General features: G+C 33.4%; 6 protein-coding genes across 9 annotated transcripts in view; all 6 read left to right on the top strand.

The window, feature by feature from the left end:
* LOC126726020 (serine/threonine-protein kinase GRIK1-like) overlaps positions 1-2,006 on the top strand; it is an 8,616-nt gene extending 6,610 nt beyond the window's left edge. For both annotated transcript variants that reach the window (XM_050431117.1, XM_050431124.1), the window contains exons 10-13: positions 773-839; positions 942-1,057; positions 1,166-1,244; positions 1,429-2,006. In XM_050431117.1, coding sequence (XP_050287074.1) covers positions 773-839; positions 942-1,057; positions 1,166-1,244; positions 1,429-1,589 — 423 coding nt within the window. In that variant the 3' untranslated portion in view covers positions 1,590-2,006. The remainder of the gene's footprint in view (positions 1-772; positions 840-941; positions 1,058-1,165; positions 1,245-1,428) is intronic.
* Positions 2,007-15,632: 13,626 nt separating this feature from the next.
* LOC126726014 (F-box/kelch-repeat protein At5g60570) lies at positions 15,633-18,087 on the top strand. Its single transcript, XM_050431105.1, has 2 exons — positions 15,633-15,882; positions 16,164-18,087. Exon 2 carries the CDS (start codon positions 16,677-16,679, stop codon positions 17,769-17,771), a length of 1,095 nt encoding a protein of 364 aa, XP_050287062.1. The 5' UTR covers positions 15,633-15,882; positions 16,164-16,676; the 3' UTR covers positions 17,772-18,087.
* Positions 18,088-24,731: 6,644 nt separating this feature from the next.
* On the top strand, positions 24,732-28,029 carry LOC126725999 (probable E3 ubiquitin-protein ligase LUL2). Of its 2 annotated transcripts, none has more exons than XM_050431093.1 (4): positions 24,732-24,999; positions 25,336-25,779; positions 26,495-26,984; positions 27,710-28,029. In XM_050431093.1, the coding sequence occupies exons 2-4, from the start codon at positions 25,337-25,339 to the stop codon at positions 27,830-27,832; spliced, it is 1,056 nt and encodes a 351-aa protein (XP_050287050.1). In that variant the 5' UTR covers positions 24,732-24,999; position 25,336; the 3' UTR covers positions 27,833-28,029. The 2 variants fall into 2 exon arrangements, with proteins under 2 accessions (XP_050287050.1, XP_050287041.1); XM_050431084.1 differs by having other exon boundaries at positions 24,733-24,999; positions 25,305-25,779.
* Positions 28,030-31,562: 3,533 nt separating this feature from the next.
* Positions 31,563-40,329, top strand: LOC126725989 (zinc finger CCCH domain-containing protein 24). 2 transcript variants are annotated; one of them, XM_050431075.1, is made up of 14 exons: positions 31,563-32,292; positions 33,955-34,043; positions 34,126-34,464; positions 34,575-34,647; positions 34,948-35,080; positions 35,151-35,304; positions 35,485-35,568; positions 35,871-35,993; positions 36,305-36,472; positions 36,558-36,692; positions 36,942-37,037; positions 38,265-38,597; positions 39,707-39,750; positions 39,833-40,329. In XM_050431075.1, the coding sequence occupies exons 1-14, from the start codon at positions 31,614-31,616 to the stop codon at positions 40,077-40,079; spliced, it is 2,697 nt and encodes an 898-aa protein (XP_050287032.1). In that variant the 5' UTR covers positions 31,563-31,613; the 3' UTR covers positions 40,080-40,329. The 2 variants fall into 2 exon arrangements, with proteins under 2 accessions (XP_050287032.1, XP_050287024.1); XM_050431067.1 differs by having other exon boundaries at positions 31,564-32,288; positions 33,951-34,043.
* A 10,588-nt stretch (positions 40,330-50,917) lies between these two features.
* LOC126725980 (uncharacterized) lies at positions 50,918-59,298 on the top strand. Its single transcript, XM_050431054.1, has 8 exons — positions 50,918-51,448; positions 53,383-53,883; positions 54,255-54,417; positions 54,792-55,086; positions 56,865-56,937; positions 57,016-57,106; positions 57,451-57,530; positions 58,631-59,298. The coding sequence occupies exons 1-8, from the start codon at positions 51,362-51,364 to the stop codon at positions 58,886-58,888; spliced, it is 1,548 nt and encodes a 515-aa protein (XP_050287011.1). The 5' UTR covers positions 50,918-51,361; the 3' UTR covers positions 58,889-59,298.
* Positions 59,299-62,368: 3,070 nt separating this feature from the next.
* LOC126725975 (uncharacterized) lies at positions 62,369-65,103 on the top strand. Its single transcript, XM_050431045.1, has 5 exons — positions 62,369-62,596; positions 62,802-63,039; positions 63,547-63,722; positions 63,869-64,160; positions 64,765-65,103. Exons 1-5 carry the CDS (start codon positions 62,494-62,496, stop codon positions 64,829-64,831), a joined length of 876 nt encoding a protein of 291 aa, XP_050287002.1. The 5' UTR covers positions 62,369-62,493; the 3' UTR covers positions 64,832-65,103.
* The last annotated feature ends 6,747 nt before the right edge of the window (positions 65,104-71,850 follow it).

Genomic DNA, 71,850 nt, shown 5'->3' with positions numbered 1-71,850 from the left:
GTAAGGTTGCGTACCAATCACCTCTTCCAAACCCTGTAAAAGTAGAAACTGTGTGCACTAGGTACGACCTTTTAATTGCTTGGTGAGGAAAACCCACTCTCATCAGTTGCTATAGCATATAGACTTTGGATGTCAAGGAATGTGACTGTTGCCACTTGCCACCAAGGCTTGTGGGTTTTATGGAAGTAGCTAAGAGGATGTTATGGTGGATGAATATTATGCCAATGAGCTCTAGCTCAACTAGAGGGTGAGGCCATGGGTTCAAGATCTATTAGATGCATGTGTAATTTACAAATAAAAAAATGGTGGATGAATGTTATATGAGCAAAGACAGGATGTGCTCCAATGGTTTGCATGAGTAGTGAAGACATATATTTGTGCCCTTGAGGAAGAGTGAGTCGATCCAAGTGAAAATGGTTTAGTGAAGGTTGAAAAAAAAAATGAAAGAAAAAAAAAGATGTAGTTAGCAGGTGCAAAAAAAGATGAGACTTTTAGATTAGATTGATGTACGTAGCCAACTTCAATTGGTTTGGGAACTATTGTTGAACCCAATTAGTTGAGCTCTAAGTTAGTTTAGTTGAGTTGTATCTATTTGATTGGCATACATTTTTCAATTTCACATAATTGCAATAACAATTGACTTGTTTTCCACTATGGAAGCAATTATGCTTTACTTTAAACTACGTTATTCTGGTAATATAATATATTTAATCACATAAATGAAATTGAGAAGGCATCTAATTATGTTGGGGGGTACTGGCTTTATTTGCAGGATGATAATGATGTGCTCCGTCGATCCCCTGGGACTCCTGTTTTCACTGCTCCTGAGTGCTGTCTTGGTTAGTTTTCTCTCTCTAGCTAGAAATATACTTTAGTGACACTGAAATTAATGGAAGTGGGATGTATTCACAATTTCATTGGATTTTCCTTCTGATTGACAGGTCTAACCTATCATGGCAAAGCTGCAGACACCTGGGCTGTGGGAGTTACTTTGTACTGTATGATATTGGGTCAGTATCCGTTTCTGGGTGAAACACTGCAGGATACATATGACAAGGTGTTAAATTTGCTGCTGTTATTTTTCTGGTCAATTCCTCTAATTTTCTCCTCTTGCAGCCCTCTGTTCTGTTAGATTGTCTAAATGGACGTGTTTTTCCTTATCCAGATTGTTAACAACCCATTATTTCTCCCGAATGATATGAACCCACAACTGAGGAACTTGCTAGAGGGACTTCTATGCAAAGGTCAGTATAATCAATTCATTATGAACATTGTCATTTCCGACCAAACCCTTAGAGCCACTGATTTTCTTCAAGAGTTTTCCCATGTCTTTGTAATCTGTTTTGTGGGTTTATGCCTGTCAATGGATGCTCACCTTTGTATCCTTGGGCTGTCCTCAAATTTGAACTTTTTCAATGTTTTTTGCAGAACCAAACGAGAGATTGACATTGGCGGCTGTTGCAGAGCATACTTGGGTTATTGGTGAAGATGGGCCAGTTCCTCAGTATTTATGTTGGTGCAAGCGTAAGAACCTGCCAAAGGAAGAATCTGATGGGAGCAATGAAGATACTTTACATAACCCAAACTGACTAACTTTTGTACAGTTAAAAGGGTAGCGTGTATTTTCTTTTTGTTTTGACTCTTTTTTTTTTTTGATCCATCAATATGTTTTTCTTTGTTTTATTATTTTATTTTTGGGATGCATCAATCTGATTGGCAAGGGAGGCAAATCATGATTAGGGAGAATTCTAGGAAAAGTTATCTGGAGTAGAAGAAATATGAGGCCCATCACGCTCAAGGATGAACCAGTCCAAAAAGAAAGGCAATGAGTTGGTTAGGATTTTTGAGTTTTGAATTATGACAAATAGATATATTCAGTACTGGTAAATTGGGAATCAAGTAATGATTTGTAGAGAAACCTGTGTTGTACCGGGTCAACTGCATCTAAATTATTATTTTTGAGTTGACTGTTTGATTGAAAAAAATACTAGTACTCTATTTCCTTTGGTTGGTTCTACATTTGACTCCTTTGCATCCCAGCAAGTGAAAATCCGTACCTTAACATATCTGCCAACGTATCTGCCAATACGAGGAAGACATCAACTAGGGGAAGGTATCTAATGTATTGGATATATGGGTCATTCTTTTTATAATGTGTGGACTTCAAAGTTGTGTGAAGCTTTCACACTATGAGAGGAGTGATATGTACATATTCATCACATGAGACAGTTACTGGTTAACCGAAGTGAGTGCTACTCTGATCTCATCTGTTTGGGCTTCTGGACAGGAGACACTATAGGAAATATAATGATTTTGAATGAATTTAGTTACCTCATGCATGAATATTGGTCAGTAATGTAAGCACTCTCTGGGGGAAAAATGGAGTCTCTATGAGAGGATGACTGCTCAAAATATTACTTTTGAAAGATTATTCCCAAAAATTGAGTGATTTTACTTGGGTACATTTGGATCTGATGAAGTTAGAGCCAGATGATGAAATACAAGCACTATTACTTCTTAGCTCCTTGCCTGATAGTTTGGACGACTAGAGACACAATGTTATTTAGTAACTCTATTTCAAATGATGTTTGTTACAATTGGTATGGGAAAAAAAATAGCTTATTTAATGAAGAAACATGAAAGAAAGGATATGACTCAAGGATAATGAGCATGCTATTGTCACAAAGAACAAGAGAAGAAGCAGCAGAAATTCTAAAAGGGTGTGGGTTGGGCAGGATATGGTGGAAAGAGAGAAAGGTAAACCTTTAAAGTGTCTTTGATTCTTTGTGCCGATAATGAAGGTGAATACATGTCTAGTGAGTTTAAAAATTATTCCTTAGAGCGTGGAATTAGACATGAGAAGACAATTCTATTACCCCACATCAATCACAATGATGTGGTAGAGAGGATAAAACACAATATTATGTAAAATGTTGTATGTATGTTAAAAATGGTTAAACTACTTAAGCTACTCTAGGTTGAAGCTATTCAAACTGCATGCTACCTAATTAACTAGTATTCATTAGTTACTTTGAGTTTTAATATCATTATTACATTATTTTATTTTATTAAATCTACACGTAGAAGGTAGGTTGTCCCAACAAGTGGTATTAGAGGTTCCGCTATTACAACAATGGCCATGGTATCACCTTTAAAGGTAATAGTAATGGTTTACTTGCCAAGATGGGATTAAAAAATGGATGCACAATCTCTTTGATGCTGCCAAGTAGTTTAATTATATCGTAAAAGTCTCCTATGTGGCATAGGCATGGTAGATTATTGCACGCATTTGTCTCTAAACACGAAAATGGTAGTGTCATCATTCACGGAGAGATATATTCAACAAAAACTAATGTCTTTAATATGTTGTTAGTCTACTAAGAGTCTTGTGGCTCAATAGCACCACTTCAATTGCTTTATGGGGAGAAACTAAATTCAAATTTCCTACCTACCACCTCCACTCATTATTAGCTAAAAAACAAAATAAAAAAAATAAAAAAAAAGTTGTTAGTTTAAATCTCGTGTTTTTTAATAGTTATGTAATTAATACGTTATGAATTATCATTTATTGAAAAGTTGTTAGGTATTCATAGATTATATTATTATAGTAGGCATGATATTGCAAACCAATAAAAAATAGGTCATCTAATACAAAAGTTGTCTTTTTTTACATGACTTTTTGAATTTATGTCATATAATTTTATCAAAGATAAAGTTTAGCTACAAAATTTGTTATATCCTAAAATTACAATCTTAATCAATATCTTTTTATTGAAGATGAATTTTGACAAATCCACCATTATATCATTTTTTTTTTATTCTCCATGCTTGCAAAATTTCTAGAAAATTAAAAATCAATAGCTTTGTCATCAATAAGTTGTAAAATTGCAAGTTTTTCTAGTTTAAATTATGCATAAAATATGAGCTTATAGATTATATAATAAATAATATCCAACTAACAAAAAATTTAACATGTGTATTAAGAGCGTAAAGAATATGCAATTCAACGGTTAAATTTCTAAAATATGTAGTAATATTTATTTTATTGAGTAAGGTTGTAGCCTTAGACTTCAACCAATTTTGTAACTAAATTTTATCCTTTAATTAATTAACTTGTTTTTATTGGTGTATAGTACTACATCAATTGTATTTTAAGAATACTTAATAATTACCTATTTAATAGAATAAATTAGCCATTTTTACTTCTTAATAGTTTAAATCGGCTAAAAGATCACTTCAAGCATGTCAATGCAATTATATAAAAGTTGAAGAAATGTCACTACATTTTACCTAAATTAAAAAATTTCCCCCTTTTCCAATTGTTTTCTTTTATGGGGGAATAAAACTTGTCCATTGCATCTTTTTCTTGGTGTTTAGTCAGAATCCATTTCATATTTTTCAAAAACCAAAAAAAAAAAAAAAAATTGAAAGTAATACGTATGAAGTATAAACCGTCCAAACAACTTGTACGTAGGGGATAAACCGATAAAGGAGTGGGGACTTGGGTTGCATTATCCGCCGCAGAATTGTGCTTATTTGTGGTTTACTTTACCTTTTGGCTAACAAGCTCCCCATATTCTACACGTCTCTCTCTTTCTCAAATGCCTCTGGCATAAGCCCAAAAAAAAGAAAAAAACAAGTGCATTTGTTAAACTTAAAAGTTGATACCCAACAAAAATGATAGACTTTAAAATGATTACAGTAGTGACTAGAGAGTAGAGGCTTTTAGAGCTATAAGCTTATCTTTGAGGATACTCTATATCTCTATGGCTGTTTACATGATCTTCCTACTCTTCTTCAAACATCTAGATGAGGATTCACAGTCCTAGTTAAAATTTACATGATCATTGTCATGCTGTATCACCCTGGCCAAAAAGAAAATTATCTATATTGACTTTTGTTCTTTTGAAAAATGAAATCCAGTACTCAATCCATAATAAGTACTACTTACTCTTGTAATTAGAAGTTATTTATTTGTTTAGAAAAGAGAAAAAATAACCCGAAAGGATTGGTCTAATAGTTATTAAGATCTAATGAGATCTAAGATATTCTCCAGGTTCAAAACTTCTAGTCAACAACTTGGGATTATCTCCAAAAATACTCCGCTCGATAATTAAGTAATGTATGTGACACAGGAAACTATGCACACTCAAATGAATAGTTGGACTTTTAAAGAATTTTGGACATCCTTTTAACCCAAAAAAATAAAAATAAAAATAAAAAATCCATAGAGCAAAGGATTTTTTTTTTTTAATTTGTTTTTATAGAAATTATAGGTTATCATTTCATTTGGACTAAAAAAAATTACATGATCATTTACATAATGTATCAAGAAGCTCTGAGACTTCTTTCTATCCAAAATCACTTTGCTTTCAATGTACACAATTCGCCTGTTTTGCATAACATGGGGCAACAACTATATTATGTGTTCTAGGACAATTATTCATTATAATAGGTGGTCCAAACAATAAAGTTATTAGTCATTACTACGAAATCAAAAAAGTTATTACTACAAAATCAACACTTTGCCTGTTTTGCATAACATGGGGCAACAACTATAATATGTGTTCTAGGACAATTATTCATTATAATAAGTGGTCCAAACAATAAAGTTATTAGTTATTACTAAGAAATCAACACTTTTTTATTTTTATTTTATTTTATATATAGTGAACAAGTAGCAATTTGCTATAGAAACAAGAGACCACCTAGACAATAACAAAATGAAAACTAATCTGGACCTTCTCTGGTGGCGTCCATGCAAGTTGTGGCAAACTATATGTGCATGAGTTTTGATCTCGACTTCTTGAACAACCTTAGATCTAACTACCAACACATCAAAGCATGACATGTGTAATAGTTAAAAAACGGCCCTCAACAAAAGTTCACCATACTAAAAGAGCATTGGTCATTTTTTCCTTTATTATTATTATTATTATTATTAGTGAATTTCAATCTTTAGATCAAACAACGACTACATATAAACTTTTAGTTTTTAAACCACGATATATATAAATATGTATTTATCAGGAATCTAACCACGATATCTATACAGTGTCTTGATAGAGAAGCATATTCGAAATACGTGTCGGATAGTCATTAAAAAAAAAAACCATAACATAACATTAAGACGATTAAGAAAGGTACGAAGCTTTTTGAGCTTGACAAGTGGTATGTTAAAAGGCTATTTGTTCTTCACACAGCTCAATTTTGGAATAAAGAAAAGTATTTGATTCCTTTCCATCTTTTCATGTTTATGTTACTAATTCTTTTATGCACGATATAAAACAGAATATTTGTTTCGTGCCAATGGCATAGAGGCATAGAGCAAGTCCTATTCATTTTTCTTTTCTGAATAGCAAATAAAATATACTATATTTTTTTTTAATTTGAGAGTGATTGGGGAATTTTATGATATCAATAAAAATAAAAATTCAGTTAACTCAATTTTCTTTAAAAAGACAAATTAAAATTTTTACTACCAAAAAAAAAAAAATCCTGTGAGGGGTGTAAAATAATTTCAAGGCCCAGCCAAAAAAGAAAAAAGTAAAGGAAAGTTGTACTGTGTCTGTGTTGGTGAATGAATTATAATGGTACTTTCCGACCATAAAACAAAAGGGGGAGATTTTAGTCGTACTTGTTTTTGTCATTGTTTGTTTACTACTTTACCCCCAAGTGCTCGTAACTCTTTTAATTAGTACATGTACTTCTTGACAGATCTTGGTGTACTTCTTATGTTATGTTAGAATTATGACTTTTCAGTAACAAACAGGAAAAAAAAAAAAGTGCACTACTCTTGAAAAAACTAAAATGCTTTCGCATTTCACCATCTTCTGCTATAATGGCTACAGCTATCTAATTGCCTAATTTGTACGAGAAATTTTAACAGGCACACAAATTTGAACACGGATTAGGTGTAGTACATTGATGTACTGGATCCAACACGATTCGGAAAGTGCACTACTCTGAAATGCTTTTGCATTTCACGAGCTAATGCTATAATTGGCTACAGCTAGATAATTGCCTAATTTGTAAGAGAAAAATTTATAGACACAAAAATTTAGACAAGGGTCAGGTTCAGTACGCTTGAGCGATAGTTTTAGCAAAGTCTTGATGGTACACGTAGTATTATTTATTATCGTCATGTAACGTGAGGTTGATGAGTCCACACCGAAAACTCTTTTTTTTTTTTTACATTAGTTGATTGATAGATCAACGTGATAGTTTATTAGTAAAAAGTAATAAAAAGTTAATTAATTTTTTTGAAAAATATTATGAAATTTAATTTTGTGTAGGGCTCTAATGACTGTATTTTACCATTATGGGCCAAGTAAATACCAGCACCACCAGCTGTAATTGTTCACTCGTTGATGTTTGTAACTTTACAAAAAGGAAAAGCATTGAACACGGCACGGCTATTTTGAAAGCGTGCAAATTTGACTAGGCAAGGCCGCAGTCAAGCACGTGAGTTGACCAAGTTTTTTTTTTTTTTTTTTAAGACCAAACTGGTGGATAAGAATGAATTTATAAACAGACGGGCAGATTTATAACCTTAAATTTGTTTTGTCTTTATAGGTTAATTCATGTACAAGTGATATTATAAGTGGATTCATATGAAACCAATATTTTCTTCTTTTTTTTGAGAAGACATATGAAACCAATATTGTTGTAAAACATTTTAATCATTTATGAAATACACTAAAAGAAGAAAAAAAATTAGAATCAAAAGAAAAACAAGTTATGAAAACAAAAATTGTAGATTTATGTATATCTCTAGATTTATTGAGTTTTGAAAGATGATTTTACAATTTTTGTTTTGTAAAGGGATGAATTGAACAATGTAGAAAGTTCAAACTCTAATATTTGCAGAAGTACATGGTTTTTTTTTTTATAAAAAAAAAAATATATATATATATATATATATATTTTGCTAGTAGGGGAATCAATTCTAGGCATCATAACATCTTCCACTAAAAAATTCTAGGCATGACTCAAGGGATAAACAAAGAACTGTTTTCCTTTTGGGCTCTGTTAAATAAGCAGAAAAACCATACATAATTATTATTATTTTTAGTATGCTAACATGTATGTCACTTCAAAGACCTAGGCCACATGTTTAATGAGTTTCAAGATATTTTGTCTGAAATTTTTATAAGATTCTTTTGTATAAAAAAATTGGAAAAGAAAATGTGACATAGACCCAATGGTGGAGAAATTCATAAACTAGAATAATAATATACTTCCTACACTTGATTTTAAATAGAACCAACCTTTTTTTCTTCTAAAACTTGGCAAATGGTTTGCCGTTTATGTCTTTCATGATGCCAACTTGAGATAGGTATCGTATAAAACATTTAGAAGGCACCTACTGTTTTCATTGATGGAATCTAAGGAAAGCCAAACATTCCTTTTATGAAGTGTGGATGCTCACTCTATTCCAATTTAATTTTTAACATTTTTTTTTTTTTTTTATCAAAGAAAAAGTGTGGATGCTCAATCAAGATGTTAAAGGCCTACATGATTGATACAAGCTACCAAGTTTTACTAAAAAGCTAATAGGGTATCATACACTAGGTCTTGGACCATGATGAGGCCAGGGATAAAAGTGTTCTGTATTTCTAGGCCTTTCTTTATAACATTAACAACGAGTAATGCACCATATGCAATACACATATTTAACTTTTTTTTATTATATAATGTTGTTTTGCTCAACTCTCAATATCAATTTTTGAAAAAAATTGCAAATGAATACCTGATTTCAATGCACATGGTGTAATACCCTAAGTAGCAATAGGTAAACTTTTATAAGAATAAGAATAAGAATATTGTTAAGAATCGTGTAACTCAATTAGTTGGCACTTCTTAAAGTTTTTAATAAAGACATTCAGGTTTCAGGTTCCAGCACTCTCAGCTATTGATGCATATATATATATAAGGAATATTAAACATAAAGATTATGGTAGGAGGATAAAATTAAAAACTTAGAAAATGTCAAAGATATTATAACTTTTATCTTATAAAACTTGCAAATTATTTAATACAAAAACAAAAGGGAATTTTTTTTTTTACAAATTAACATGATAATATACATTCACGACAAAAGGACACATCAATTAGTTAATAATAACATTTTCACATATTAACTTATTATGTTTAAAACTAAAATTTCACATTTGATGAACAGTTGGTTGCTATCAAGCCTCTTCTTTTGAATTGAGATGTTGATGGAGTAAAGAAGACCTCTCTCTATGGCTGTATTTGTGAGATGGACCAAGTGGATTCTCAAGTTTGTACTTTCTAGCTCATATGGGTCCTTTTCAATGTGTTGTTCTTATTTTCCTGCTGTTTCCAGCCTAATTTGCCAATTGAGCTTTTGAAAAATGGACTCAAGCCACCAGTGTTTACTGTTTTTTGGGATGACAAATTGGCGGTTTAAAGTTGTTCTCTCCATTTGCTTTCTCCACATGATTGTAATCTGCTTGGTAGCCTAATAACGATATAAGAAAGTCGGTGAAGAAACCTATGGTTTACATTTCCTATCACTGAATTTCTAAAAGTCTCATTGGGTTCGTCCAAATGTTATGTCCATGACATTTTTATAATAAATATTTTTATAGTAACAGGTTATTATTACTTATTAGCTGTTACTAGTAGACAAAAAAATCATTTAAGTAGTAGGTTCAAATTAAAACAAATAACAATTTATCAACTATGATTTGTTATGAAAATTTTGTGGATATAGCACTTCTCAAAAAGCAATTGATGATAAACAGATCTAATAAATTGATTATTTAATTGTTGATATGATCCTATTGTCATGTAGATTGCCACAGCCATTAGTATAAAATACTTGTGGTAGAAATTACAATTGTAGTGCTCCAGAAATAATACATATATAATATTTTTACAACAAATTTTTAGCGATAAGTTGTTACATGCTGTTATTGGAAAACAAAAAAGTAATTTTAATAGTAAATTCAAATTAGAACCAATAAAACAATAACAACTAATCTACTATAATTTATTGTGAAAATATGGTAAACTTGTCACTTTTCAAAAAATAAAGCAGATAAAGAAAAATTTTGAGCAATATTTAAATGTAATAAGATTCCTAGGAACAACATTCTTTTCTCTCAACTTGTTAAAGTGATTTTTTTTTTTTTTTGAGAAATAACTTGTTAAAGTGATTGATTGTACGTGATAGTGTGTTTGGAGAAGTTTCGAAAATTAAATGAAGGAGTTTCATGTTTATCTTATCATAGCATTGAACAAGCTTTTTTGGTTTGGTGTGTATGCACTGGTCAACTAAAATTGTTGTGGCGTGGGATGGTCAATTTTATCGTTTATCTCATTCTTTTCTCTTTTCTTTTCTTTTTTTAATTTTTTTGAGAATCGTTTTGTCTCAATCTTTATCATTCAATGTATCTAACCATATTATTATATTTTTCTTGAGTCCCTTTAATGCTACACATAAACTCAAAATTAATTTTTACTATAATTCTCCAATGTGACCGATTGTGACGGACAGAATATAACTTTCACATAAATTCTATTTTTTTATCCATCAATTACAATTATCTATATCTAGAATTATGACAAAAAATATGTATTTTTTTTAATGATAGATTGTGATTGGTAGAATATGACTTTAACATAAATTTTGTTTTTTATTCACCAATCACAATTAGCCGCATGGAGAATTATGACAAAAATTATATATATATTTTTATGACCAATTGTGACGGACAGAATATAATTTTCACATAAACCCTGTTTTTTTATCTACTAATCACAACTAGCCGTGTGGAGAACTATGACAAAAATTAAGTATTTTTTTATGATACTATTTTTTTTTAAGCAATGGAGCCATGAGTGGGCATGAGCATGAGTTATCTAGTCCGTATAAATGTCTGAAGCTACAAAAAGAAAGGGATATAGGGGTGTGATTAGCCTAATAGGAGGTGAAGTGGGGCAGCAACCAGCCGACCACATAAGTTTTTCTTCCACTTTTTTAGTCTTTACCTTCTTTTTCTCTCTATGTGATATGTACAAACGCTTTAAGCATTTGTCAGCTATTGCTTACAAAATTCATGTGACCACCATAACCTCCTCTTACTAAATGAGAACCACCATTTCCCTTTTACACGTGTCTTATATGTTACTTGTAATTTTCACCATGAAGTGAGCAACAAATGTAATTGATAATTGAAGAGAGAAAAAAAGGTTGATGTATTTTCCAACGTTTGATGCATAATTGGATATTATCTAGTCCAACTTTATAAGGAGAATCAAGGTGTAAATTAGTAAACTCTCTTTCTTTCTCTCTCTCTCTCTCTCTCTCTCTCTCTGTTGTTGTAAAAATATATAGGTTTTTTAGGAGAAGAAAAGAGTTTAGAATGAAAAGGAACACAAAGGAATCTTGTTTACATGAAAAAAAATAGTATTGTGTAAATTTTTAAAATAATAATAGAGGTATGGATATTTTAAGTTTTTAACCCCATAGAATACTTGGGTGGTGCTGGTTTGGGGCGTAATGTTAATCCAATGGTCCTAAGTTTAATTTATCACATTTTTATTTATGATATTTTTTTGGGGTGTCTCATGCGCATAGAATAGAATAGTTTAGCTAAAAAAAAATGCAACATCACTTCCTTATATAGAAAAAAAAAAGTATAGATATTTAGTATATATATATATATATATATATAAAAAGGCATAAATATTTAAGGGAAAATAGTGTTATGGAGATTTAAGAACAGACAAAACTCAGACACAATATTAAATATTTCACCTAAGGTACATAGCTTCTTCTTCTTTTTTATGAAAGGTACATAAATTAAGAATAAATGTATTACAAAATATTTCATTATGTATGATGTATGGTTGTACCAAATTTTGAAGGGATTAAAAAATGGACTTAAAAAAGGTGAAGGAATGGAACATGAATGAAAAAATATTTGTTTTTTTTTTTTTCTTCATTCCATTCCCATCTATTTCACATTCCCAAACAAGTTGTAAGAGAATTCTATTTTTTAAAGAAAAGTGTAAGAGAAGTTAAGTCACTAGAACTTGCATTTAATAATAAACCTAGCATAATGCTTAAGGAAAATGTTAAAACTACTATCAATTTTATTATAAAAAAAATTATAAACTAATACGATAATGAATGTGATTGGTCCTTGTCAATAACATAATAAATAAATTTCTTAACTATTTTACTATATTAGGTTTAAAAATTGATATGGTTATATAATAAAATTTGTATCATCCCTAACATTACTCAATGCTTAATAATCCTCATCTACTCCTCTCACTCTTAAAAATTACTTAAAAATAATAATAACCTTCTTGCACAGAAATCATTAATTGCCTTTGTATGGACATAGTAAATCCATAACAACCAATTACAAACATTACAAGTAATTCAACTTTCACATAAAGAGTTTTCTCACCCAAAAAACAAAAAAAAAAAAAACAAAAATCATCACATAAAGAGCCCAAAAGTCTTATAACTCAATTAATACCTTTTAATGTTTCCAATCAAAATATCTAGGGTTCAAATCCTCATTTTCTCATTGGACTATTGAATTTATCCACATCAAAAAAACCTCACGTAAAGAGCGATAAATCTTGACACTATTAGCGACTTAACCTTCATAAAGTGAGTACTAAATTGTTATCTTTTGGTTTTTCTACTCCGTGGTTCAAAATCTTCCACCCCAGGTATTGAATTATCACAAAGTAACAGTAACACTATCAAACACATCCACCAGAAATGGTGCATCCTCAAGCCATATATTAAAGTTATGTTTGGATACCACTTATTGCTGAAAACTAAAAATACTGTAGCAAAATAATTTTTAAATATGTAAATAGTATCATGGGACCCAATTTTAAAGTTGTTTTTGATGAAAAAAGTACTTGCAAGTCCTATGATTAATACACATGACTCACACAAAAAACACAGACGCACGTCTACTTTCCTTTTCAATGCAATCCAAACGTGCACTAACACTAATTTAAAGATCTAGCCTGGGACGCTAAAACAAAAGCAGCATCATTAATTCTCTTCACTACAAACATGTGAAACAGAGACACTAGCCCATTTGGTAATGTTCTAATAACATTGTTTAAATATTGTAGAAATATATGTGAATAAAAAAGTGTTATGAAAATACATATTATGTTACTTAAACAACGAAAACTGATTATTCAAATAGTGTTACCATACAGGCCTAAATTAAACGGGCTCAAATTGCAATTTGCAAATTCAATTAGGTAACCAACTAATAAGAAAGGATTGAATTCTTTCTCATCCTTGAAAGCATCGACAATTCCAGTACTATTAATCCCCTTGAAAAATCACATCATAGCCGCAGACCATAAAAAGCAAACTCCAATACAGTAACTATAATGCCAAGGCTTCAGTATCTTCAGAAATTGTACATATCTCCTCCAATGAAATTAATGCTGCGATGAAAATTTGTACAATCCTGAACAACAACAACCTGTTGCACTGACCCCAATTTTGTTCAACTCAATAAATAATGATTCCATTCATATAATTTTTGAACAGACCTGACGATGGAGGTAACCACTACTTCAATAGTCTGAGTACGTGGCCCAGTTTGGTGACAAACCTGTCTTACTTGAGCTTCTTGAAATAATGAAATTCTTTCAGAGAGTGTATATAGAGTATATAGTCTATAGACTATACCCCTCCTTCAATTATGTGCTCAATTCTTTCTTGGTGGGTTCATGGGAACCATTGCAAAAAATAGATTATTATTTGAGGGAATCCAAACTTTTAAGATGAAAATTTACTCAATAATAGTATTTTTTGAACCTCTTTTATTATTATTAGTACTATGTTTCAAGCCATATAAATAAATAGCTTTACAAGAAAACTAACATTTAAAATCGAAGAAACCTAATTTTTATCCGCAACAAGTAGATAAGATTTATTCAAAACTACCATAACAATTTATCTCTTCGTTATGTATTTACCCAACTCTTAATAACAAAAATAAAATAAAATAAAAAACAGTATAGGGTAATATTTCAGAATTTATGGAATGTTGAAGATTCTTATATTTGGTTGCAAAAATTAGATACTAGGATTTTTTTTTTTTTTTTTTAAATGTGAATATCCACATTCCTATGCCTAGATAAATTTACATTTTGTATACACTAACAATTTTATCCATCATTCCTACCCTTTAACCAATAGAAATAATAAATATATTATAAATTGACAATATTAAAAAAATTATTTTTGTACTATAGATGTTATTTAAAAAAAAATTATACTATAGTTTTATTGAATTTTCCATGATTTTTAGTTTATATTTTGTTTCTCATAATTTATTTGGAGGAAGGTTTTTTTTTTTTTTAAAGACTTAATGTTGTATTTATGAATTAAATGGTATTTTGAGAAAAAAAAAAATCTTAGAAGATTCTTAAAAATAAACAAAATATTAAACATTTCATATTCTCAAGATTTTTATTAGATTCTAAATCAAACCAAACATAAATATAGTTACATTTCTATTCATCCATATTGCCAGTCATCACTTCCCCATGAATCTGGTTGCCATGGATAATGTGGATTCCCCTATACCAAATGCCACGTGAGTAGGTAGACTATAATAGAGTTGAGTTGTTTTGCAGGATCTTGTTTGCTATTCCCACCTCTTCCCCAACCCTATCCTTACTTTGAGTGGAGTTTTTCTTACTCTAAGAGAAGATATCTTATGCATCAGATATATACATCATCTTTTTTCACAACATATATACATCATTTTTATGGCAAGTAACCTAGGTTAGATAAGTCTCCTTCTCTCATGTTCCATTTCTTTTCTTTGAACTTACAACATGGATTTACATCATTAAATTATATCATCGAATATAAACACATACTACTGCATGTTGGCATATCCGAAATTGGCAAAACTTCATACTATATTAATTAGAAGAGAAATACGTAGAATTCTAGATAATGAAGTGAAGTTTAAAAAAAAATCAAAATAAAAATCAAAAGAATACTAGAACAAGGTATTCTTCAAGATTTTTTTTTTTTAAAAAAAAAGGTAAAACAACTCAATACACATTAAACTAATTCAATTCAACATAATAGTTACAATATCTATTCTTATGTTTTTTATTTTGAGAAATTATCTATTATTATGTTTTTTTTTTTTGAGAATTATCTATTCTTATGTTGATTGTATATTATAGTTTTGTTTAAAAGGAACTATATTGTAATATATAGAAAATAAATAGGCGTCTAAGAAGTTGACCAGACAGTTCAGTTTCTTACCTATAAGATATTTCGAAAATCCCATAAAACGATAATATGTTTTAAGTCTTTTGAAACTGTCGTCCAAGTGTTTCCAAAAGTAGGTTTTTTTTTTTTTTTTTTTGTTGGGGGGGGGGGGGGGGAATTAGGAGGACATAGTATATAGTAATTAACTAATTATATATACAAGTATTAATAATCAGCCAATAATAATGTGTTGTTTGGTGCAAAACGTCAAGAAAAAATAGCAAGGTGTTAAATACAGAATACACACAAAAGTAAGGTTATTAATGCAAACACATCCTTCATTTTTTTTTTCAGTTTTTTTTTTTTAATAACCCAACCCCACTTTTCAACAAACCCCGGTCTCCTCTTCTTCTTCTTCTCTCTCTCTCTCATCACAGTTCCAAGTTTATCAACAGACAAACAAAACAACACCACTCTCTCTCTCTATCTCTCTCTCTCTCTCTCTCTCATATTCTCTCCCTCGCCGGTCTCCGGCGACATGTTCGACGGAAATCAATTTCCGGCCCATTATACGGCGACCTGTTTTCTTAGCTCCGACCCGTCCTTCACACTTCAAGGTACACAGTACACACATATCCATCCTCTATTTTTAACGTTCATTTTCAATTTTTTTTTCATCTCCACCTAAAGTGAGATCCGAATAATCATTAGATTTGGATCCGAATAACGCTTATAGCGTTTAACCCGGATCCGACCAAACCTGTTCTATACAATTACTATTAACATATTTGCTCATTTCTCACTGTTCAAATCGATTTTTTTTTTTTTTTTTCACTTTTGCTTTTGTTGTTGTTGTCTTTTTAAATTTCTGTTAATTTATCGTTTTCTTGAATTTCAGATAATTCTGTTTGGATTGCTGGAAATCTGGCGAGAAAATTTCCCGGAAAATCAATATAAACTCGGTGGTATCACCAGAAATTTTCTGAATCTTTAATCGAAGTTGCATGTGTTTCAATACTCAATTCGTTTGCGCTAAAGATTGTATTAGTTTCGTTAAATGTGAAAAAAGAAAGAAAGAAAAAAGAAAGTTTTGCACGAATGGAATAATTTTATTTTTCTGGGTATACTTTGATTTGTTAAATTGATGGAAAGAATATACACATGGAGAACGGTTGCGTTCAAAGCTCGGAAATTGTTTTCCGGGTACTGGGAGCTTGTTTGGGAATTGTGGTATAGAAGAAGTTTTTCCAACCTTACGTCAAGGTTGAATTTTGTATGAGAAATTTGCTTGGTTTTGTTGGGGGTATAGTAAAAAGATTTGTTTTTTAACATAACAAACAAAAGCTTTGTTTTGGATTATTTCTTGGGGGTGGAAGAAGGAGAAGAAAAAGTGACTATTACTCTTTCAATCATGAATTCTGAGGGAGGAGTGAATGATGGTCGTTGTCGATTTGGATCAAGTGATTCCTTGCTCCCGGGTCTTATTGACGATGTAGCGTTGAATTGCCTTGCTCGGGTGAATAGATCAGACTTCGCTTCGTTATCGTCTATTAATACAAGGTTTAATAAGTTAATCAAAAGTGGGGGTTTAAATCGGTGCAGAAAGCAGTTGGGGATTGTGGAGCATTGGGTGTATATGGTTTGTGATCCAAGGGGATGGGAGGCATTTGATCCTGTGAGGAACAGATGGATGACGTTACCTAAAATACCTTGTGATGAGTGTTTTAACCATGCTGATAAGGAGTCCTTGGCTGTGGATTGTGAATTGTTGGTTTTCGGTCGTGAGTTGTTGGAATTTGCTATTTGGAAGTATAGTTTGATTCTTCGTAGTTGGGTTAAGTGTCAGGGGATGAATCGACCCCGCTGTTTATTTGGGTCAAGTAGCCTTGGTTCTATTGCTATTGTTGCAGGTGGGAGCGATAAAAATGGAAATGTTTTGCAATCTGCAGAATTATATGACTCTTCATCAGGTACATGGGAAATGCTACCCGGCATGCATACACCACGTAGATTGTGCACTGGTTTTTTTATGGATGACAAATTCTATGTGATTGGTGGGATGTTAAATGCAACTGTTCCATTGACCTGTGGAGAGGAGTTCAATCTTCAGACAAGGAAATGGAGAATAATTGAGGATATGTATCCCCTTGCTAATAGGGCTGCTCAGGCGCCTCCTCTTGTGGCAGTTGTTAATAACCAATTGTATGCAATTGAGCATTTAACCAACATGGTGAAGAAGTATGACAAAGTAAAGAACACCTGGGATGTGTTGGGTAGGCTTCCGGTGAGGGCTGATTTGGCAAATGGCTGGGGCTTGGCTTTCAAGGCTTCCGGAGAGGAACTTCTGGTTGTGGGTGGGCAAAGAGGCCCAGAAGGTGAAGGAATTGTGCTGAACTCTTGGTGTCCAAAGTCCAGCGTCCAGAATGGAACCTTGGATTGGAAGGTTCTTGGTGTGAAGGAGCATGTTGGTGTGTTTGTGTACAATTGTGCGGTTATGGGTTGTTGAAAATATACTGGATCAATTGAAATGAAGATCCAGTATCTGCAATCCGACTCAGCCCTTTAAGGTGCTTCTGTGTGCATTTATTTTGTTGACTAGAATTGATTATCACTGAGATAGCTTTTGTCTAGCTGAAAATTAGTTTTCTTTTTCTTAACTTGCCTGTATTTGAATGCCTTTCTACTTTCATGTTTCTGCTCTTCTATTTGCTTTTGAGAGGCACTGAGTAGAGTTGGATAATTCTCTGTTCCTGTCATAACTTTCAAAGTTCACTCACGGCCAACTTATTTATACCAATAAATTGGAAAGCCTTCTTTCATAATTATGTGATGCTCTAGGTTTGGTGCTTGTCATTGGAATGTTTCAGGTTCTTTTCCAATTTCAATGCAACTAACCTGCTCCAGAAGGGTCTCCAATAGTAATTATGTGATGCTCTAGGTTTGGTGCTTGTCATTGGAATGTTTCAGGTTCTTTTCCAATTTCAATGCAACTAACCTGCTCCAGAAGGGTCTCCAATAGCTCGGAGTATCTTAGTGATAGTAGAACATACCCACTACTTGTTCTAATTTCTGCTATCAGTGGCGTTTGCTTCAATTTGTTATAGTAGCAGTCAGTGTTTATCATTTTATTTATGAACTAAACATCTACTTTCTTTTCAAGCTCTAATATTTTGTGCACATGTAAGGTAAGAGCTGCCAATGTTTTATGCATCATTGTAGGCCGTAGCAGTTTATGCTGTGGTTCTTTAATAAATGCTGGCAGTGGATTCAAGGTTATATGAATAGAACTAATAACTAGTTTGAGGTTTTATCTAGTTTGATGTGTTCTTCGATGTGGTCAGATACTCGGATGAGTTTCCAATGAGGTGGTTAGATGCGATTTGCATATGCTTCTCATTGTACACTTAGCGATGCTTTCCTAGCTTAAAGTAGGCCCTTTGTTGAGGTTCTATATTTCTGTTTTTCTGTTTGTCTGGTCTCTCTTCTTTTCCACATTTATTCCATGGAAAAAAGGTTTGAAACATTCGCATTCTTAATCTCCTTCCAAGTGCGAAGTTTCCCCATGGAGGTGTAATTTACATGCATTTATTCCTGAAACTATTTCATTGCTTTGGTGCGTCTCTTTTTTCCCAATGTTTGTCTTGACGGACAATGTTTTCTACCTGGGGCAATGGAAATTGGAAGTCAGCAGAAAACTTATTATGCGGTCAAAATAAAATAAGTTGAAAGGGACAAAATGTTTCCTGTCATTCCCTTCTAGGCTGAGGAATCTTTAGTTCAGGGGGAAAAAAAAGTACGAAACCATTTTTAATCTCCTTTCAGGCTTCAATGTTCCCCATAGAGCTAAGTTACATGCCTTTATTCCTGATTCCATTTTATTGCCCCCATGCTTCTTCTATCCCATGTTCGTTTCAGACAAAAATATTTCCGTATCTTTTTTGGTTTTTGTTGGGATGGAAAGTGGAAGTCAACAATAAACAATGGAAAAACAAGACCAAAACCAAAAATAAAATAAATAAAATAAAATTTCATTCCTTTCTATCGTTGCCCATTTCATTCCTTTGTGCTGTCACTACCATCACCATCGCCATCAGCAGCAGCATCCAATCATCACCACCACACCGCTATCATTCACGCCATTTTTTGCTGCCACTCCCACTGCTATCACCACCGCGACCTCTGCCATCTTTGTGCCTACACGAAGCACTATCCGTGCAAGTCAGTTGACAATATTTTAAAAATCACTCTCAGAGTAACAACCAAAAATATGTAAATAACTCATTTTTCTGGAAAATGTTTTCCTGTGTGTGTAGAAAGGAGAGAGAGAAGAAGAAAAAAAAAACACTGTTACACTATAATTGAGTGCATAAAAGAAGAAAGAGCATTGACAACCCTCCATGACCAAACTACAGCTATGCCTCTCTCTTTTTTTGGATGTTTATTTATTACCTTTTTATACTGTATTTTTTTTCATCCTTGGGATGACTATAACAGTTATGGAAAGATTAATGAAAGTTGCAGCTGATTTATTGGTCGATGAACAATTCATATTGAGATACTGTCCCATTGTTTTGGTGATCTGAGATCGCCTTGAAATGACAAATGCGTGTCTTTTTGTGCTTGAGAGAGTATTTCAAGTTGCGGATGGGATAAGTCACTCCATTTCAAGTTGTCGTCATTGTTAACGTTATTGGTCTGGTAATGAATCACGATAGAAAGCAACAAAATCAACACTATTTCGTTTGACAGTAATATAATGTAAATAATACACCTATCGATTTTGCGTTTTGTCTTATATATATATAGCTTTTCTTTATAGGCAAGGATATTATGATAGGCATACAAATACAAGATCGTTTTCCCAATTTTAGAAAGTTACCAATTTCCACAATTAATTTTGCTGCATAGCCAAAGCATATTTTATGAATTTGCAAAATAAATCTTAAACTAACGTGAATGCATTAATCGGGAAATTGCTGTGTGGTTAAAATTTGTGTTCAATAAGGTTAAGGTGTTCACTGTTGATTAATCTATTGGTTAAAATTGTCCAAAATTCACATTTGAATCTGGATATCTTCATTAAGAATGTTAGAAAATATCAATTGAAAAAAAGTGATTTCAACAAATAAAAGATGAGGATTTGAATATGAATTTATCCATTGGAAACGTCAGAAAATGTTAGTTAAGCTATAAAACTATCAGACAAATAAATTGATTGCCAAACTTATTTCCAATTTCTTTGCATTCTAGGTTTTTGTTCTTGTGGGTTCTTGGGAGTAAACCCAGAAATGGTTTAGCATTATTGATTTCAACCAAAGAATTTGTGATATTTTGAGACAAATTAGTGGTCGTCAGCCAGCAAACGACAAAGAATATGAATAGCGGCAGGGCCTCCTCGGGATTCATCATGAAAGAGGAGGAGGTTTCAGTTGCATGTGCCATTCTCAGCTTTTGATTATATTAATATATAGCTGAATGTGACAGTCGAGAGAAATGACTGATGAGACTGAGGGAGAGGAAATTTCTAAAACTTGACGATTACTTTACTCTTTTTTTTTTTTTTTTTTGAGAATCACTGGACGCATGTCTCTAGTTTAGAAATTTTAGGCCCGATATTGCTGGCCCAAAAGACTATCAATTCAATGAACAATCTTAATTTGGACCTCCTCACACTTTTATAACATCCCTTTTTTAAGACCATAGTTGTTCAAATAACATTTTTTTTTTTAAATTAACAGTTGATGCATAGATTAAGAGGTGCAATGAAAACTGCACACTTTTTTCTCTCCAAATTAAGTGTCTTAGGCTTGCAAATTGATTACGAATGCATTCCTCTCTTAATAAATAGTATAATAATTTTGAATGATTTTTTTTTTTTTTTTTTTGTTGATAATTTGCTAATTACAACGAAAAAGGGGGATTTGAACATTAAAATCATTGGATGTCTCTATTGGAAACATTGAAAGGTGTCAATCAATTAAGTTATAAGGCTCTTGACGCTATAATGCTATTGTAAACTCATGTATAGAGAGAGACAGAGACTTAAAAAAAAAAAAACTTGAAAGCGACTGATGACAAACACAAACAATTATTAAAATCAAGCCGTTGTGTTGCATTGCTAAATCATTTAAGGTCCGTTTGGATAAAACTTATTTTGCTGAAACTGAAAACTGAAAACACTGTAATAAAATAATTTTTAAATGTGTGAATAGTGCCATAGGACCCATTTTTAATGAAAAAGTTGCTGAAAAATGAAGTTTGTAAGACTCATGAACAATGCACGAATGCACTGTTCACTACTGAAAAGTCAAAACATGCGGTTGGGGAAAAAAAAAAAGGAAAAAGAAGGAAAGAAACGCAAACGTGGATCCGCGTTAATACTTAGGGTCCGTTTGGATACAACTGAAAACTGAAAACTGAAAAATACTGTAGCAAAATAATTTTTAAATGTGTGAATAGTACCGTGAGACCCATTTTTAATGAAAAAGTTACTGAAAAGTGAAATTTGTGGGTCCATAAACAGTGCACGGTGTGCACTAATTGGCTAAAAATTATTTGACAAGTCAAACTTTGTGGCTACTGTTCATGAACAGTGCATGAACAGTAGCCGTAATAGCCCTAAAACGCGTGAAAAAAAAATGGAAAAATGCAGACGCAGACGCAGACACAAACACTTTCAGCTGAATCCAAACGTACTCTTAATCAGTAATTTTTCCCTATTGTACTTGACTCTTGAGAAGAAAGTTCATCACAGGCTATGTCCCAAAAACAAGAAAAATACATGTTCTCTTCCTATTGGGTCATAATGCTAAATTTGAGCCGTGCACTCTAAACTCATAAATCCAAAACCAATCACACTTAAGCCTTTTGTAGAAAGGATCAACAACCCTAAGCTTGGTACAATTGGGCCCCAACAAATGCTCATGATGGCTCAAGTCACAAACCCAAATTCACGAGCTAATAAAGCTTGGCAAAATCAGCCCAAGTTAGATTGTGAACTAAAAAGCTCAATATGGTAGAAGGGTGTTCACCAACCCGCATAAATCGCAAAAACCGTACCAAAATCGCCTGCAAAATGGTATAACCGCACCGCACCGCAAGTAATAGTGCACCGTATTGCACCACACCGCACCGCACCCTCTCTATATATTAATATATTTATTTATTTATAATATTAAATATATTATTAATAGTTTAATAATCCTAGTTTAAAAAAAAAAAGTTTAATGACCCTAGCAAGTGTTGACTAGAAAAACCAACCCAAAATAAAGAAAAACTAGCTCAATAATTTAAAACTTGACCCAAAAAAAGGAAAAAAATAGTTTTAGGTTGAGTAGGAAAAGTCTAAATTTTGAAAAATATCCAACTTCAAACCGCATCTTATACATAGTATTGCACATATGACCGCAAAAATGAGGTGTGGTGCGGTTATGGTTTTGGCTAAACTCTAAACCGCACCACACCTCACCGCACCACACATGTGACCGCAAAAATAAGGTGCGGTGCAGTTATGATTTTAGCTAAACCGCACCGCAAAGTATAGTGCTAAAAATGGCCCAAAATTGCACCACACTGCACCGGGAACACCCCTAGGTAGAATACTAGAACGGAAAGAGATCCAACAGGCAACAAGGAACCTAATGGGCCTAATGTCAACCATAAAGAACCCCAACATGTGGTTGTTCCTCATTGCAAAGTCAATATTTTTATGGTCAAATTGGTCTAACTACCTAAGCTTGCAAAGTAGCCCAACCTGTTACAATCAAAACTCCAGGGAGGTAAGGTTTGGTAGGAACTAGGAAGGGGAGGTAAATCCAAAAATGTTGTATTCTACCACTACTTTTGGGTTTGTGTCTTAAGGAAAACACGTGCTCTTAAAGAACAAAAGCAAGTATGCCATAATAAGGTGCATATGTCTATTTTTAACACCCTTGGACATATTGTCAACTGAATTTATCACTAACAAAGTCAACCCACTTGTACATTATGTTGTAACTTGCCTTCCATACTGCCACAAAGATGAATATTAATTCGTTTAAAAACAACTTATTTAGCTGAAACTTAAAATTTTTTGCTAAAAATACTGTAAATAAAATTAAAAATTAACTGAAATAGTACAGTGAGACCTATGAATAATACCAAAAAATACAAAGGGATTCATGAATAGTCGTAAAAATATGATGAATAATAACAAAAATAAGCTAAATAATAATAAAAAAAAAACTATCTTTTTTCAACCAATATCAAACGCAACCTTATAACATGCTCTTTCTAATGGCTAGTTACCTAATATGGAAATAAAGTCTATATCTACAAGTACTAGTAAAAAACTCATTGAAGGACTTTGGTATTCAACGAGGGTGGATAAGCATTATGGATATACGAGTTTCTAATTTTTGACTATAAAAGGGAGCCTGGTTAGCTTTCTAGAACAAGAAACCTACCAAACAAGGATCGACTTAGATCATCAACTATCCCTTGAAAATCTTATGAACATCCCATCCTAAAAAAAGCTCAGCAACTTTTTGCAACCCCATAGAGTCATGCGACATGCACAACTTGGGATTCATTGTGTTCGAGACATCGTACCGACATTTATTTGGAAACCAAAAATAATAAATTGTTTGACGTAGAAAAGAAGTGCGATGTCAAAAACATTTTCATGACAAATTATAAGTATTAAGTTGTTAATAATACTCGTCTCCAAAAAAAAAAAAAGTTGATAATAATACTAATTTAAATTCACAACTTAAATTATTTTTTTGTTCACTTGTTATAACCAACAATAACCTTTTATTTAGAATTTATTATGAAAATATTGTGGATATAACATTTCTCAAGATAAAAAAGAATGGCAAATTTGCCTTCCTGTTTTTATGAAGGCCCATACAAATAGTTATCGAATCGTGACATATGCTTAAGGCACAATCAAAGGAAAAAATAAATTACGCTTTAATTGTTTATTACCTTAAACCATACTTTTCTTTTACATTTTGCGGCCTAAAACTTTTTGGATAGATATTTTGCGAACTAAAACTATAATAATAATAATATATATTTTTTTTTAAATGGGGCCTTTATGGCTATATTTTACCTCCGGGCAGAGCGTCGATCTGACATAGACTCAGGCCGTTCTAACCAAATCGTGCAGGGGGTTAACCCCACTAAGGATGCCCACCAACAATTTGCTGTGGAGGTGACTCGAACCCAAGCCTGACAAGCAGGGCCACAAGCTCCTTATCACTGAACCAACCAACGTGTTGGCAAAAAATTGTTACTTGCAACGCTATCCCACGTAATCCACGAGAAAGAAAACTCTACAAAAATCCGTCACCTCTGATTGTGAAGTGGGAGGCGGGAAGGCCTACACTACAGTAATGACATGGTCGTGGTGGTACACCACGTCTGCAACGCACCATTATTATTCACCAAAAATATAAAAAATAACGAAGATGCCTATTTTTATATACTGTCTTGTTAACTTTAGCATAAGCGGCAATTTTGTGTGTTTCAGGTTCGTATAAGTCATTGCCTACCCTCCCTTTTGGTGATGCTGGTGGGTGCTCTCGCACTCGGTTGCTTGCTGTCTCTGCTTTCCCTTGCTCCACATTATTCCAACCTCATCATTCTTTCATTGAAAATCCTGTACCCTCTCTCTCTCTCTCTGTTTATACGTTTAGCACAACAGTTTCAAGAACAACATAATCAGGAACCACGCTTACGCTTTTCTAAAGGTACAATCTTTTTCTTTTATTATCTGCAAAATTCTCATATTTCTGCGCAAATTTGATCCTTTCTTTGTTCTGTAAGAAATTGAATCATCCTAATTCCAATCATCATTTCTTAAAAATCCCATCTTTATAATTTACCTCAATTTTCACATGTTTTCTTTGTTTTAAACACCAAATTTAGCATCATTCCTTTTCTGGGTTTTCGTTTTTTCTTCCATTCATTTCAATATAAATTCTACCAAACAAGAGAATTCAGTATTTTTGGTTGATGATGAATATTGTTTTGAGCTTGAAAATTTTTCCTTCAGGATCGAAAGTTTGAGAATTGTTGTAAAACAGAATGGGAAATAATGGAAGCAGTAGTGCGAGCCGGCGGAGGCACCACCGTAGCCACCAGGGTCAGCCGTCTCCGCAGCCTGAAATAACCGAAAACAGATATGTGTTTGCTGCTGCCACACCCTACCCCAACCCTAACCCTCCCCAATACTACCAATACCCCGGATACTACCCTCAGCCACCGCCCATGGTGGGCCCTTATCCGCCGCCTTATCATGTGGGTGGTGGGGTCTACCCGGCCCCCGGCAACTGGGTTAATGGACCGCCCCCTTATGGTCCTGGTGCAGTCCCCCACCACCCAGTTACTCCATTTGTGGAACATCAAAAGGCAGTGACTATTAGGAACGATGTGAATATTAAGAAGGAGTCTCTGAGGCTTGAACCGGATGAGGAGAATCCTGGACAGTTCCTTGTTGCCTTCACGTTCGATGCCACTGCACCTGGAAGGTAATGTTAATATAATGCTTTGAATTTGGTTTTTGTTAAGTATCATATGATAGTGAATTGTACATGTGGAATCAATGTAGTTTTGTTAATATAGTTTTAGAGTGAATTTTTTACCCTCCTAGATGGGAACATTGGGAAGATAATTTCAGAATATGGATTGATCTTTAGTTGTAATGTGAATTTAAACAGTTGGTTCATTTCATTTTGGATATAAAACTGATGAATTTTTTGCAAATTATAGCCTAATTTATTGTATGGATTATGGTTTGTGAACTTATTTGTTAATGATAAGTGTTACTTGGCTTCTATTGAAACTTTTCTGTTGTTAAGACAAAAGCCCAACATTACTTGATAATTATGTTTTACATAATTTCCAGGTCTATTCTAGAAATGTGATACAATCTGCTTTACCATGAAATGTTCTATAATTTGGAGTCTCCTTTCGGAGGTGCAGGTTTAGTCATTGTTTGGGCAAATTCACCAGCCATTGGAAATTGTGAAACTGGTATATTGTTTTTGCACATTCCACACATAGATCTTTGTTTTGATATGCTGATTTGCTTAGCCGTAGTTGTACAGCTATTGTGATATGCTTATATATCTATTTTTCATTCCGCCACCATTAGATAAATTAAGACCTGCTATATGTATAGTCTTAATGCATTTGTGAACCTCTTTCTTTTCTAATGGTTGCTTTTCTTCTTCTCTGTAACAGCATTACAGTTATGTTTTTCGCTAAAGAAAATGAAGACTGTAACCTTACAGCTACAAAGGATAGCCTGCCTAATTCTAACACCATCTCTTTTCAGCAAGGTCTAGGCCAGAAGTTTAGACAACCTTGTGGAACTGGAATTGACTTCTCGAAGATTGAGGAGACCGAGTTGACAGATTATGGTGATATAGAGATTTACCCACTTGTGGTTAAGGCTGAAGCATACCCATTGACCAATAATGAATCAGAAGGAGATCCAGTTAGGAATTCTCAGATCACCAAGGCTGTGTTTGAAAAGAAGGAGAATGGTGAGTACCAGGTGCGGGTGTTGCAACAGATCCTGTGGGTGAATGGGATGAGGTATGAGCTGCAGGAAATTTATGGAATTGGGAATGTGGTTGATGGTGATACAGAGGAGAATGATTCTGGGAAAGAATGTGTTATTTGCTTGTCAGAACCCCGCGATACAACTGTCCTCCCATGCCGACACATGGTATGTACAGATACTACTTCCTCTCTATCCCCTTCCCTCCCCTCTCTTCCTTCTAATGAAAAGAGGTAGGATCTGTCCTACTGATTACATTGCAGATATGAAGCAGACCAGATTAGTTTTTTATGTCTATTGGGCTGAAAATTGCTTTCAATTTTTGTGAACAGTTTATTAGACTTGCAAAGTCTTAGAGAGAGAAAATTCACTTCAGAAGTTCATGTGTGTGTGTGTGCACATGCGTATTAAGTGCAATTTTTTTTCTTTGGTGAGATCAATTGTGTAGACTTCAATTCTTGAACATGGATAGATGTGCCGATGGCCCACTTTGCGTACCCAATTTGAGTTGGCTTCAGCTTGATATCAGTTATTTTGTTTGGGTACTTCTTGCAATACATATAGAATTGTTTATAGGAAATTCTTCTTTTGGATTCAGAGCGTTGTCATGGGAAATCTTTTATTTAAATTTTTTTTATTTTTTTTTATGAATGAGTAGAATATTATTAGAAAGGGGAAACTGTTTTCAAAATTATATACACACACAAGATGAAGTTTGGGATGTGGTTAATTGAGCGACTACTTTCAAAAGAAAGTTGAGAGTTCAATGCCCTGTGAAGATGCTCACCTTTGGATGTTTAAATTTTTCAACTCTAGTACAGCTTTGAAAATATGAATATGAAGCAGGTCTGTCTTGCTTGTGTTGTGGCTAATTTTTGTCTTTGATAATGCAGTGCATGTGCAGTGGCTGTGCTAAGGCACTGAGCATCCAGACAGACAGATGCCCCATTTGTAGGCAACCGATTGAACGGCTCCTGGAAATCAAGGTGAGCAATGAACCTGAATCTGATGCTTAAGAAAAGTCTTCCGCCGATCAGAAAACTGTGAAGTTCTGTATAAGCTTGCCTGTTTTCACAATAATGGTTTACAAACGGGTGTGAAGATATAGCGACCTTGCATCTGTTTTAATCCAATGTTTGTATATGGGTGTTGCACTCAGAATAGTGTTGACGAGTTACCTCATATAAATGAAATTTTCCTGTTTAGTCAGAAAGGTGCATACATCTCTCTCTCTCTCTCTAGTCAAATAGTCTCCCAATAACTATTGCAGAGTTTTTTTCCAACTAGATTTACCATATGGTAACGCTTGGTACATAGTGTGTTAATGTTGTTGGTTTCTCCTATTTGTATTTCATTCACCTTATACTCTCTCACTTTCACTTCACACCTTATACACACTTCTATTTCTTTAGGCCAAGCTCAAACTTCTCTCATCACTTTCTCTCTTTATATTTCTTACCATTCCCCACTTACCACAAGCATAATAATTCGTTATCTGTGTTTTTTTTTTTTTTTTTCATGTGTACTTCTGGTGATTTCTTTACACCCATTCCACTGTTAAGTTCTTACCATCCCTCACCTGGCACCAGCATTGAGTATAGTAAGTTTCTTACTATCAAGAAAATCTTTTGCTGAAGTTTGTTTTTTTATTTTATTTTATTTATTTTTCACCCTTAGTTCTTAGTTTCCCTAGGCACCACAAGCTTTGTGACCCTATGATAATTTATTTATTTTTGTGTTTTATATTTTCCTTATCATTTGTTACCTTTTGATAAGATTTTTTTTTCTTTATATATATAAAGTTTGGTGATTTTTGTTTGTATGGATGAGATATATATATATATATATACACATATTGTATGGGCATCCTATGTTTCCATATATTTAAGTTTTGCTTTACTTTGATTCTCAAAAAAAAAAAATTTTTGCTTTAACTTATTAGGGAGATGAGAGAGAAAGTCGTTTGATGATTTGGTTATATTTAGAGGAGCAATTAACGCACCAATAAGAGCAAATGAGTTAATTCAAGCTGAGGAAACGGAAAAAGAAAAAAAAAGGTAAAAGAAGATTTAAAATAACATTAATAGGAGCATAAAAAAAATTAACTTCAGATAAGATAAAATAGAATGACCAAAAAAAAAAAAAAAACAAATGGTTATCTATCTCATTTTTAAGAAACCTACCAAATATAGAAAATTAAGATGGTTTCTCTTTCTCAAAAAAAGAAGGTTTTTCAAAAAATACTACAAAACATAGAAAAATAAGATAATTATCTAAAAATACTTATTAAAAATGACTTATTTTTTGAAAAAAGAAATGCTAGTTTACAACATTTTCACAACAAATTCTAGGTGACAAGTTGTTATTTGCTGTTATTAGTGAGTAAGAAAATCATTTCAATGATAGATTCAAATTAAAAACCTATAACAACTTATCACACGAGATTTGTTGTGAAAATGTTATGAATACGGCACTTCTCTTTTGAAAAACATTAATATCAAAACAAATAGAGCGCTTAGTTATAATATTCGTCATTGTTTACTTTATAAAAAAAAAAAAAAAAAAAAAAAAAAAAAAAAAAACAGCTATATCATAATTGCCTGGAACTTTAATGTATCAATAAATACATACGGTTCATTGGTGTATGTAATTGTAAGAAAGATGCATGGTACAAAATTAAGGTTTGTTTGGTCATGTGCATTATACATAACCTTTGAACGCATATTATTTTTTTTGCTGTCACATACCCTACAAATAATAATTGTTGTGCTGCATATAGAAAAATCTTTTTGATTCTCCAAAAATAAAAAGAGAAGATTTTATCGTCTATTGCCTATTTATGAAACGAGAGAAAATGAATTTTTTTTTTTTTTTTTGAGAAACAAGAGAGAATGAAATGTATATGTGTAATTTTAAACCATCCTCATGAGATGTGACAATAAGCATATAATAAGTACCTTTTATTTTGTGGAGGAAAAGTATATATTGTACCCGTTTGGATTCAACTTAATCCTGCGTCTATGTTTTGCAACAACGTTTTCAGTCTCTTTTTTTTTTTTTTTTTTTTTTTTTTTTTTTTCTGCGCGTGAACAGTGATTTTACTGTACAGGGGACAAAAAACATTATTAATACACTGTTCACGCACTGTTTATGAGTCCCACGACACTATTCACACATTTAAAAATTATTTTACTACAGTGTTTTCAGTTTTCAATTTCAGCAACAATAAGTTCAATCCAAATAATTGACCATTAAGTACCTATTACTATTCTCTCTCGAAAAAAGTGCCTATTACTACATTCTCAAAAAAAAAAAACCCTATTTCTACCATGAAGAAAAACATAATTAAATGCAGGACTTAATAACTTGAATATTGGATAGTATTATATGCACAATGTGCACGAAAACTTCTATAAAAGGAAAACAAATCCTTTTGTTTTTCCCTTTTTTTTTTTTTTTTTGAGAAAGTAATAATAAAATGTCTTGAATATGACAATTAGGATGAAGCTTGCGAATCATATAGTTTATGGTCATTAAAATGAGGTGTGCCTAAAAAATTAAATGTTCTTAATTCTACAATTTATTATGGCATGGCTAACAAATATTTTCCCATCACCTGTAATGGACAGATTTACATTCATGACTCCTCAAATTTATTTAAATTTAATTAAAGACAAAATTTTAGTAAAAATATATTAATAGTCTCAAAATTTTATCAATCACCTTTTCTTTTTTTGGTAGTTTTTAAATTTATTTATTTATGTACAGCTTTTAAAAAAAAAAACTTTGCACCCAAACAGACCAAACCAATACATATGCTGCATCCATTTGGATCCAGATTGGGTCAAAATGGCCAAAATGGAGTAAGATAATGAACCACCTTTTAGTCCTAAAACTCTTAATGGCCATTTGGTACATGTGTTTAAACACGTGTTTTTAGTTTTTAAACAATATTACACGTAGGGGTGTCAACATTCAATCCAACCCGCAAACACGACACGAACCCAATACGTGTTTTTGCGGGTTAGGGTTGAGCCTTAGCGGATTTAGGTCATAAAAAAGTTGACCTGAATGCAACACGATAAAAACAGGTCATAAGAGGGTCAACTTACATGACCCGCAATAAACACGTTTAATATGTCATTTTATTTGTGTCAACATAAAATGAACCATTTAACACAACTTGTTTATCAAACAAATATTCATTGTATTTTAGATTTGTCAAATGTCTTTTATATCCAACCTATACTTTAAACTTAAAATGAAAAGTGAGTAATTACAAAAAACTTACGGGTATAATTGAAAATTGAAACTTTGCATACCCTAATATAATTGAAAATTGAATCATATTATTTTAAACATGGGTTGAAACTTGAAGTGTATACACTACTTTTGGGATATTAAAAATTATTTATTTCTAGGTGGATGTTATATTTAAATATTAAACAAATTGAAATGAGTTGTGTGATTGTGTCACATTCTTGTCATCCCAATACGACATATTTATTAAGTGTGTCAAGTAGGTCGGGTCAAGTCAACCCACCTCATCAACAAATCGGGTTAGGATTGAAGAATCATGACATGATTGTTAAATGAGTTGGGTTAAGGTTGAGCTATTTAGTTAAATACCCTTACCCCAACATGATATGAATTCGACATACTAACCTAAATTGACAGCCCTAATTACACATTTTTTTTCCCACATTTTTTTCACCACACGGATTCTTAAAAAATACAAACAGCAGCGACGCGTGTAAAAGAACGTTACCCAACGCCCTAAAGGTAAAAACCGAGGCAATGGAACCAGGACCAGCAATGGCGGCTTCTCCAAATAACGAACTCTCTCCAATCGAAACCCTAAACTCTCCACCGTCCACTCCTCCCCAAATGGACGGCCACGAGTCCACCTCCACCACCACCACTACCACTACCACCACCACCACCACCACCATCACCACACAATCCCAACTGGACACCAATCAAGAACCACTCTCCAATCCTGAATCATCAGCGGCAGCATTGCCATTGCCGTTGCCAGTGCCAGACGACGCCGTATCGGGCGAGAAGCGAAAGCGAGAGGAGGAGCTACCGCCGCTGTGGAAGACGAGCCTCTGCTCCTACTTCAGGCGCGACTCAGGGTCCTGCAGCCACGGTGACGCGTGTAAGTACGCGCACAGCGAGGAGGAGCTCCGTCCGCGCCCCGATAACACGTGGGACCCGACCTCTGAGCGTGCGAAGAAGGCCATGAGGTCTGAGACGACGACGACGATGACGAAGAAGAAGAGCGAGGTTTACGAAGCGGATATCATGATGACTGAGTCGCTCGTTGATGATGACGATGACGACAACAACAATGGTGATGATAATAATAATGGCGGCGGTGGTTGCTTGGACCCTGAGCTTAGCAAGTGCTTGGTTCATTTGCCTAGGAAATGGAACTCACAGAATCTGACTAGCTTTCTTGGTGAACAGGCAAGTAAGGGTTTTTGGTTTTCAGGTTTTGTTGTTTCCATGCTTATAGCTGAGTTCAATTTTGTAATCCACTTTTTGTTAGAATAATGGCTAAATGATTAGAGCTTATCGTGTTTGGTTGCTTGGAAAATGTGGAAATGTGCAAACTGAACGTGCTTAGTGAAGGTGTACTTGTAATGTGAATTAGAAGAAGTTCAAATTCTTTTGATAAATTGAGTGATAGACTAATGACATATGCTACCCATTCAACTTATGGACTTTGTAGTAGTATAATTTTCAGTAACCTTTTGTGGGAGATTGCAAAAACTTCAGTGAACAATTTGGCTGAATTTGTTTTAGGTTTCTATAGATCAATCTTGAGTTAAAAGATAGCGAAAAAGAGGAAACAAAGGGAAAAGGTTACATAGATAGTAGATTGTGAATACAAGAAGAATTGGCATGTGAGATGAGCCTATACTGGTGCTTCTCTACTGATTGGTTTAAACTTTAAACAGCTGTATGTTTTGCCATGTACAAGAAAACTTAGCATATGTGATATATGAAAAACCGATGGCATTCGTGTGTGATGAGCCATAATCAAAGGAAACCTCTTAAAAAAAATTTTTAGCTTAATTCTATGTGTTGGTCCTCCCTTCTTCAACTGCAGTCACACCCTTCCTGAGCATAATTCTTTTTTGATGTAATTCTTTAGGCTTGTTCGTGTCTATCGTACATGAAGTAGTCTTTATTTAATAAAATTGTTCTTACCCATCACAAAAAAGAAAAAGGAAAAAAAAAAAAGAATTGGATGGAGGGCAAGATTGTGTGTTAAGGCCCCTCAATGTGTCCCTTTCTTTGGCTGGACCGTGGCTTGGGGGAATATCCTAACATATGAGAATCCTATTAAGCAAGGCTATATGCTATTAGGGTGGTGTTTTATTTGTTGTTGTAAAATGGGGAGACAGTGGATCATCTGCTGTTACATTGTTCTGTTCTGTTGCATTCGTGTTGCGGAGTTTTGCATTTAGATCTTTTGGGATTCAGTGGCCGTTATTGGAGAAGGTTATTGACCTATTGTTTGGTAAGCATTTGTCGGACATTTGGAATTTAGTCCCATAATGTTTGATATGTGGACAATTTGGTGGTAATGAAATTGTTGTACATTTGAGGATACGGAAACCACAGCAACCCAATTGGTAGCTTTGTTTTGTGGTTTTTTATGTGATTGGTCTTGAGCATGGGAATTCACTAGTATGAATTCATTCCTGAATTTATAGTCGTTGTCTCATTGTACATAAAATTTATTCTGTTCTATTCTTTAGTCTTCTTTATGTCCTTTGTACATGGAGTAATCTTTTTGCAATAAAACATATCTTACTTATTAAAAAAAGGGTTGTGTGTATAACTTACCAATTGGAAGAAAAATTGTTGGCATATCTGTCATATGGTTTGTTAAAAAATAACATATTATTGAAGTTAATGATTTGGTTGGGAATATTTTTGCATGACATTAGCACTCTTTAGGGAAGTAGAGTTAGTGAAAAGCTTTTCAATCTTACCAAATTTTTTTTTCTTCTCTTTAGATGTTTCGGTTAGTTGATTACAAGTCATCTATGACTCTTCCCATCTTTAGTGTGTGATAGAAGAGATACTGGAAATTTAAAAGTTCTTTTCTTTTTCCAGGGAGTTCAGTTCAAATCTGTGAAGAAAAAGAAAGGCATGACTGTAGGTTTTGTGACTTTTGAAAATGCAGAACAATTGAAAACTGCACAGGAGGTATGCCGTGTTTATTGTGTATGTAATTAGTACATCAAACTTGCTATAAATATGCTCACTGGCACTAATCTCATTGCAACAGGAATTGAAAGGAAAATCTATTGGCAACAAAATTTTAAAGGTTGCTGATGTCATTCCTCGATCATTTGATAAGAAAATTAGATCAACAGTGGCTCTCCCTTTAAACGGACAACAAACTGGGGAACCTTCATTGGATGGTGAGAATGCAGGGGTCTCTATATCTTCAAATGGGGTTGAGGATGGTGATACAAATGATGATGAGAAACATGGTTCAACAGTTGATGGCTCTGTTGCAAGGGCAAGAAGCGTCCGCGATGTTGTGACTCCCCTTGCTCATATGCCTTATAGTGATCAGTTGGAGCACAAAAAGACCTCCCTTATGCAAAATCTCAAAAAACTTGTTAGAAACACTTTTTTCTGATCATATAATCTGTCTATGATTGTTTTAATGTCAATTTGATTGAAGAAGAATTTCTCAGCTAACTGAACTATTATGATTTCTTGTGGCAGACTAGAAATGCACGTAAAGCTTGTCCCCATGGTGTTTCACTTCCAGAATGGATTCTCAAATCTAGGGAAATAGGTACTCTTCTTACTGTCAATAAAAATTCCAGAAAGCATGATGCCACAGAGCTATTCATTCAATATTTTTTCGAGTTGATAGGTGCTGGATGGGGTTGCTTATGACATCACTGACACTCTTAATTGCTCCATCTTTGTTGACCTCACAGAGCCACAGTCGTGTTTCTTTCATTCTATTGAAGCAAGATTCGCTGTATTTCAAAATGTTTACTTATAAAAAAAAGAAGAAGAAGCATGATGAGTTATTATAGTGGCTCACATGTCCGTTATTGTTCTTTTCCTTGTCTTTTGAACCCTGCAGGTGGTCTTTCATGTGAACTACAGGGCATACTTGAATCACCCCTTGTAAATGGATATCGAAATAAGTGTGAGTTTTCGGTTGGATATTCTCTACAGGGCAAAGCAACAGTGGGATTTATGCTCGGTAACTTTAGGTACTTTCCATTTGCTCAGTGTTTGGAGTACTTATTGGCATTTGAATAGTTTACTAAAGAAACTTCTCAGGGAGGGCGTGACAGCAGTTGAAGAACCGGTGGATTGCCCAAATGTTTCAAGAATTGCTTGCAAATATGCTTCTATCTTTCAGGAATTTTTGCAACAATCAGAATTACCAATTTGGAACAGATTTAAGAATATTGGATTTTGGCGTCAATTAACGGTATATATGCTGTTTCCAGAGCTCTAAGTTCTGGAAATTTAATCATAATTATTGTTGCTGCCATGCAGCTTTTGAGTTACTGATAGAGAATGCTTACTCTTCTGTTGATACATGCCTAGAAATGTAAACATTACTGTCATTCTTTACATAAGCATTCTGTGTCATAATTCATGTTTCAAGGTTCGAGAAGGAAGGACCCCTGGGAAGGTTGTTGACGTTGAAAATTCTGATGCCAGCATTTCAGAGGTCATGCTTATTGTTCAGGTTAGTGCCTAATGAACTTGTCTAATAATACTATAGTTTTTTTTTTTTTTAATAAACCTTTTCAATTAGTGAAATTCCTATTAGCCATGCATGTCTGAAAGCTCCACAATGCTGTTAGAAAGAATGAACAGAGAAGCCACATTAGCTCATACTGGTGCAATTGGTCACTTGTATGGCAGATGAAAATTTTCATTTCAAATGTCAATAAACTGGATCGGGTAGCTTACAAATGATATGAATCATGATTTTACTTGTAAACCTTTCATTTTATAGCCATTTCCCTTCATATCTTGGTTATGTAGGTTTGCTCTGTGGGCCTTGATGATGCTGTTGTAACTGGTGAATTTGAGAGGCTGGCTCAAGCATTTGCTGCAGGAGCTATTGCAAATTCTCCATCTTTGCCTCTAACAGCTTTGGTTGTTCAGGTACTAGCTGCTTGCCATAAATTTTCATTATTGGAGAGGTTTATAATTTGTCAGCCTTCTAGATACTTGGTGCTTTAACATTCTGGCAGGAATCTTGAAATGATTTTACAAACATGCTCTGTCTAATTGTAGCACATTGTGGTTTGTAGTGGATATGTCCAATCTACCTGTCATAAATAGCCTTATGTCACAGGGCCCAAGAAAGAGGAAAAAACCAAACTGTGGCGGAGTCGAGGCAGCATGGTGATATTTTTTCTAGTTTATAATGCTCTTTTTAATTTCTAAATGCCTTGTGGTTGGTTTTCATACAGGATCACCAAGGAATATCAAATGCTGCACCAGCTGATGCTCCATTGCGCCAACTGCCCATTCCAAAGGCTGCTAGTCCTAAACTGGAGACCAATGATGTTGCAGAGGCTAGAATTCGTGACTGTATAAGCAATCTTCAGTTCTGTATATCTCCCACAGCTTTTTTCCAGGTTTGGATCTCAGATTCTTGTGCATCCCTTTCTCAAGAAAATAGTTTTGTTAGTGGCATTTAATATTTCCCTAACTGTATTGCAGGTTAATACTCTTGCTGCTGAGAAGCTATATTCACTTGCTGGGGATTGGGCTGGTCTGGGTCCTGATACATTGCTATTTGATGTATGCTGTGGTACTGGAACAATTGGGCTGACTTTAGCACATCGTGTTGGAATGGTAATAGTAACCAACCCAGTTCCTGCATTCTTTCTTCTTTTCAGACGTGATCAGGATTGTAATTGTTCAGTGCCCTAAGCAAATCATGAGTCTCCCATTTTGGAGAAAAAAGAATATAAGTAAAAACATAAATGTTGCATTGGCTGATTGAGATTCATACCATAGAAAACCGGTCCATGTTAATTCCTTTCTTTCTTTCTTTTCTTTTCTCAAAAGGTTTAATTTGTTTTGGCTTTAATTTTCTACCAGGTTATTGGCATTGAAATGAATGCTTCTGCAGTTTCAGATGCTTATAGGAATGCTGAAATAAATGGCATTAAAAACTGTAAATTTGTTTGTGCAAAGGTGAGTTTACAATTTTCCTCTTTAACTTGGTTTCCATTTGTAAACCTAACAAAGAAATCACAAGAAAGAAATCCATTCCCATTTATAGTTCTATTAGGGGTTGTTTGAATCTTGGATTCCCAGAATCCTGGATTTCTAAAACCATATTTTTGGGAATATAGGATTAATGCATTCAAGTCATTAGTTGTATTCCTGTTAGATTCTTATGAAGGTAAAATTTTAATGTTTGGATAGATAGTAACATTCCCAATAATAATTACAACTTTTACCCTGAATTTTTAAAAATACCCATTTGCATTATATAGCATATGAAAATAGATTCTCTAAATTCTTCTTATTTTTTTATTAAGTAAACAAATCTTTCAATAAATTCCTCAATTATATATAATATTCCATAGTGCATACCCAAACATATTCACAGTGCATACCCATTCAAAGTGGAAATCACGTTTCCATGAAACATAGGAATATGATACTTGTGGGAATGTGACAATCCCAGAATTGTTGAAAATATCCATGTGCATTATATAGGAATATGAAAATACATTCTATAAATTTTTCTTATTTTAAAAAATAACCATGTGCATTATATAGCATATGAAAATACATTCTATAATTTTTTTTCTTAATTTTTTGATAAGTAAACAAAATTCTAAATAAATACCTCACTTTAATGTAAATATTCCAAAGTGCATACCCAACCATATTCACAATGCATAACCATTCAAAGTGGTAATCACGTTTCCATGAAACATAGGAATATGATACTTTTGGGAATTTGACAATCCCAGAATTTTTAAAAATACCCATGAGCATTATATAGCATATGAAAATACATTATATAAATTTTTCTTATTATTTGATAAGTAAACAAAATTCTAAATCACTTTAATGTAAATATTCCATAGTGCATACCCAAACATATTCACAATGCATACTTATTCAAAGTGATTATCATGTTTCCATGAAACTTAGGAATATAATGCTTGTGGGAACGTGACATTCCCAGGATGTGTTGTGCAATTGAAGAACTAAATGTGGTAATCTCATTAACTTCCTAGAAAGTAATAGGAATTTTCAAGACTCCACAAACCAACTGGCCCCTTAGGAGTTGATTAAACAACTTTAAATTTGATTTTTGATTTTTAATTTGGTTAGGCTTGTCGTCGTTGCTTGTATTAATTGTATCACATGTTTGTTGTATGTTTTCCATTGATGAGGCAACAGGCAGAGGATGTGATGGGATCACTATTGAAAGAGTACCTAAATGTGCCTCAGAAGCCTGATGAGATTTCAAATACTTCTGAAAATAGTGACAAAGAAAACGCTACTGCTGGAGAGAAAGATACCTCAATTGATGCTGTACTAGACCTTGAAGAGAGCTCAAGCTGTGATCTTATAAATAACAAAAGTGCTTCTGGTTGTTCAGAAAATGAAGAGCAAGAAGCTGGAAGCCAACTCCAGAAGAATTGCACTTCTGAAAGTGAAAATACTTCTGTGCAGCAGTTTAAAAATGTTGTTGCTATTGTTGATCCTCCGCGTGTTGGACTACATCCCATTGTAAGTTACATGCTTCATACGTGCAGTTGAATCTAATCTCCTTTTTTACCAAAAAAAGAAAAAAGAAAAAAAAAGATCGTCAACACCTCTATTCATTCTATTATTACAAATGCCTTGGTTGCTTGATAATCTAAAAAATTCTTTAAATTTTAGAGCTTCCCGCATGGCTAAAGATTAGTTTAAGGCTTCCCTGGACTTAATAATAAAAAATAAAAAATAAAAAAAAAGGATTAGTTTAAAACTTCCCTGGCTAGAAAGTCCCCTTGCCGCCAACCAAGTTGTTTCTGAATTTTCAACTTTTATGGGATACATAGAATTTTCTATTCCTTCTTACTCTTACACCAACCAAGTAGGATCATTGGATTTCTTAGGTCATAAATTATCAATATTTTGCTTGACTTAATTTAAATGGAGGTTGGGTTCTAACCTAAAGGTCCAGGTTAGAAAGTAAAATATCACGTGGAAGCACCTAGTGTATTGTTGAATAAGTGTTTAGACGGATCTGGAATCTACAGCACTTTTATGATTATTATGATCAAGTCAGCTTTGTCGTTCATCATGCTTAAGTCATATACAATACTTTTTGTCTTTAGAGTCCTTTACTCATGCTCAGATACAGCATTTCGTCATGCATGAATTCCCTTTTCCTTCAATATCTCATAATTAGAGTTATAAAGGGCCCTGCCTTGGTTCCCCTGGATTACTTGATTCACAGTTTTGGCAAGTGGGGTCGTGTATCTGTAGTTTACTTCCCAAGGGTGGGTCCAAAGGGCCCTGCCTTGGTGAGATTCCACGTTATAAAAAAATTTGAGTTTAAAGAAAAGGTTTTTTTTTTAATTTTTTGGTTTGGGGGGTGGGGTGGGGGTCGGTGGTGGTGTGGTGATAGCACATGCAAATAGATTCCAGAAGCTGTTTTCAGAAAACTACCATCATTAGGCTGGGATTGGTGCCATGAGAATAGTACCAATTAGGCTGCAATAAACATGTATAAGAACTTACGGGCGGTTTTGCCTTTTTGGACGGGAGACATCTTGTAATTTTGGACTAGATATCTTTTGCCCTCAAACCATAATACTCAAGATGCTTACTCTTGTTTTATGGGGATGCAGGTGATAAAAGCTCTGAGAATGCATCCTCGTCTGCGGAGGCTTGTGTTAGTTCCCAACTGATATTCTGTTTCTCATTTTTCATATCTTATATTCAATGTGATTCAATTTTGAACCTGTTTGGTGCAGTTACATTTCCTGTAATCCTGAAAGTTTAGTGGCAAATGCTATTGAACTTTGCACACCATCTCCTGAGAGTATTGAGAAAGGGAATAAAAACAACCGGGGATGGAGAAATATGAGTAGTACCAGTCTAGCACGGCACAGAGCCAAGTCTATGCCACCTTCAGAGCCTTTCCAACCTGTAAAAGCCATGGCTGTTGATCTTTTCCCACATACTGTGCACTGTGAACTGGTGATGCTCCTAGAAAGGTAGGTATGAACCAAAAGACTTGCTAAAGGCTTAGATGAGTTCTTATTACCCACAAACTTAGATAGTAAAAGTTTTTACATTTACCAATTTTGTTATGTTGTTGTATGCGAATTCGATCAACATAATTCCGCCTGCTTTCTTCCATTTAACTCATCAACTTATTACCAACTTGGTTGGTTTTTGTGATCATTAATACAATTAACAGATTATAAGTTTGGTAATAAAAATGATGTGCATGCCCATATTTCAATGCTGTCGTGGGTATCAGGCCCTGGGCTTTGATTCTGGATTTGGTTGGATGCTATATAAGCCTGACCTGCTTAAACAGCTTCACCCCCTTTTGGATTTACTCTAAGGTGTCCACAGTTGAGTTGGCGCTTTAATAGAGATCACCCACATTTGATCATCATTTTGACTTGAATTAAATATTTTTTTTAAAAAGAAAAATAAATGAAACTACACAAAAATGATACACAATCTTTAGTGGACCTTGATAATGTAATTTTATGGATCCCCCCACCATCATTCAAGAGGATTGGGTGGATTTTGGTAGTGACGTTTGGTCACTTGATAAGATATGCATGTCATGTGATACATACTGCCACTGCCCACTGCCACAAGCCCACAGGAGTATTACTGCACCTCTTTATTTTTGCAAAGTAATTTGAACTTTTGAAGAGACTAGTAGAATATTAGTATTATAAATTTTTATCCTTAAGTTTACACACCCGGTGGGTTTGAAGCCACGAATATTAGTGTCAATTAATTATATATAGTGCTCATTAAACTATTCAGACCAAGCAATGCCAATGCTTTTTATCATTTTTTTGTGGTACGACTTCGTTGTTACCTGATATTGCAATGTGCTGTCTTTGTCTGAATTTCAACTGAAGCTTTATGGGTTTCTTTCGATTTCAATGGTAGTGGAGACAGGTAATGCTAGGCCTGTCAAGCAAAATAGTATCTGAAACTGGAAAGAATGTTGTCAATTTACACCTTTCTCTCTCTCTATCTCTAGGCCAGAGTGCCAGACTATGCTTTATTTTTCAAATATAAAAGTTGGTCTGGCTTTGATATTGAATGCTTTTGACCTGCCTAAATTTAGAGCACCTTTTAGGTTTGCGTTTCCTTCAACGGCAAAAAAAATCCCCATGCCTACTTTAACCGCCAAGACCAAATACATTGGATTGGACCATGTCACTCACCCGTAACAGGATGTACTTCCTCCTGTCTGAGTGTTATCCTTTTGCTTTCTCTTCTTTTTAGATCCCTAGGCGACACAGGAGACAGGACATGCGAGTAGTTCCCATTGGTCTTCCGTGCATTATTAGAAGAGAAAGAATTGCGTACTTCTTTTAAATCTCAAAAATTCTCAAATCATTCTTTTTATTTGAATGGTCACCACAATTGTGCCACCTCAAAAAGTTGAAAATGTCTAAACCGATTCTTTCCATATCTCTTACCCAAATTTTATATTTCAATTTTTTTTAAATATATTGTTCTAAAATTAACCATTACTAGTCCTACAATTGAAAGTGATTGCTTTTTATATCTTTTCTTTTTTTCTGAATAATTGCTTTTACTTCTTGGTCAAACTAAAGGCTATTATGTTATCACTTCGTTAGACATTTTAAGAAATAAATAAAGCAATCGTTTTAAATTTGTTAAGGATTAAAAGTGAAGCGTGGGTTTGGATTCAGCGTTTGCTAAATCCTGCGTCCACGTTTTTTTTTTTTTTTTTTTCTTCGCTTTCATGTGTTTAAGGAGAGACAGATTTTACTGTTCAGAGACAATTTTTATTGTTTATATACTGTTTCGTCACTGTTTATCACTGTAGCAGTACTGTTCATACATTAAAAAATATTAAAAATGGATCTCACGACACTATTTACACATTTAAAAATTATTTTGCTACAGTGTTTTCAGTTTTCAGTTTCAGCAACAATAAGTTCAATCCAAACGAACCCGAAGATTTCAAATATTACGTATGAACTAAAAGTAGTCGCATTGAAGTTGAGGTTCGGGTTAAAGCTACTTCTAAATTAAAGGTTAAAGATCAATAATGTAATTTGTCTAAAACAAAAAATTTGAGTTGGATTTATTTTTCATTTTAGGCAAAAACATGATTATTTTTATTAGAAGGGATAATAAGATTTTAAAGTCACCACGTTTACTTCATTTAGGGTCTGTTTAGGATTCGCTTATTTTGCTAAAATTGATTTTTTTTTTTTTTTTTTGAAAATACTGTAGATAAAAGTAAAAATTAGTAGAAATAGTATAGTGGGATTTAAAAATAGTATCGAAAAGTATAATGGGACCCATGAATAATAATAAAAATAAGCTGAATGTTAAAATAAGCTGACAAAATTAAGTCATGCTTAACACACACTTAATCATGCAAACACTTGAGATGAAGGATACTGAGGGTCTGTTTGGATACTACTTATTTTGTTGAAAACTGAAAACAATAAAAAAATAATAATAAAGTTACTGTTCACACGTTTGGCACTGTTCATTAGCCTAAAATCACTGTTTATGGACAATGAATAGTGCTAGACGCGTGTCCAGGGAAAAAAAAAAAAACACAAAAAACGTAACGCAAGAAACACAATACCCAAACGCCACCTAATTTGTTTACATTGATAGAAAGGAAAGTTATATATAAAATAAAATTAAAAAAAAAAAAAAAAATCATTGAGGTTAACATTATCTTCCCGAAAATTGTTCTAATTTTGAGTATGCTCTCCCTTGTCTCTGTTTCCCGTTGAACATGGTCCTCACATTAGGTTTATTTGGCTAACTAATTTTAGCTGATTTTATTAAGTACTAATTTTTTTTCTTCAAATTTTATATTTTTTATTTCTGATTTTTTTATTAAAAAAAAATCCAAACTCAGAATAGCACTTCTCTTTCTCCGACCGTACCCGGTACTGTCAAGTATGAAGGACCAAAAGTCACAGCCACTTTGTGGGTTTTTATTTATCCCACTGAGTTATTGATTATTTTTACAGTGACGTCAATTTTCCCTCTGCACTTGGAGCCCTTTTTAAATTTATAAAAAAATTGACGCATTAGAAATTGTAAAACCTACCAGAGTCCAGACTATATTACCTAGAATAAGGAGATAACTTTTGTTCTTTTTTATTTATCACTTAATTGAGAGTATGTTCTTCTAAAATCTATAAGAGGGTCCTTAAAAATGTAGAATTTAGCACACCAAAAAATTATTTTTATCTATTTTAACATACAACTTAACAATACACCATACATCTCTCCTTCTATTTCAACATACAATATATCAAAATAATATAAACAACCTAATAAAAATTCATTTCATTATCTCTCTCTCTACGTCTGAACCCATAACTCTCTCTCTCTCTCTCTCTCTCAAGTTGCTACTTGTATAACTTTGACTATAACTGTCTTTCTCCCTATTGAGTTATGAAACAATCTAGTACTATATAAGTTACATATTGTTGATTTTGTTTAGAAAATTCAACTTTTTAAGATATACATTTTTTAAAGGTATTGAATTAAGAGATTTTTTTTTTTTTTTTTGGTAATTCCTGCTTACACCAAAAATCGATTGGTGACTTGATCCGATGATAAAAAAGCTATTATTAGGAGCAAACGCCATAGATTGATATTCTCTATAAAAAAAGTTTTTTTTTTTTCGAAACAACTCTTATTAATTTAATCTCTAGTGAAATAATGGTATTGAATTAAGAGATTTATTCATTAACTTTTTAAAGATGACTATAATTTGGAATGTCCTAGAATAGAATAAATGATCAATAATTTGAGGCCAATGTGATATTTTCTTATTCAACATATTTAAATATAGATAGAATTTGTGGATTTTAACCACATGTAGAAAACCCTTTTTTTTTTTTTTTTTATAATAATTCAATCATTTTTATATTTATATGTCTTCGTTAAAAATACCAAGAGTGCCAATCAATGACATAAAATATCAAATTTTATGGGATAGAGTATTATTCAACATAATTAATTGTGATAAATGCAACATTGTAACCCATCAATCATGTACCTTAACCTTGCAAGTTGCAAACAACCAACTATTGAAACCAAGGGGCTTGAGGCCTCATCAAACCAGATGTTGCAAGCATCTTTTGGAAAAGCAAAAGGCAGTTAAACTTAAACATTTAAACACCATTAAACAAAATCAGAATTTAAAGAAAATTCAATACAAAAATTCTAAAAAATCCTTGACCATCAAGATTTTCTTTGATCGAATCCCGACCTCCTTTTAAATGAAATAAACTAAAAAATCGAAGCTTCAGCTTCAGCCTTTTGCAATTTAAACCTACTGCACCAGCATGACTACTTTTTCTTCTTTCCTTTTTTGAGAAAGAGCACGACTACTTTTGGCCCCCCACAAAAAGGAATAATTATAAAATAAGAAAATATACTTCCTACCATTGCCATTGAAACTTTCTTTCAATATATTTTTTATAATAAATTGTTCCCTGTTTTTGTTAACAAACTTTGTTTCATTAATGAATACAAGTGGTTTGAAATTAAAAAGAACAAATATATATATATATATATATAATGCATACATTTTGATTTTGTAGTTCTTTCGAGAAGTTTGAAGCATCTCGCTAGCACAATTGTTCAAAGCATCTCAGTGCACATTTTGAAATAGAAATTATATGGGGCATCTGGACTCAGAATTTGCATCAGTTGCACCGATCTATAAAAAATTATTGATAATATATATATATATATATATATATGAGATAGGTTTAAGTTACACTTGATGTAACTCTACAGAATTACACACTTTTTAAACCATTAGATTTAAGTAAATCCAACGGTCAAAAAAAGACCTTTATTAATGCTAATATCCTAATTGATCTCATTTATTATCCCTTATTTAATACATTCCATACCTATCTCTAAACCCAAAAAAAAAAAAAAAAAAGTCTACGTCTTTCTCTCCTTCCTAATCACGTTTTTCTCTGCTCTCTCTTTCTCCTCCATTGCTTTTCTCCAACTCAATTCCATTGCCTTTCTCCTAATTCCAATCTCACCACCATGCTCCTTGCCTCATCAATGTGAACACTCCAGATCTTGTCTCATGATCATGAAGGTTGTTTTTCAACAAGAACCCGCTACAAACAAGTATTAGTTGCTTTAAAGAGAATTACTATTAATTAAAAATTTATAAAAAAATATTGTTCCCCACGTCTGTAAAGACCTGTGAACAACCACATTGAAACTTTCTCACTTATTTTTAAAATTTTTAATTAATTAAGTATTAATGAATTGGCTATCAAGTATAGGATAATATTAGTAGTAGAATATAAATAGTTGAAGCACTAAGCAAAAGCCATATCTGTTTCAATTTGCTTAACCAAACAAAACCCACGAGCTTCATTCAATTCTGATCAGAAAAAGAAAAAACTCTTTCTTTTTCTTTTCTTTTTTTTGAAAAAAACCTCTTTCTTTTTCTGTTCGTCTTCAAGAGGTTTTTTCTCTTGCTTTTCTTTCTTTTAATAAATTTTTATACTTTCTGTTTATTAATCAATTAATCGAGCCTTCTAATAAACACACAGGCCCTGAAATTATTTTTCATTTTTTTATATATATAATATAATATAATTCTATTTTGATTATTTTTAAATTTATGTTAATAAATTTTTTTTTCCTTCTGGGGGTATTTGATTTTGAGAGAGCTTGTTGTATTCTTTGTTTTTGATTCTTCAAAAGAATTTTTTTGCGCTATTATATATTTAGGTTTATAATTAAATAAAAAAATTTGGGTCTTTATTGTTTATATGCCAGATACTTTAAAATATATAGATTTTAATTTTCGTTCAAACTTTTGTGGGTATACGATATTGACAAAGGTAGTTCAATTTGAAATTAATTTTTGTTAATAATGAATTTATGTACTACTTTTTAGGTTTTATGTATTGTTTTATTTTATTTTTTTTAAAGACAAGGTTTTGATTAAATTCATGTTCTTGTTGTCATTGGTCTTATTATTCATGATTGTTTATGTCTGCAAGAAACTTGGAATACATATTATGCTGTGTCGAGTATAGTTTTGGGTTTGATCAATGCAGTGTTATTATGGCTCTTAATTAGTTGTCTGAGGAATAATTTTCCGTTTAATGAGTTGATTAAAGAAACTAATGCTTGTTTGTAGTGGGTTCTTGTTGAAAAACAACCTTCATGATCATGAGACAAGATCTGGAGTGTTCATGTTGATGAGGCAAGGAGCATGGTGGTGAGATTGGAATTAAGAGAAAGGCAATGGAATTGAGTTGGAGAAAAGCAATGGAGGAGAAAGAGAGAGCTGAGAAAAACGTAATTATGGAGGAGACAGAGACGTAGACTTTTTTTTTTTTTTGGGTTTAGAGATAAGTATGAAATGTATTAAATAAAAGATAATAAATAAGATCAATTAAAATATTAGTATTAATGAGCATTTTTTTTTTTACCGTTGGATCTACTTAAATCCAATGATTTAAAAAAGGTATAACTTGAACCCATCTTCTATATATATATTTATATATGTGTGTGTGTGGAGCATATATGCATACATGACCTTAAAAAAGGGAGTAATGTTATATAATAATCAATCAAATCTCTAGCGGTACTAAAGTCAATAAGGAGCACAAAAGAAAGAGATTAATGCAAAGATTAGCAAGCATCTGTATATCATGATTAAGGACACGGCTTCGGTCCAATATACTAATGCATTGAACACTGTCTACGTCCTAACGTCTCCAATACACTGATATGCAAGCTTTAACTCCATGATTAAAGGGTACAGGGTTCAATGAATCTTAGCTGCAGTAGATAATTTCGTTTAAAGGGTGATATTTTTAATTTTAAATATTTATTAATCTCCGTGCCCCCACCACTACGCTTTGCAAATTCTCTTTTCTGTTTCCCTCCTACAGTTGTAACTTTTCGATAATACTACAAAGAGACTATCAAATCGAATCAAAAGAGGCGGGCTTTGTTTAGTGCCCATGATGTGATTTTTTGACACGTTAATCATGATTAACTCAGACCACAACGTCTTTTTCCTTAGTTTTATTATTATTGCGAGATGAGCAATTCCCAACGAGAACTAGATAATGGGCATCTCAGACTCAGCTATAAGTCTTTTCTTTTCCTTTCTTTTTTTTTAATATATACAAATTTTAAATTTTTTTCCCATCATTGTTGGTCAGATAGCTCAATCATTTTTGAGAGAAGTTGCATGAATTAATATATGATAAAGTTAGTGTTAACGGTTGGTCTATAATTCTATATGAAAAATAATGTTATTCTGCTCATAACTTATAATTTGAACAACTTATGAAAAAAAAAAAAAGTGGGAGTTCTCAATACTATTCTTCTTTGATTTAAAAAATAAATAAAATCTAATCTTCTATCATTGGTCCAGACTCATCACATGAGATGAACTGTTACATTTAACTGTTTCAGATAAGTTTCAAATTGCATAGGCCTGTATAAAGTTGCATAAAAAGCATGCCCTAACTAAACGCGAGTCATTTTCATTGAAAAAAAAAAAAAAAAACAAAATGAGAGTCACACTAAATGAGTTTCATTCACACTAAAAGACGTGTCTTTATTTTTTGGTTCATATTCACAATTGTCATATTCTTATGTAAAGAGAGATGGTAATAAAGTTGTTCACAGTTTAGTTAGGTTAACTTTGACATCTCAATATTGTACAGTGTGGATGGAGGATGTTCCATCTTGCACTTTACCTTTTGTTCAGGCTGATTCGGCCGCTCTTTAGTTCATTTCAATAAAATTCTTCATTCTCAAAAAAAAAAAAAAAAGTTTGTGTCTTATAGTATTTTATAAGACTTTTACAACAAATTTTAAGTATTATATTGTTATTGGTTTTAATATAAATTTATCACTTAAATTGTTTTTTTTTTCTACCAATAACAACAAGTAACAATATGTCACCTAAAATTTATTGTGAAAGTATTGTAAATATAACATTTCACTTTTATTTATTTAATTGCTTTTTCAATATGTTCTTTCCTAACATTTTATATATATACATATATAAAGCAATGTTACATTAGCAAAAAATATTCAAAACATTGTTTACAATAGTTGAATTGATAAGTTTTAATCGGTTATCATTTAAATTCATTATTGACATTAGTTTATGAGTTATTTTTAAAAATATTTTATTAGGAGAATGATAAAATAATAAATATTGTTGAAAGTTTTTTATATTTCTCATAAAAATGATGTCAAAATTTTTTTATTATGTTTTATTAATCATTAACCTAAGGGTGTTTGTTATCATAACTCTTATTTTTTACCTACAAATCAACTATATATTATATAAGCAATTATCAAATTTTGTGTGTATATAGATTTTTTATTAGTTTATTGGTGAGTGCAGCATTTTCTAGGGTGTTGGTGTTGTCGTGCTGGTGGCATCCATTGAAATCCATACCCACATAGTGAAAATTATTAGTGGACTGCTTCCTTTGCTTGCTTTACGGTTAAAATTGGCAAAAGAAAAAGATTATTTGAAGGTTGGTCGGTCGATTTTCTATTTTTGGTTTTCGTAAAGCAAACAAACTCTCAGTTTCAATAGCTTATCCTATACAGAGTTATTAAATGCGCATTTGTTTCTTTTCATTTAATTACTCAACCGACGAACCGCCGTATTTTGTTTTGGTTTTTTTTTTAAAGAAAAGAATGAACACAACCACCATACTCTCACTCATTAATTCCTTATGCTCATTTGATGATGCATCACCCTTAGCCGCCGGGCATTTAGTTAGGTCAAAGGTATGAATTCATCTAGAACTTTCACCCTCGGATATTTTTTCAACAAGGGCAATGTTTATTTCATACTTTGTACACGCAATTTGTCAAACATCTATGTTCAGTTTAAAAAGTTTTGAAAGTAGTGTGGATTAGTATTTAGTCTTTCATTGGTTCAATTTTAGGGTGTCAAACCAAATTGTGGGCTCGATCCACTTATCCAAATTGCCCTGGCTAACCTGACTAATCTTCAGAAATCGATACCCGCAGGTCGATTAGTGGATTGTTGCATGAAAACCAACCAACTTGACTAATTTCCACCACCAAATCTCACCATTCTTCATTGGTACAAGTCTTTTTTCAGTCAGATATGGGTAGATCTAGTTGAGATCTTGATAGATCTAGCGAGATCTTACCAAATCCAGCCAGTTTCGGCCTAATCTCTCTTCTTCGACTCCAATTGACAACTAACTGCTACCCGAGAAGACATGACTTGCCCGATTTAACCCCTCTTTCTGGTCGATGGCGGGTCCAAATCTTGGTAACTCAAAATGATTGAGTTTAGTTATAGTTGGGTATAAACCCAATCTAGACTAACTCGTGGACAACCTCAGTTCAGTGTGTTGACTATTTGAGTGGTTTGGCACATGCTAAGAATTATTAAAATAGTAAATCATGTATAACCCGTTTTGTGCTGTATATGCTTGAGAGATAGCTTTAATAACATACAAATGGTGTGTGTAATTAAATATTCAAACGTTTAGCCTTTCATTGGTTCAATGTTGGGGTGTCCAATCAAATTGTGGGCTCGACCCACCTGCCCAAACCATTTGGGCTGACTCAACTGATCTCCAGAAATCGATATCGGCTAGTTCGATTGACGAGTTGTTGTATGAAACCAACCAACTTGATTGATCTCCACCATCAAATCTTGTTGTTCTTCGCTTGTACAAGCTTTTTTCTGGTTATATATGGGTAGATCCGGCCAGATCTAGTTAATGTCTTGACAAATGTAGCGAGAAATCTAGCCAGTTTTGGCTTAATACTTCGATCGGCAACAGACTGCTACCCGAGAAGACCTAACTTGCCTGATTTGACCCCTCTTTCTAGTCGGTGGCAGGTCCAGATCTTGGAAACCCACAGTGATCAAGTCTAATTCAAGTTGGGTATAAACCCAACCCATACTGACCCATGGACATCTCTAATTCAATGTGTCACTCTATGCATAATTTGGCAAATGCTAAAAATTACTATAACAACAAATCATGTATAACCGTTTTGTGCTATATATATGCTTGAGAGACAGCTTCAACAACATACAAATGGTGTGTGTAATTAACTATTCAAACGTTTATAAATAAATATTCAATATATTAAGACGATATGTACTATGAGTAATAGTTTATACACAATAATTTTTACAATAATAAATTAATAACTTGCTATTGCTGTTAGACTAAGTGTGTGTTTGGATACCGCTTATTTTGCTAAAAATTGAAAATTGAAAATTGAAAACTGAAAATAATAAAAAGTTACTGTTCATATGCCTGATTGCACTATTCATGTCCCATGAATAGTGCAATAGGCGTTGGTTAAAAAAAAAAAAAGTTGAAAACGCAAATAATCTGGATGTGGACATGCAAACCAAACCGATCCTAAGTGTGCGTTTGGATTGGGATGAAAAATTAAATTTATTTTAGTATTCAGCTTATTTTTGCTACTATTTATGAGCCTTATTGCACTTTTTGATACTATTTATAAACTCACTATACTATTTCAACTAATTTTTACTTTTATCTATAATACTTTTAGTAATAAATTTTTAATTCCAATAAAATAAACTGTATTTAAACACTCCCCGACGCTAGCAATTGTGACAGTGAGATATATTAAAAATGTAGCGGTGGATATATAATGGTGGATATATACCGTATAGTCAATGTGCTTAAAATAACATTTTCTTCGGAGCTGTTGCTTGGAGCAGTAGTTATTGGCGGTTGTATTTGCTGAGTTGAGGGAGACTGGTTTGGTTTATCGTGAGAAATTGAGATGACATAGTCAATAGAGTCATAGATAGAAAAAAGGTAAAAAATATCAAATAAGGCAGTGATGAACCACCAGGTGTGTTTAGTGTTGAAATTTCGAGTCCGCGCGCACTGGTGTCTGGGAATTAAGTGGGGAGTGGGCACTGCTTGCTAGTAGGCCAGACTTCCCACCACCTGTTGCCATAAATGTGTGAAACCCACTTTCTCATTTCTCTTCCCCACATCTCAAGGAACTACTGTTTCTTTTATCTCTGTCTCTCGCTTTCTGTGTGTATTGTAGTGGTATTTGTTAAAACAGAACATCAGTGTGCTTGAGGGGGGAATTGGGGTACGCCTTTTTGTTTCTTTGCACTGTTTATACAATCTTGTCTGGTACAAGGTTTGCTGGGCATTTGGGATTTGGGGTCGTGGGGTTTGTTTTGTTGGCAGTGTTCTTAGCTTTTTTATGACAAAATGGGAACCGAGGACCAGAAGCCTGTAGCTGAGGAAGGCCATGCCGTTGGTTCATGTGAAGCAACAATTGTTGTCCCAGTTCACAAGGTACTTCCTTTCTTCGTTTCTGCTATGCTTGTGTGTGTGTGTGTTTCACTATTTCTTTAAAATTTTCCTTTCCCAATATGTAGCAGAGGAGTCCTTTCATGTGAAACTTTCTGCCTTATTATTTGTGCGCCAAAATTTGAAAGTTTTGGATGAATTTTATCATTGTTTGCCTTAAAGTTTTGATTTTGATTTTTCTTCAAGTTCAACTGTTTGTGTTTTGGGGAATATCATTTCCTGATAATGAACTGTTTCTCTTTAATTTCTGATGTTAGAATTTTGGTTGTCACGCACTATATATGTGAACTACTACTACGGAATCCAATTCAGTTAACTGCAGATATGGAAATTAGTTTAAGCGGGTGTCTGGTTATTTAAATTTTCTCTTAAGGCAATCGAATTTTGCACTAATAATGGTATGATATGCAGTGTGTATAATTACCATACTAAACCCATGTTTGGAAATTTGAAATCCTGCTCCAGATTAGCAAAGTTCAAATAAGAAAAGATCCATCAAAACCGGCTGATTATGTCGAAATTAACTAACATATACCTCCCACCTCCAAAGTTTAATATTTTGGTCAGAGAAAATATTTAAAGAAAAAGAAGAAGAAGTAGTTTAAGGGATATAAATCCTTTTTTGTTATAACAGAAAACAATAAAACAAATAGCTAATTGCAGCTATAAGGGTTACAGGGCCAAAAACTGTACATTTAAGTGTAGAAATCAAATGCTCTGGCCTCAGCAGTTACCGTTTTACCACTTTAATGTAAGCCCACTAGCTCGTTTTCATTTGTTAAAATAAACTTTTGCTTGCTTGTAAAAATATCTATGCACTAATATATCTTTCAAATTAGTAAGGCCTTTTTATTTTAGACTGATTTCACACATCAGTTGATCATTTTCCGGTTTCAGCTAAGTCAAGAAGAATAAGGTAGTTGAATAATGATGAGATTATTTGCTGTGGACCATGGAAGGTCAACCAGGAAAACACTATCTTGTGCAGTGAATACATTGCCATTTTCTGATGATGGCAGAATTCATTCTGTTGCCAGCCAACCTCTGGCAATTTTTTATCTTCACTGTATTTGCAGCACAAAAAGTTGGTTTAAATATAAAAAAGTGCTGCATGTGATTGTTGATAAGCGACTTAAACTTAAGTGGCTATAGGTTTGGGACTTTTATTGGTAATGTTACTAAGTGGGTGTTTTGATGCCCTATGGAGATGAAATTAATCCATTGGGTTTTAGATGGAATTCAATAAATCAATTCCTTTAAAATGTGATCCCCTTTTCTTTTCCTAAAAAAAAACTTATTTGTTTATTATTTTTTTTATAGAGGATTTTGAAGTTTATTGATTGAAAATATTAGGTTTTTAAATTTATGTTCCTTTAAAAATAAAAAAATTGTACTCGTATCTTAAGATGAGGGGGAATCACCTAAGATAGTTTTCCTGTGCAACAGAGACCTATTAATGCACTAGTGAGAGTGTGTGATATACAACAAGTGGATGGAGTAGAGGTAGCAAAGGATATGTGAAATAGGGAATCAACATAGAGTATGATTGGATAGAATGCCGAAGAAGAATTCATGTGGTCATTCTTGATTAGTTGACGAGGATCCATAGCTGATATCATTTAAATTCCTTTACTACTTAATAGTTGAGTTGAGAATATATGTATTTATATAATTTCAATGAATTCTGGCATATTTTTAGGTTGATTGTCTATTAAAGCTTTGTAGGGTAGCTAGTCAAGTGAGTTTAGTGAAATCAACATGTTAACTGAAATCCCTACAAAGCTTTAAAAGACCAGCAATCTAAAATATCCCAAAAAATTAGTTTTCTTCTTTGCTAGGTTGTTAAGAGCAAGTAAAAACTTATTTCACTTTATATGCCCATCATGAATATTTTCCAATCTCTCCTTGTTCTATTTCAGGCTGAAGACTCAATGGGAATAACTGAAGAAACCCCACATGTTCATCACTGGAAGCGGCGAAATCTCTTCCTAGAGATTCCCTCCAGAACATCAGGAGAGCCCTCTCAGGATTTTGTTGGAATAAAGATATCCTCAACACCAACTCCCACTCCCAAGAAAGTTAATTTTCTGCCAACACCTGGTTATTCTGATGAAAGAATTACTGGGTCTCCAGGGCCCTCCTCAACTAGAGGCAAATCATCCATAAGAAATCTTTTACCAAAATTAAGCTTCATGTATCGAACTTCCTCAGATGTTGAGAAGGCCACCAACCTAGCTTCTGAAGCTTCATCTACAGGGGCACAAGAAAAGCCTTTGATCTCAAGGTCATATTCACTTACAAAAATTTTCACTCCTAGGGTGAAGAGAACATCATCACTACCTGTAACTCCAATTGCACATTCAAACCTGGAAGCTGTGCATATTGGAAGCGTAGGTGGAGCTGGACCTATAAATTCAAGTGTAAGTTTTTCATGATTAGTGTCTTCAGAATACTTAATCTAGTTGATTGACCAGACTTCTATGAACCAACACATTGTAGTAAACATTAGGGGCACAGCTTCTCTGGACATGTAGTAAATTTCTTTGTTTGCAATGCTTAGGGACAAGGAAATTAATTTATAGTTAAATATTTTCAATGTGGCATATGCACTGAGCAGGCATCACAAGAATAAGTCAATCACATCCGAAATTGCCTGTGCTAACTTTGAGTACACTTTCCCTTTCTTTTTCCAACACCTATGATATTATATTTTTTGTAGTCTTAACATCATGGTGATATTCGTACAAGGATCTTAGCATCCATAGCTATATTTTTTTATTTCCATTTGCAGAGAAAAGGAGTACGAGTGCAGATAGCTCGCTCTCTTTCAGTCCCTATAAACAACAAAGAGAGAAGCATTAGGAGGATGGATTCATTTTTCCGTGTAATTCCTTCTACACCTCGAGTGAAGGATGGAGATGCAATTTCAAATGCTTCCCCCACCAAGGATGCTGGTAATTTCATTGTGTTAATTTTTTTAAGCACTCATGATTGCATTCATGAATATCAAAATTTAATTGGATTTTAAGTTTGATAGCTCTAATTTATATGATAGAAAATAAATTGACAAATCAAAATGGGACAAGTTCTTAAAAACAAGGCCTGGTTTTTTTCTTAAAAATGGGACAAGTTCACTATTCACTAACTTACAGCTTATGGTCTATATGTATAATATTGCTGATTTTCAAGAGGCGTATAGAAATATTCTTTCTTCTCCTCCTTTTCAATGGTTTTTTAACTGAATGTTATTACTTTAAAATTTTCATTGTCTGCATATTATAAAACCTGTTCCTTGAAGTTATCAGCGGATATCTTATTGTAATCTCAGATAACAATGATGACGATGGTGAAGACATAGCTGAAGAAGAGGCTGTCTGTAGAATTTGTCTGGTTGAACTGTGTGAAGGAGGTGAGACTCTCAAGATGGAGTGCAGCTGCAAAGGTGAACTTGCTCTCGCCCACCAAGAATGTGCTGTAAAATGGTTCAGCATCAAGGGTAACAAGACCTGTGATGTGTGCAAGCAAGATGTTCAGAATTTACCTGTCACTCTTTTACGTATTCAAAGTATGCGAACTCGAAATACTGGAGCAAGTAGAACACTAGAAGATGCTACTGGAAACAGGCAAGTGAAAATAATTTAACTCCTGAAGTTGTAATTGTGCTTCATTGACTGCTTATTGCTAAGAAAATATAGGAGATCAAGATAAAATATGGAATCCTGTGGAAGCCACGCCTAACTTCAATTTGTTCTAAAATCTGGGGCGCCAGCCAGCCAAGTTATTAGAGTCCCTTAAATATTTCAAAATGTCTATGGCCTGTTTCTTTTACTTCTCTTATTCTTCTCAGAGCACTATGGGCTCTCTTATTGTGCCTCATTGTTACAAGATGTCTTGAGTATTGGGTTGGTTTGTGAGTGGTGGATTAATTTTCTGAACTATTTTCTTCTTACTTTTATCCAGTTTAGTTAAGAGAAACAATAAGAGTAAGGTTTGCTTCAAAGGAAACCTAAACCTCCAACTTAAACTAGCTAGCAATTGTAATTTGGGAATTCATGACTTCCTTTAATGGCTCATTTCTGGCCATTGATGAACGTATGTAAGACTCTTGTCCCAACAATGCTTTTGTACTGGTAAATTATTGCATGATTAAAGCAAGATATAATCCTCATTTAGCTAGCCTCTTTGCCTACGGAGAGTCTCCAGGTCACGGTAGACGCATGAGCAGCAGGCAGACTTTTGGACAAATTTGAAAGGGAAGCACGTGCAAGGCCTAGGCACCACCAGCCTGTACCCAACCAATATAGGACATGGTGGGGCCATGGGCCAGAGGTAAGAGGTAAAGGGGGTGTGTGGTTTGGTGGTGGGGAGAGGGGAAAAGATCTATTTACGGCTCCTGCCCAAGCCTCTTTCGAGAGGTACGTCCTGTTGGATGATAGACCACCCAAAAGTGGCAAGTTTGAGGGGGAACCGTTGGTGCATGCTCTGAGAGTAGAGAGGGAAAGCATTTATACCGTGGCAAGAAAGAAGTGCTACGGTAGGGGGAGAACTGAAACCTGCCTCTGTCTGGCAAGGGTGAGTGGCACACACCTCTGGTGGTCGGCAAGTACGAGTTTATAGTTTTTCCACCCTTTTTAAATTCAGTACATCTTTTCCAGTTGTGCAGGTGGTATCCTGTATATTCCTTTTAAAAATCCTCTATAAGAACCATGCCCATCTGTGGATCCTGTAGTAATACTGTATAAAATCAAATTTGGTCCATAACATCTAAGTTGGCTTTTCTGTTTGAATGTATTCAAAACAACCCGCTTTTCAGATGATCCCTATAGAAGAGTGGGATTATAACGATATCTAGTTACTTGTTTCCCTATTTCTATTTAAAATCATCCGTAAGAAAAGCATTTTGTTTCCACTTAGCCGAGGAAATGGTTATGGGCATTGAAGCCTTTGTCTCAACCCCATACCAGTCCCTCAGGTTTGAGTTCTACCTTTTCTCTGCCTCAAGCCGTATCCAGACATTGGGGCCAAGGATATAATTCATCATTTATCCTACATTAATTTAGTACTGAACTTGCACACTGACTTGAGATTCTTGAATCTCAAGCTATTAACTTTCAGTTGAAATTTCTCGAGGCTTGAGCAATGTAAGCCTCTTATCCACTATCAAGTTTCTGATTTTTGTTGGGATAAGAAGCAGTCATCCATTGTTACTATCTCTTGAACACTTCATTTCCACAATTCTTCTATTCTTAAATGTATTATAACTTTGAGTAAAATCATGAGTACTTTGAGCTTTGCCCAGTATAAAATCCAATCAAATTTCAATATTGTCCAAGTTTTTCTTCTTGTATTATAATCTCTATAATGAAATAGTCATTAATTTTATTAGTTAAAATTTTGTTAGGGTTTGGCAGGAGGTACCAGTACTTGTCATTATCAGCATGCTGGCCTACTTTTGTTTCCTTGAGCAGCTCCTGGTAATATTAGCAGTTTCACATCAAGATCTATCAAATTTGCTGTTATATATCCTTGGTAATGTATCTGTTTGTGTGCAGGTTGGGAATATGGGTACTGGTGCGATCGCTATATCACTTCCATTTTCCTGTGTACTGGGTCTACTCTCATCCATGACCTCATCAACCATGGGTATGCTATTAAAGATCCTTAATGAATAAGAAATAATGTAAAGATTGATGAATCTTTTGTAGGGATATTATCTGAGGAACTATATGTTGCAAATTGGACATGTGGACCAGTGGAATACCGAATACATTAAGAAACCAGATTAATTAGAAGACACAGACACACGCAAGGCAACTGTAATCAATAATTTCATAATAAACACTAAAGCTTTGATTAAGTGTAAAATGTCCTAGTAAATGTTGGTGCAATAATGACTGTGAATGGTACTCACCTATGAAATTATGTTGGACCAATTGTCTGTTCCTTACGATTCGACGGACCCTCACCTTTTGAACCCTTGTATTCAGTGAAGAGAAGATTTGTCTGGGTCTATGCATCGGTTCAGTTTGCTCTGGTGGTTCTCTTTGCACATATATTTTACTCTCTGGTAAGAGCCTTTCTTCTTCATATATTTTCATTGCTTGCTTAGTTGCTTGGAACTACAATAGAGCTAAATTGATCCAAGAAATTTAGGGTGATGGTTCAGTAATTATCTATGAAGCACAGACACTTCATTTAGGGTGTTGTACATATGTCGGACACGGTACACACTTGAGAAACTTCTGCATGCTTGCCCTAGTCATGTCCTTTTAAAATAAATAAATTGTGAGACATGGGAACAAGAGGAATCAAATTACCCTATCACAAAACAAATGGATCATTTATGCTCTAATAGTAACAGTGAATTTGGAAATTAATAAATATTCTTATTCTTGGTTTATTTTCTAATTTCTAAACGTCCTTTAATAGTCATGAATTCACTTTATTATCCATTATTGCTCTTAAATTGATATTATTTAACATTATATGAAAAATAAATGCTTAAAATATATAGAAAATAAAAATAAAAATATAATCAATAATTCTTTAATAGAAGTGTCCCACCATACCCGTGTTCTATTTTTTCAAAAAATGTTATGTTGTCAAGTTGTACCTATATCCATACTCTGTCCATGCTTCCTAGGTGATTATCTTGAAGGAGGGCTTATATAACCCCGTAACCTTTTGGACATCATTGTTCATGAATCAAGTTTACATATATATGATTGAATAAAAGATTTTACAGATCTTAGATTGAACTTTGTATATACCATTTTTTTTATGGGTGGAACTTTGGTCATGGTCCCAATATAAGAGTCATATCCAGATTGAGGTAGGCAAATCATTTTCCCTTAAAATATAGTATGAATTAATAGCATCCATCACCAGATCTACAAATGGCTCTTTTCCAGTTTGTGAATCTTCAGGTCCCAGATAAGCTAACCAAGCATGCCATGTGTCAAAAGATGGGTGCTTCAGCCAATATGTTACACTTTTGTAGCTCTTTTTTTAAGTTACTGTAGCATCGCTTTTTCACTTTGATTTAGCACAATAGATTAGTCATGGGAGGCTGATGTATGATTAGAACAGCAATGAATTGCACTTTCCAAGTAAAACAAATCTAATACAAATTTGTATGTATTGCTTGCATTGATTTGTGGACTTCAGGTATCTTTGCAAGCAGTCTTGTCGATTTTGCTGGCAACATTTGCTGGTTTTGGTGTCGCAATGAGTGGGAGTTCCATCCTTGTCGAGTTTTTTAGATTGCGAAGAAGATGGCAGGCCCAGTTAGAGCAGCGTAATGGTTCACAAGTGATGACTCGACCAGGCCAATTCCCTAGATCGTTAAACTCACCACGGATAGTCCCCCCTGAACGCCGCCACCAAACTGAAGTTCAAAATCCAGAAACGTTTAGTGGGGTTTGAAATAATATCTCATTGGGGGTTAATATTACATGGCTTAGCTAGCTGTAATGGTTCCAGCTGATTTTGTTATTCCTGAGTTGAGGCACCTGATGACTTGTAATGTATCATCACAAATGGGATCTCACACGTATCTTTATCAGCTTAAGTTATAACACGAAGACGTGTTTGTACAGGCTTCTGATGGTAGTAATAGAATGAATCCCATATGTATTTTGCTGCTGCAGTTTATTTGGGTACTCACAACATGCCTGTCTCTTAGGTAGGTGGGATTCATGTGTTATGAGTGGGATGATGCATGCATCCAAAATATTAGGTACTTTTTCCATATTATTGAAGATTTTGTATTCAATGTGTTATAGCACTATCACAGATTTTCAGCGAAGGAATTATAGCATGTTCTTTATCCCGAAGATACCATAGTGTTAAGAATGGTGCACAAGATATCATGGGTTCAAATCTCTTAACTCCCAACTCGTATTATATAAAAAAGAAAAAAGAAAAAGCATGAGACGAGCACAATACAAATTAGTCCTTGCTGGACAAGTCACAAATCCTATTTCAAAATAGTGAGGAGGCGGCTATAAGGACGTGCTCTATGTAATGATGCGCGTGTGGTGAATTCACAATGACTGGCTGAATGCTAGGGACGGATCTACATATATATATATATATATATATATTTGTTTCTCTTCTTTTAAAATATTTAGATATTGACCTATAAGAAAAAAAAAAAAAAATTCATGTTCCTTTAACTTCAAAAATAAATAAATATGGATTAAACAAAAATCACGCATAAAATAAGAAACACTTATTTTGTATGTTATATTTTGTTGATGTGTTTTATAATATGAAATGTTTAAAAAATACTAATTTTGTATGTAGTATTTTGTTGAATATGAAATAGATGTTAGTTTTTATTTTCATAATTTTTTTTTGATTTTAAGCTTTGCCCCCCCCCCCCCCCCCCCCCCCCCCCCCCCTTCCCTCTCCAGATATGAATCTTGGTTCGGTCCCTATGCTAAGTGTTGGAAAAGATTTTAGAAATGAAGATAGATTGAATAATGCCACCACTGACAATGAATGTGTCTTCCTGCTTGTTTTTTTATTTTTTATTTTATCTTTGGTATATTATTAGCAAAAATATAACTCCACAATACTCCCCTAGATTTTCATTGTGGATTGAAACAAATTATAGAATTATGGGTAAGTGATTAAATTCATTATTTTCTAACAACTTAAGCTATTGGAGAAATTGGTAATTTATTATGATTTTAGGAGGTCCTATGTTCTGGCTTAAGTTTTTGGAACAACCGGTGATTTATCATGTTGAAATCTAAAAGAAAGTGAAATATTGTAGAGAATTGAGAAAGAACATTAATTAGGGTTTTAGACCCCAGTTGTTAATTTTGAGAAAGAGTACTGTTAGTATTTTGGAAGGTACTATAGCTTCAAATTCTTCACTCACCCACTAATCTTCAAATCTACTTGAAACTCTCTAGAATGGTGAAATTGAGGGAAACTTGATTACAAAACTCTAGGCATACATATGGAGTTTTCACTCCTCAAGAAAATCTCTCTCGAAACAACTTATAATGTCCTTATATCCCAACAAGTAGGACACTAATTGGGCTTGAAATAGACAAGTTATTAGGTCTTTTGCATTGTTGATTTGCGCAAACTCCACCTATCAAATCGATGTGGAATCAATGCTAGAGTCCATTCTGAAACATCACTTTCGAGGCTTGATCGATTGAGGTGGTATGAGATTGGAGTCAAGCTTTCTGTCGAGAAGGCAAAGACTTATATTTTCTTAAGCAACTTTTATGTCTTCAATTTGATTTTCAATTATCACTTTAAGACACAACAAAACTCACACTTTAACAACTAAAACAAATAAACCTAACAACTAGAAGCAAGAGAGGAATAGAGAGAACACACATGGGTTATGCCGTTTGCCTTAACGGCCTACGTCCACGAGCTAAAGCCCTTTGACAACTACATCTTGATATTAGCATTGTGTATTGTTACAGTGACCTTAATAGGGTTTATATAAAAGCAGCAAGGCCTAAGATTACGTGTACATAGGTTGAGAAATACAACCGTACCTCTTGCGCCAATACATAAAATAATATAAACCAAATATATGTCTTTACCAACAAATCAGGCTATAAAGTTTTTGTGTTCTCTATTGCATTCAATTTTAACATAAGCCATATATATGTCTTCCCATGCACGTGCATATGAAAGTTTGTTTGTTTGTTTGTTTGTTTGTTTTTTTTTTTTTTTTTTTTTTTTTTTTTTTTTTTTTTTCATTTGGCCTTAAATTTTTAACAATTTCATTAGTGGTGATGTTTGTAAAATAATGTGAAAAAATAGCATCTCAAGTTTTTAAGACTCGAGTTTCATGATAGAACTCGAGTCTTAAATGCTTGAGTTCCTAAGCTGGCAAACAAAAATTATCCACATGAAATTCACATAGAACTTGAGTTTATAATACTCGAGTTCTTCCTCATCTGCTTCTGTAGATTCTTCCTCCTCTGTTTTTCAGTTCTGCTCCTTTGGATCTACCCTCTGCTTTTCAGATCATTCTGTGTTCTCCAAATCTCTGTTTTTCTTCATTCGGATTTGTGTTTTCTAGATTGTTCTTCTTATTCTTTCAGATCTGGTTCTTCAGATTTTCTTCATCTTCATCTTTGTTCTTTAGATACTTCTATAGAACTCGAGTCTGAGAAATTTGAGTTTCCCGTGAATAAATTGATTTTATCACAAAACTCGAGTTTCACAGACTTGAGATGCTAAGGGGGTGTTTGGATCATCAATTTCCATAACTCATAACTCAAAAATGGTGGAACTCAAAGCTAGAAGTCCATTTGGCACCACCATAACTCTGTTTCCATCACTCAATTCTCTAATTTTTGAGTGATGAGTTATGGAAATTGAAAACATATTTTAGCTGTTTTCAGTTTCTATAACTTATAACTCATAACTCAGTGGCATTTTTGTAATTAAACACACATGAGACCCACTAGTCATAACTCATTTGACCAATCTACCTTTTTTTTTTTTTTTTTTTTCCTGGTTTCGGTCTCAGGTCTTTCTTTTTTTTTCCTAGGTTCGGTCTCGGGTGTTCTTCCTTTTTTTTTCTCTTCTTCTTTCATTGGGTTCGGTGATCTGGGTTTCTTTTTCTTTTCTTTTTTTTTTTCACTGGGTTCGGGTGATTAGGGTTTTTTTTTTTTTTTTTTTTTTAATTTTTGGTTCGGGTTTTTGGGTACTAAAAAAAAAAAAGCTGCACCCAGTGACAAGTATAGGGCCCACAAATAGTGTGAAAAATATTGAGTGATGACAAGTGAGTGATGGTGCCAAACAGGTGTGGTATTTTAAAGTGTTGAGTGACGGAAATTGAGTGATAAAAAAAAACCATCCAAACAGCTCCTAATTTCCTAAATAGTTTCCAAATCCTTACTAACGGTATTCTCTCCCAAAATTATGCTAGCCTCCAAATTACCTCCTGTTTGACTGACTATGTTACTACAGAGTGGCTAATTTACAGAGAGAGAAACAGTCAACGCAGAAGATTGCGAAGTTGCCGACTCACTCCACATTCAATGGAATACCGAATACCCAGTACGATGAATGTTCCAACAACAGCACAAAGACTACCTCTTCTCAATGCTCGTGCCTTTCACTTCCTCTCTCTCCCTCTCCGAGGTCATACACTCTCTCTCTCTCTCTCTCTCTCTCTCTCTCCTAACATTATTACTACTCTGTTTGGTTGTTAAGAAAAAAAAAAAGCAACCTTTTGAGTCTTTCTTTCTTTTTTTGTACTTGCTTTCTGTATCTGAATATGAGAAACCTACTACAAGTTATGGCCCAGCAACAAAAACTATGGAACTTATTAAGCTGTGTTTTCCAGGTGCTTCCAAGTTTGGCTCACATGTGCCAATATTGTGTCATAGTAGGAGAGTGAGAGTGGGGTTGTCGAATAAAATGGCTCTGAGTTTGGAAAACTGCGATGTGGGCGTTGAAAATAAGCTGGGGGTGGTTCGCCCTGCCACTGAACACTACGCTAAGGAGGCAATTCAAGCACTTAAAACTGAGAAGGTTATTGTAGTGCCTACCGATACAATTTACGGGTTCGCTTGTGATGCCTGGTATGCGTTTTGATAGATTGCCTATCACCTGTTTGTTGAAAATCCTCAATGCATTTGTATTGCTTTCTGATTTCTTGTCTTTGAGTTTGAAGAATAGGTTAAACTTGGTATGCGTATTCCAAAATTTCATTATGGTTGTGTTGCCTATAAACATAAAAGATGTGATATCCTGGATAATCAGGATTGGATTGGATGAATGTGTTGTGCAGACGTGGGCTGAGTAGCCCCAAATGTAACTTAATTAGTCCTTTTTAGGGTATAGGGCAGATGTAACTAGCGCTTCCTCAAGTTGTGACAAAAGACGTTTTAACTTTTTAGAATGATTCTATATAGTCTCTGACTCTCAGTCCATTAAGCCTCATCTTATTTTGGTTTTTTAATCATTGTGTTTAAAAATAAGACTCATCTTTACTGCTCAGTTTTGGAAAATAGTGCAGTCTCAATTCTGTAAATGAATTTGTCACTTTGGAAGATTTATATTAATGCTTTATTTCTTGTATTCTGCAGTTCTATGGAAGCAGTGAATCGGATTTACAAGATTAAAGGACGTGAACATACACGCCCTTTGGCAATATGTGTTGGGGATGTATCAGATATAATGCGCTTTGCTGTCACGGACTATTTGCCTCAGGGCTTGCTTGATTCTCTACTGCCAGGGCCTGTTACTGTTGTATTAAGGCGAGGTTTGTGACTCAGACATCTGTCTTCACAGAAAAAGGAAGAGATTATAGTGCTTAGGATCTGTTGTTGAATAATTCTGTTTGTACTTATAGCTGTTAATTGTTGAACTATGATGTAGTCTAAGTGTAGGTATTTGAATCTTTTACAGGAGAGTCAAGTATTCTTGAGAAGTCTTTGAACCCAGGATTGGATAGCATAGGAGTCCGAGTGCCTGACTGTAACTTTATCAGGGCTATTGCTCGTGGTTTGGGAAGTGCACTGGCCCTTACCAGTGCAAATCTGAGTGGGCAGCCAAGTAGTGTCTGCATCAAAGATTTTGAGAACCTGTGGCAACACTGTGCATTTGTTTATGATGGTGGTGTGCTTCCATCTGGTCGAGCAGGCTCAACAATTGTGGACCTCACCAGGCTAGGAAAGTACAAGATTATTAGACCTGGAAGGTAAGAGTTGGTAGTATATTACTATGTTGTGAATTGAAGAGAAAGAGGAAAAATAAATATTATAACCATAGCTTTTGAATGTTGCGAATAAAGTCATGATAATCATTGTTTAGTAGAAGCAGTCTATTGATTGTTACATATGCCTTTGATAATTTCAAGAATGCATTCTGTGAACATTGCATTAGTTATTTTAAATATGTTAAAAAGATAGTAATATTAGAAAGGAATTTTTTTTTTTTTTTTAAATCTTTCATACTTTCTGGTATGAGTATAGTGAAAGTATATTGCCCTATGCTCAAAAACCAAGAATAAAAAAAAATTGTTAAAGCCATTCTAAAATTCAAGTTTCATTTGTTAAGCAATCACTCATAATTTGAAGATTATAACGGGATATGTAATGAACTAATTCTCATCTATCTATCTATAAATACAAATATATTCTTTAGTTTTTGCACTTGAATTTGCTGTTTCTGCAGAACTATAGACTTTTGCATGATTGACAGGACAGGAATGCTTAATTTAAAGTTCTATTTTCATGTAAATCCTACTAGTGCTAATAAGCCTATGAACATTAACTCTGCTATATTTTGCCTTGTATTTCCAGTGCAAACGAAGAGACTATTGCAATTCTTGAAAGACATTCTCTACTAGAAGAAGCAACAGCTACTTGAGGAAGTGACGAAACAATATTCAGGTCACTTATGTTTTAAAGACTTGGTGTTTTATTACAGAGGCAGGAACCAGGAAAGGTTCTACTTGGGTGTATGAGAAATTGTGTCAGTCTGCCTCATTGCATTGTAGATAATTTAACCACCAGTCATATTCTTGAACCGCATTGGAAAGTTTCACTGAATTTTTCCCCTTTTCTAAATTCTGAATTATGGTGACGGCATTCACCCAAAAAAGAATTTATATATTCATTGCCAATGAACCATTAAAATCATGTGTACATCTGGTGAAACTGAAGTCATATCCTTGTCTTTTGCATAGAATTTGAAAGGAACCCGTCAACCTTTTAACTGTGAGCTTAGTATAAATGGTGACCACTCTCATCAATTCTTTATAGGTAAAGGAAATTTCTGTTTTCATTGGCATAAATGTAATTCATCATAAGCAAATCTTGAGGAAGAGAGTACCTGTGTCTGGACTTCATATAAATATCTTCGTTTAATGCCAGCAGGGAAGTACATCTGAAGATAACTCATCCTAAAATCCTAAATCCTAAATATGTTCTTTTACCCCGCCCCCTCCGTTTTTGCCTGATTGTTTGCTTCGAAGTCAAATCTTAAACTGCCAAAAGGATGAGTCAGATTCCTCAGATTCACAGATGCTATTCGGATCAAAATGTGATGCAGACCATGGCCATCAATCAACTTGCAGTCAAGATTGTATTAGGGGCATTGTTAAGTCTCAATGAACAGGCTTTTCTCCAAGGGATCATTGAGTTTTTGTGTTTTCTTATTCTGGTTTATAAGTAGTTTCTTGGTGTTGGTTTTTATGACTTTGTGGGTGGTTTATTACAGTAACTAGTCACAGACCCACGCGTTACGTAGGAATAAATAATTATTTTGTTTAGTATTATAATGTATAATTTTTTCTCTAAAATTTGTTGAAGATATTTGTTTTCCCTAAAAATTAAACAATTTCTATTTGGTCTAGTTAGGTTTACTTCGGCCCCATTTGATGATGTCTGCTTCGGTCCAATTTGGTCAATTTCGGTCCCCTTCAGTCCATTTTAGACTAATTGGGCCGTAAAGTGATTTTTTTTTTTGTAGGTTGCTTTTTCAATTTTAGCTCAAAATTTCATTTTTCTCTTAATTTTTGGGTTGGAAAGTATTAAATTTTATTATATTTGGGCTAAACTCTTTAGTTTTAAGTTAAAAAATACAAAGAAAATAGACGTTAGAAATTATAAATATGAGCCCTAAAAATGCAATAAAAATGATAAATATTCAAAAGTCTTATTCGGTCCACATTGGTTCTATTCAGTCCATTCTATCCTTTTTGGTTCAATTTGGTCCTATTCGGTCTTATTCAATCCACTTTAATGCTACTCAGTCCATTTGGTCCGCATTGGCTTTATTCGGTTCACATTGGTCCTATTCTGTCCACTTTGGACCATTCTGTCCACTTTGGTCCTATTCTGTCCGCATTAGTTCTATTCGGTCCATTCTGTTCACTTTGGTCCTATTTGGTTTATGTCTACTTTGGTTCTATTTGATCCATTTTGTCCACTTCAATCATTTTCGGGCCATTCAGTCCATTTTGTCCACTTTGGTTCTATTTGGTTCATTTTGTTTACTTCGGTCCAATTTTGCCCTATTTGGTCAATTCTGTCCACTTTGGTTCTGATCTATCCATTCATTCTTATTCAGTCCACTTTGGTCCTAATTTGTTCATTCATTCTTATTAAGTCTACTTTGGTCCTACTCAGTTCCCTTCGGTCCTATTCGGTCCACTTTGTTCCATTTGGTCCAATGCGGTTGATTTGGACCACTACGGTCCATTTTGATCCACTTCAATCCATTTTTGTGCACTTACATAATGGGCGAAGATATGTTTGGGTCGAAAGTACCTATTCTAAATCCAATTTATTAAAAATATATAAATTTCAAATTCAAATTGTAATCTCTAAAATCTTATACATAGCATTTATTCCTGCTACGCTCTTGTTGAGCCACATCAATGTAGCATTTCATTCTACTTCGATATGACTAAATTTAAGTGAAAGTATTTTTAAATAAAAAAGCTATGAATATAAAAATGTAATCTTTAAGGCAGTTATTCATTTGCTTTAACGTCGTTACTTTTAAATGAATTGCATGAGGTTGATTATACATTTAAGCAAATAAATAAATAAATAAATAAATATATATATATATATATATATACATATATATATATATATATATGTATGTATGCATGTATCATTTTTATTTAAATAAATTATTCAAATTATTCATTCTCTTAAAAGAGATTATCAAGACAGTCAAAACTCATATCAAACTTATATTGAATATGTATAATTTATTCTCTAAATTTTATTGTAGATTATTTGTTGTCCCTAAAAACAAAACAATTTCAAAAAGTAAATTCCATTAGTCTAATTTTACAATTATATAGTTTTATAATTTTTGATGTTTTTGATTGATATTATTCTTTTTTGAAATGGTCCATGTTCTTCTAACTATTTTTATTATGCATTATATTTTCCTAATTTCTTTTGGTACAATTAAAAATGTCAAGTTTCAAAACTATTATTCAAATTCTCATTACCTTTAAGGAGATTATTATGATAACAAAAACTTATTATATAATTACAATTGATGTTATTCAAATAATTGATAATACTCTCAACCCAAACTTGTATTTTCCCATTCTTAAATAGGTACACCACCCCACCAACATCAAAAATTGATTGATGTCTTGATCTAATGATAAAGAGCTATCATTAAGAGTGGATGTCATACGTTAAAACACTCTAAAAAAAGGTAAACAAAATTAGACTGAAGTGATTTGAAATAGACCAAATGGACAAAAGTGGAGTGAAATGGACCAAATTGGACCGAAGTGGACCAAACTGGATCCAATGGACCGAAGTAGATCAAAAGGACCGAATTGGACGAAATGGACCAAAGTGGAGCTAAGTAGACTAGATTGGTCTGAAGTGGACTGAAGTGGACTAAATGGACTGAAGTGAACCAATTGGACCGAAGTGGACTGGATTGACCGTAGTAGACTGAATGGACCTAATTGGATTAAAGTGGACTGCAGTAGATGAAATTAGACTGAAGTGGACCAAATTAAACCAAATAGATGAAGTGGACCGAAATGGACTGAATGTCGATATGTAATTAGCATAGTCAAGTGTTTTGATATAAGCTCGAATTCTTACTTCCAAAATAATTAAGTATTAACTCAAATAAAAATCAAACCAAAACTCAAAGAGAGAGAGAGAGAGAGAGAGAGAGAGAGAGAGAACTAAAAAATACAAAACCAAAATGTATGAACCCAAAACAGAGTTTTGAAAATCACAATGATTCATCAATATGAAGTGCAAGAAAGATTAAATAACGCGCACAAGAGAGAGAGAGAGAGAGAGAGAGAGAGAGAGAGAGAGAGAGAGAGAGAGAGAGAGAGAGAGAGAGAGAGAGAATAAATTTATAGAAAATAATATGAGAAGAAAAAAGTAAAAAGTAAAAATATAGTAATAAATACCAAATTATCCAAACCATGTCATGTAATAAAATAACATTTATTCATATATACTATATTTATAATGCAATATGATAACATCTATGAAATTAAAGAGAATAAAAAAGATAGCAACTTAAAAACACAAAACTTAATTACATCAACCTAAAGTGAGTTTCAAATAATACAAAAATTCATCAGCCTAAAGTAGAGATGCAAGAAAAATAAATAATTTCACCAGAAAATGAAAAAAAAAATTTGAGAGAGAGAAATAACCTTTTGTGTATAGGAAAACTATGTATAGAATGAGAAAGAGAATTGTAAATTTATAGTAAAAGGAGGGGAATAAGAAAAGCCAAAAGTAAAGAAAGATAAAGGGATAAAGGAAAATGATATTAAGGGAGATAATAATGGGGAGATGAAAATGTAAAAGAAATGGGAAAAGTTAGAGAAAGTATAACAATAAGTTGAGAAATTAATAAGAAAGAGAAAAGAGTTAAAAAAAAAATGTTGAAAATTGGTGGATAATGTGGCAATTGAAAATGAGTGGTGATGTGACTTAACAGGAACGTAATAACAATAAATATTACGCTTTAGCTTTTAGATATATATATATATATATATATATATATAGATAGATAGATAGATAAATCATTGCAAGCTGAATTTGTTGCAAAGAGAATAATGTTACTCATATTTTAAGCAATCATTTCAAACTTAGAATAATTATAAACATCATTTAACTCATCATCTAAGTATCTAATTAAAACAATAAGTTCGCATAATTTCATTTCAAAACCAAACAGAGAGAGTTTAAGTGTTATCATTAGGGATCTAGGTAAAGCTTGTTTAGAAAAAAAGAATATAAAATAAAATAAATCTTTTTTAAGTAGTGTAATAATGTTACTGTTAAGTCAAAAGGTATGTGTAGTCATGATAAGACCAAGACACCAATCTGTTTTTTCTGTAAACGAGGATTGAACTTAAAATATTTTATTCAACCATAATTTTTTTTACAAATTGAGTTAATTAGAACTCAATAAGTATTTAACACCAGATTTTTATTTTCATAATTTTATTGGGGGGTGGGGGGTGGGTGTTGGTTGGTTGGTGGGGGTGGGGAGAGAAGGCTGTGCTTGAGTAGTCTAGTGTCTAACTTCGATGGGACTGAAGTGATTTTGACTGGAAGCACACAATTGTGATTCTCGTGCGCATTTGCCAACTTATTTGGATCCTTTGTGGTTTTCATATATTATAAAAATTCACATGGTGAAATTATGTTCTGCAATTTATAATACTTACATTGAGTGGCATGTACAAGTGGGTCATATACTTCCCAATATTTATTATTAAAAACAAAACAATTGGTAGATTATTAAAAAATATATAAATAGTACACAATTTATAGAAACTCTTGGTAGTAGAATTTTAGTGGAAGTAGTTAAAACTTTGAAATAAAGTGTCAATTATAAAGATACCCCTTGTGGTATCAGGTATGGTTCATTATCAAACACACCATATATGCTACAAAATTGACATTTTAAACCTTTATGACATTTATAATAACGCAATTGCCCCTTTTGTTAAGACTTTTGTCATTTTTATTGGATGAAAGATGACCATGCAAGCCAAAACAAGTGTACAACAACTAAGTCCTGCTAAACACATATGTTCACGACTTCACGTGTTTATTTTTCGTCTAATAAAAGTGATATGAATCTAATAAAATGGTCAATTACATCATTTTAAATACATAAAGATTTAGAAGGTTAATTTTTGTACATAGAGAGTGTTTCATAATGACTCGTACTATAGGGACTCTCTTTGCATTTAACCCCTATTTTAAGGTACTTATAATGTGTCATATGACATAAGAAGAAGAAAATGAAGAAAAAAAAAGTGAGGGTGTCCACTTGGCACAAACACAACGTGGATTATATAATTTTATTATAATTTTTTATAAAAAAAAGGATTTAATTTGAAACAATCCCAAACTCTAATGATAGACTGTAATGATGATTATATAGGAATAAAAAATAGATATTACAAGGAATGCAAGATGTTGTAATATAATAATTATTCCTATTTAGTTGTTTGGTAACCCTATAGTAATAGAACCCTGAATCTGTATTCCACATTTTTGGTACAACATCTTAAGACGGTGTAATGAATGCATTTCAAATCAAATTGCCTAAAATGCCCTTATTATATTAAATTCATTTTTTATGAGAATTACTTTAATGAACCCAATCCTGAATGGAGACCTCTAATGAAAAAAAAAATGTATATACATATATATATATATATATATATATTTTAATAATAAAGTTGCTTTCATTTTATTGCATTAAAATTAACTTGTCTTCTTCTCTCTTAAACAAGTTTTGCTTCTCTACGTGTCTAGGGGTGGGAAGTTGGTAAAATCTTTAATGGTCATGCTCATGTCTCACACCTGTAAAATTTGCCCAACAAACACTATCACCTGTAAAACTTTATTAACTCAAGAAAACAATACATGAAAAAAATCATAAATCAAAGTATTATATTATTAAACCATATTTCTCTCCTATTTCTCAACATATTAAACTTTTCATTTGTCGAATTGGTTCTCCATGCACTCCATTCACAATACCATTAATAAAATTTGTATACAATTTAAATAATTGAACAAGATGATAATTAAAATAGAATATTAAATATGAATGACCTGAGTACCAAGTGCGGGGGTAACCCACCTCCAAATTCCTTGAGAGTAATGTTCATACTTCAATAAATAACTTTGACATAGACCCACACTTCAATAGATAACTTTCAACTCTCTGCCTCCTAATATTAATTAACTGATTTTGAATTTCAGAATTTTGATTGTTTAAAGTCACCCCATTGATTACATTTTGCTATATATTAGACACGTTAATATATATACTCCTAAATATAATGCCAAAATGGACAATTGAATAAATATATTTTGTTAATATATATATTGTGTGCGCCGGAAATGAAATTATTGGGCCTAACTTCACTTGGGCTCACAAATTATTTATGAGGTGAGTTTTAGGATTTCCTACTTTGGGTCGTTCTTGGCACAGAGACTCAAAGTAATATTCCCACTCTCTCTCTCTCTCTCTTGTTTTTCCCTCTTTTTTTCTGAACCACCTTTTCTTCCCCAACTTCTTCTATTTATAGCTCTAAGTGGGGAGGTTATGATTACTGCCATTGTTAGTGCAATCAAAGGTCCAATATTATCTGTTGTAAGTGGGTGTTTAGGTGAGAGTGGAATGCTGAGATTATGGCTTTGGAACTTGGTTTCAACTCAAGCTAATATGCTCGGTAGTGATGTTTCCCGGAACTGCCGAGCACCCTATGATATGTCTGGATAAAAGACTTTCTTAGTTGTTTGGGAAATTTATGCCGAGCATTGATTAGGGGACGAGATTAAAACTCGCAGTTTATGAAGGTAGTTTAAAGCAAATATTTGAAAAATAGGGCCGTGCTA

This window comes from Quercus robur, chromosome 1 (genome assembly GCF_932294415.1).
Source record: "Quercus robur chromosome 1, dhQueRobu3.1, whole genome shotgun sequence".
In the NCBI taxonomy this organism is placed as follows: Eukaryota; Viridiplantae; Streptophyta; class Magnoliopsida; order Fagales; family Fagaceae; genus Quercus; species Quercus robur.
This window is presented reverse-complemented; position numbering and strand designations above follow the sequence as displayed.

Coding starts and splice junctions, on each gene's coding strand:
- LOC126725999 (XM_050431093.1), top strand. CDS start 25,337: ATGGGAAATAATGGAAGCAGTAGTGCGAGCCGGCGGAGGCACCACCGT. Junction 25,780..26,494: donor GATGCCACTGCACCTGGAAG/GTAATGTTAATA, acceptor TCTCTGTAACAG/CATTACAGTTATGTTTTTCG. Junction 26,985..27,709: donor TCCTCCCATGCCGACACATG/GTATGTACAGAT, acceptor TTGATAATGCAG/TGCATGTGCAGTGGCTGTGC.
- LOC126725975 (XM_050431045.1), top strand. CDS start 62,494: ATGGAATACCGAATACCCAGTACGATGAATGTTCCAACAACAGCACAA. Junction 62,597..62,801: donor CCTCTCTCTCCCTCTCCGAG/GTCATACACTCT, acceptor TGTGTTTTCCAG/GTGCTTCCAAGTTTGGCTCA. Junction 63,723..63,868: donor TACTGTTGTATTAAGGCGAG/GTTTGTGACTCA, acceptor AATCTTTTACAG/GAGAGTCAAGTATTCTTGAG.
- LOC126725989 (XM_050431075.1), top strand. CDS start 31,614: ATGGAACCAGGACCAGCAATGGCGGCTTCTCCAAATAACGAACTCTCT. Junction 35,994..36,304: donor TAACAGCTTTGGTTGTTCAG/GTACTAGCTGCT, acceptor GTTTTCATACAG/GATCACCAAGGAATATCAAA. Junction 36,693..36,941: donor TAGCACATCGTGTTGGAATG/GTAATAGTAACC, acceptor ATTTTCTACCAG/GTTATTGGCATTGAAATGAA.
- LOC126725980 (XM_050431054.1), top strand. CDS start 51,362: ATGGGAACCGAGGACCAGAAGCCTGTAGCTGAGGAAGGCCATGCCGTT. Junction 57,107..57,450: donor CATGACCTCATCAACCATGG/GTATGCTATTAA, acceptor CCTTGTATTCAG/TGAAGAGAAGATTTGTCTGG. Junction 57,531..58,630: donor CACATATATTTTACTCTCTG/GTAAGAGCCTTT, acceptor TGTGGACTTCAG/GTATCTTTGCAAGCAGTCTT.
- LOC126726014 (XM_050431105.1), top strand. CDS start 16,677: ATGAATTCTGAGGGAGGAGTGAATGATGGTCGTTGTCGATTTGGATCA.